The sequence below is a fragment of the Stenella coeruleoalba genome, assembly GCF_951394435.1.
Source record: "Stenella coeruleoalba genome assembly, chromosome: 3".
In the NCBI taxonomy this organism is placed as follows: domain Eukaryota; kingdom Metazoa; phylum Chordata; class Mammalia; order Artiodactyla; family Delphinidae; genus Stenella; species Stenella coeruleoalba.
In genome coordinates this window covers 154,866,033-154,925,514 of record NC_137148.1, presented here as the reverse complement: position 1 = coordinate 154,925,514, position 59,482 = coordinate 154,866,033, and the positions used below count along the sequence as shown (strand labels likewise).

The window sequence follows — 59,482 nt, the reverse complement described above, 5'->3', positions numbered from 1 at the left end:
ATCCCACTACTGGACATACACCCTGAGAAAACCATAATTCAAAATGACACATGTACCCCAAAGTTCATTGCAGCACTATTTACAATAGCCAGGACATGGAACAATCTAAATGTCCAACGACAGATGAATGGATAAAGATGTGGTAAATATATACAATGGAATATTACTCAGCCATAAAAAGGAATGAAATTGGGTCATTTGTAGAGATGTGGATGTACCTAGAGTCTGTCATACAGAGGGAAGTAAGTCAGAAAGAGAAAAACAAATATCGTATATTAACGCATGTATGTGGAATCTAGAAAAATGGTACAGATGAACCTATTTCCAGGGCAGGAATAGAGACGCAGGCGTAGAGAATGGACATGTGGACACAGTGGGGGAAGGGGAGGGTGGGATGAATTGGGAGATTAGGATTGACATATATACACTATCGTGTGTAAAACAGATAGCTAGTGGGAACCTGCTGTATAGCACAGGGAGCTCAGCTCAGTGCTCTGTGACGACCTAGATGGGTGGGATGGGGGTGGGTGGGAGGGAGGTCCAAGAGGGAGGGGATATACGTATACATTGTACAGCAGAAACTAACACAACATTGTAAAGCAATTATACTCCAATAAAACAAAAAAAAATACTAAGATTGAAAAAGAAAAGAAAACCACCCTGCAGAGCCCTGCCAGCTGTGTGTTCAGAGGAGCTCTGCTCTCACAGCCTCACGTGCCACTTGGGGAGGGTTCCCTAGGGAGGGCCAGAACTTCTACTGCAGGACCTAGGGGGAGGGAGAAGGTGGGGGAGGGTTTGGGGTGAGAAATGGTACAGCAAAGTGGTGGACAGTAAGGCAAAGCTGACAGTAGCCACCAGTCCTAAAGCTCAGGAGGGACTATCTTTTCTCAAGAAATTCCAAAGTGCAAACATTTAAAAGGTCAATTTTTGGTTACATTGTGCATACAAACTTTGCTTATTTTCAAATTATTTTTTGTTGCTTATATAACTATTCTCATTGTTCAACTGATATATTTTTCTATTTGTGAAATTATTTGGGGTCTAAGTTTAGTATGGATTGCATCCTACTTTTTCTTATTAAAATACTAAGTTTTTTAAAAGCTACTTGTTTTTTATGTAACCACTGCACTTGGTTACAGGGTTAAAAGGTCAGTTTTCAGCTGGCTTAACTGCTTTGTGCTGGCAAGGCCACATGCAGGCTTCTAAAGTTCCACTTTCTGGCCTGTTTGGCCACCACAAAAATGACGAGACTAATTGACAAATTACTTGCCTTTGTCAATCCTATAATCAAAGGCAACTAATTTGTAACAATGATCTAATTAATATTCATCGAGTGTTCCAAGACAGGGTACATGAAGTAAGTCAGAGGTACAAGATCCACCCCCGTCTAGGCCTGCTCGCCTCCCCAGCGTTACAGTCCATTAATCCTCTAGAGTTAACTGCAAACCGGGCGCCTACTCAGATCTCTCCCCCACCACACCCCGAAGTCTCAACCCCAGTGTTCATGCTGTCTTCCCTCTCAGCTCCCGCCAGCTGTCTCCGCCATGCCTTGCGTGGGCGTGATGCCAGGCGGCGGTAGGAACTACAAGGAAAACAGAGGGTTAGGGGATGCCGTTGGGAGGTCGGCGGGAACTGCAATTTTAGATACTTTGGTCAGGAGAACCTCTCCCGTGGTAAACATCTGAGCAGATTCCTGCGGGAAGGGTGGGAGCGAGCCACCGGCTCTCTGGGGAACAGCGGTCTAGACCGAGGCAATCAGTGAGTGAGTGGGTCCATCCCTTGCCAGGAAAGAGAAAGCAGAGTGTGAAAAATCGTGCTGGAACGAAGGAATCGTTAGCAGTGTCAGGCTTTACCTTAACCTTGGCACCTAGGTTACACCAGCCAGGACCAGTTCAGGACCTGGGACCTGACCGGGCTAGGCACTGCCTAAGGGATCAGATTCTAAGGAGTTTTGGAATCACACCGAGCAGCCTTCCCATTCTTCCAGTCCGGTCGCAGACCCCGCGCTTTAGGCAAGGATCCTGTCGCCTTAAATGTGGTCACGACCCTACAGGTACAGCCTCCTCCTCCTCCTCTTCCTCCCGCCGCCTATTCTGTGACGCCGAACTCTCAGATGAGCCCAAGCCTGGGTCCCAATGCCTCCTCACCTCCTCCAGGCCCCGAATCCCTCAGGGCTCCGCCCCTTGCCTCCTGAACCCTCTGACTCCGGCCCTAATCCACTCCGCCCCGCCCCGCCCCAGTTATGGGAGTGGCCCCGCCCCCACGGCCGAGGCCCCGCCCCTCCGTGCTGTATATTTAAGAAGCTGAGCGTCAAGAATTGGTCAGAGTCGGAAACCTGAGTTCCTAATTGGTTATGGTGTACTGCCTGCTTCCTGCAGAGCGGCATGACCCGGAAGTGATTCCTGAAGCGCTGGCCGCGTGGATTAGTACTTTGGGCACTCGGTTGCCGCGGTCGCTGCCATGACCAAAATAAAGGCAGATCCAGACGGGCCGGAGGCTCAGGCGGACGCGTGCTGCGGAGAGCGCACTTACCATGAGCTGCTGGTGAATCTGAACCCCATCGCGCAGCCTCTGGCTTCTCGCCGCCTCACGCGGAAGCTCTACAAATGCATCAAGAAAGGTGCGGCGGGACTTTCCTGGTGGTCCAATGGTTAAGACTCTGCGCTTCCAGTGGAGGGGGCATGGGTTCGACCCCTAGGTGGGGAAGTTACGCAAGCCGCGTGGCGTCTTCAAAAAAAAAAAAAAGGTACGGGTGGACGCCGCGGTGAGTCGGGACAGGGCGCGGGTGGCGGGCGGAGGTCCCCTCGACCGATTCTTCTGTCGTTGCAGCCGTAAAGCAGAAGCAGATTCGGCGCGGGGTGAAGGAAGTTCAGAAATTTATCAACAAAGGCGAGAAAGGGTAAGAACCCCCTCCCGCCGGATTTTGCATTTCTAAACGATGACGAAGGTATCCCTGCTACTTAGTAGGTAGTCGGTAAAAGAGCTATGACTCCCCCTCATGTGCAGAAGGTAAATTCCCTTCCGTACAGATGCTGATACATCACTTACACGAGCGCAAAGGGACACCATGGGGAAAGTGAATTCCAGGGGAAGCGAATCGTATAAGCCAGCTCACTTAGGGTAGATCCCAGTTTCATTCATTCAGCGACTATTTACTGACTCCTCTTTTTCAGGCACTATACTATGGCGAGACAATGACAGTAATCAAATACACACAAAATTACAAGTGTCATAGGTAACCATGAAGGAAAAGTACAGGGTGCAGTGAGAATGACTTTATTATCCTACATCTTTTCTTTCTGGCATTTATTAGAACCTGAAACTTATTTGCATTTTTATTCCCTGTATCTCCCACTAGGGCCAGAAAGTAAGCTCTTTGAGAATAGGAAAAAGCCTCTCACTGCTTTACTTTCACAAGTGTCTGGTACATTGTAGGTGCTCCAGAGATAAATAATGCTGGGGGGATTTGATGCTCTATGGAGTCTGACCTAGGTGGGGTAGCTGAGGTCTGAAGATATAGGAATTAGTTTGTGGGCTGGGGGGGAGGGGAGACATTCTGCCAGAAGAAAGTGGATTTCAGGGCAGGAGAGGGTAGTAGTGGACAGAAGTGCTAACTTCGCATGGGGTTTTTGTAAGCCATGGTAAGTTTAGTTTTTGTACTCAGAGCTTTGGAGGCCACTGAGGGTTAAAGCCAGGGAGTGACATAATTATGTTTACACCTTAAGAAGATTTTTCTGGCAACTTTGGAAAGGATCAGAGGTGGAAGAATAGATGGGGAAATTGAGATAGGAGGCTACTGTGGCATAGAAGAGGCGAGGGCAATTTTTGATTGGGTTAGTGATGGCGAGATGGAAAGAATTAAAGTGGATGGATGAGAGGACTTTCCGATATGGAGTGAAGAGGTGTGGATTCCAGGCGAATGGACAGAGGGCACACTCACTGAAATAGTGAATAGTGGAGGGAGCTGGGTTTGTATGGGAAGATCATGAGTTTGGTTTTAGACAAGTTTTTGAGGTGCCTTTTAGACATATGAACCGTCTCCCTAGCAGAAATGTCAAACAGGCAAGTGGCTATAAGGGTTTGCAGTTTGGGAGAGGGTCAGGCTGGAAAGAATAGATTTGGGAGTTGTCAACACATAGTTGGTGCTTGAAGCCTTGGTTATGGATGGGGTCAGCTGGGGAGAAAGTACTGACAGGGCAGCCAAGGACCAGGCTGTGGGAACAGCAGCATTTAAAGGCTACTGAGGAATTCCCTGGCGGTCCAGCAGTTAGGACTCCGTGCTTCCACTGCAGGGGGCCCAGGGTTCGATCCCTGGTTGGGGAACTAAGATCCCGCAAGCCGTGAGGCACGGCCAATAAAATAAGATAAAGGCTACTCAAAGGAAGAGGAGCCTGCAGAGGAGGAGAGTATATGAGGCAAAAGGAAAACGAGGAGTGTGGATGCAGTGCTTTGAACCAAGAGCTTTTTCCTTGTGTTTTCCTCTCACTCCCCTAGGGAACAGACCCTTCCCTCTGTGTCATCAGGGCTGCTGAGGCCCTTGTCCCAGAACCCCAACACTTCCCAGCTAAGAGCCCTAGCTGGGGATTCTCTGGCAAGCTTTCATTGGATCTGTTTCCCTGTCACTCCTGGGAATGATCCTGGAAGCACTCAAGGCCCTTAAATGTGACTAGTTTTTCTAGCCGTCTTGTCTGCCCCATCCCCATCCTGGACTCCAAAGCCATCCCTGGCTCCCCAGCAATAGCCAGCCCCTGTGTATCTGGTATCCTTCTGATTCTCTCGACCTTAAATGCCTTCCCTGTCTCCAGGCCCTCCACGGGCTGCCTGACATGTTCATCATTCAGCTTTCCTCTCAAGTATCATTTCCTGATTCATTTTTTGATCTTCCAAGGAGAGCTGAGCTCTTACTCCTTGGCATCTCTCTCATACCTCATCTGTCCCAGCGCGGTATGCTTTGTCACACTTGGTGGCATTTACTTGTTGCCAAGCAATAGAGATTACCTCTCCAGAGGAATGCACTCACCAAACCAACCTGCATGAATTTCTAAAGGTTGGGAGACACACATTAATAATTGGACTCTTTGAGGTCATGGGGCAGCTTACCCATCTCTGTACCCCCAAGGCCCAGCTCAGAGGCAACACTTACGACTGAAAGAGGGAAAAAGCAAGCTGGAAATGACAGTGGTTTCTCTTATTTCAGGATCATGGTTTTGGCAGGAGACACATTACCCATTGAGGTATACTGCCATCTCCCAGTTATGTGTGAAGACCGGAATTTGCCGTACGTCTATATCCCCTCTAAGACGGTAAGGAGCACGTGTGCCTGATCTTGGTCAGCACAGGAGGGAGGGTGTCTGGGATCAGGTATGTGGCAGCAGGCCATAGTGGGAAGGAGCATGAGCTTTGGAGTTAAGACAGGCCTGGATGGATTCTTGGCTCTGCTGCTTCCTAGACGAGGGACTGCAGATAAGTTACCTCTCTGCACTTCCATTTCTTTCTTGTAAAATGGGAATCCCCTTCTCCATGGACTATGGGAATGAAACAGAAGGTGAACTTGGATATGTAAGTCCTATTAGGTGGGTACAGTTTCAGAGGGGATGTTCTAGGGACCTGAAGCTGTCCTTACCCTTACACAGCAGAGGCCAGGTCTGGGGTCCAGGGAGTGGGGGATGGCAGGGACCTGGAAAGCATAGGCACTGACCAAGGGGACAGCCCCTGCTGGGCTGGAGCCCTTTCACAGTTGCCATGTGAAACTGTAGGCCCAGTGTTGCTGGACCACAACTCGAAAGTTTGCTGAGTTTAAATGGTGGCAAAATGTTAACATTGACTGACTAGCACATGTCTTAACATTGACACTAGCACTAGTCTGTGGGCTGGATTAGGCTGGTGGATCATCAGTTTGTGACTCCCTGGTATACAGGTTGTACGGCCTTCTTTCCAAACAGCCCTTCTATTTCCTTCTCTGCAGGACCTGGGTGCAGCCGCCGGCTCTAAGCGCCCCACCTGTGTGATAATGGTCAAGCCCCATGAGGAATACCAGGAGGCCTATGACGAGTGCCTGGAGGAGGTACAGGCCCTGCCCCCGCCCATGTGAAGGACTTAGGCAGCAACCTGGGCACCTGCTCCAGAAGCTGTTGCATTGGCAGCGCACCAGCTGGCTGCCCACATTCATGGCATCTCTCTGGTACCCTGAGGCACGTGTTCTTCCCAGGTGGCTCCAACAGCTATTTCACGGCAGCAAAGCCAGCATCTTCTCCATCAGTGCTATTTTCTGTTGAGCTTCAATGAAGATGACGTGGGAGAAATAAATGCTAAAACTAAAATGTGCTGAGTCTGTGGGTGTTTTTTTAAGCAGCAGCTACTGGTGGGGCTGAGGAGTTGGTGGGGAGGAAAGAGCAGAAGCAGCCTTTCTCCTCAGAGGACCCGAGGACTTCAAGAATGTTCAGTGCTAGTGCTTGGCCACCAGAGCCAGTGCTAGACTCAAGCTGAGAACAGACCCTACTGCCCACCCTGAGCTTTCCACTCCCGCTTCCAGAGTAGCTGGGAGCTGCAGGACGAGCCAGCTGAGCCCAGGCCCCACTTCACCTAAGCCTGTAGCTCCTATGTCGGGGACACCCCCATTCCTCTTTTCTTTTTCCCCAAGAGACTTAAATGCCACTGGGAAGCTGACAGAAGGAATGTACCCACCCACACAGTAAGTTTTAAATAGATATATGAAGTTAATTGCAGAACCCCAGGCCATCTCTCCTGCTTGGCATAATGGCCCCATAACCTAATCCCTTCAAACATTTTAGACTTATGGTGCCTTCCTGTTTTCAAAGGCCCAGCACAGGACCCAGTACACACAGCAGCCAAGCTTCAGGCACCCCGGAATAAACTGGAAGGACCTTGGGCTTGAGGGTTGGATCTGGTTTAAACTCCAAGCTCTCTTCTTGATAAGCTGTGAGCCTTTTTGGGCAAGTCACTTCATCTTCCTACATCCCTTCACACTCATCTCTAATAAGGAGGTAATACGATTTTATATGTGTATATGTAAAAGCACCTTGCCCAGGGTCTGCCATCTCCTAGCTTTTTCTCCCAATCAGATGCAGGTTGGGTTCTTTAGACTGGGCTCTGTGGCTGCCATGCTCCCAACCAGCAGCAATAGTTAGGCCATGCCCAGTACCTGTGCGCAGTGGGCACGTGGTAATTCTTAGCCTGTGAAGCTAAAGGTGGGCAAAGTAAGGAGAAGGCCCGTGAATATATTTGCTCAAAGTTATAAAACAACGGCATTCAGTTCTATCCCAGACTATTTACAGTGGGAAATTGATGCATACAGTTGTGAGGAGTGGACACAAGCCTTGGTGTGGCAGTAAGAGACCTGGCTGAGGGCAGGATGGAGGACATCTGCTGTGCCCGCCAAGTCCTTTGCTTCTCTGTAAGTTGCTACTAAGTCAACAGCTAATATAATGAAGGGGAGACAGAGCAGGAGTACAGAGGCCAGAGTCTCCCTGCCCTTAGAGCCAAGAAGCCAGCTGCCGGATGTAGGCTGCTTCATCTCCCTCCTTGGCCTCTGCCACAGGGCCACTCCAGCCCCTGCCTGTGGTGGCACTCCTCAGCCAGTTGCTCTGAAATGAACCACAGTCCACAGAAGCCAACCACCCCCACGGAGACAGACCAAGGCTCATGGGTGAAAAACCTCTTTCAGCAAAGTTCCTCCCAGGCAGGAATCAGAATATGATGCGTTTCCCATCTGCTGGGTTCTGCTCCATGGGACAGTAGGGACACTTCAGCCTACAAAGGGAGGAGAACCAAGAATGTCTCAGGGGGCCAGCCAGCAGAAGGATCAAGCCAAGGTGGAGCAGAGCACATGGAACTTACTTTCCTCCGTTAATGAGCTTGTTGAGTGCATCTCGGGAGATGACATGGCCACAAATGAGCTTGATGGGAGGGTTGGAATCCGACGTCTGCTGACGGAGGATGGGGCACGCGAACACTGAGTGGTACCAGCACTTCATACCTAGTTCGATCTCAATCTGGGGAGGCCAGCAGAGGTGTGAGTCCCACTTCCCATGGCGGCTGTCCTCCCCAGCACCTCCTGCTGTACCTCCCCCTGCCAGGCCTTACCGGTAACTCATCCTTGTGACTCCAGACCCCAGTGCACTGCCTCTGCTCGATCACAGCTTTAATGTTCATCAGCACTGGCAGCGCCACACAGCCAGAGGCAAAGCTGCAGAACAAAGAGCAGGGGCTGGAGTGACCCTGACCAAGAACCCAGCAGACAGACAGAAGGACCAGCACATTGTTGGAATGTGACTTGGGACAAGGTTTCAAAGTGGCACTTGATCAAACCGGTACTTAAAAATCTCTCAGGTAACACATAAAGCCACATATGTAGTCATGCGTCCAACTCTAAAAAGTCATTCTAATGCACCCCCAAATTTGAGAATCTATAATAAACACAAAAGGAAAATCCAGGGGAGAGATAATCTGTTCATCTCAAGCACTGATAAGTCCTTGGTGTGACAGGGACAGTGATGTTTGGAAGGGCCCCATCCTGCCTGTCTACCCCATTCCATTGTCACAGTGCACCTCTGTAACTGCAGTCAACCAGGGCACTTAGATACAGGAAAAAGCAGATTCAGTCCTCACAAGGATTGGGCGGGGGGTGGGGAGCCGACTGGCTGGAGCCTTGGGTACCAAACGCCTAAAACACGCAGGGCAGTTGTGTGCAACAGAACCGTCCTAAGGCACCGGTGTTCCCACTGGGAAAGACTGTTCTATAACCAGAGTCTGTGGTAACGAACTGGAGGGTGCAGCCTATCACAGTGGGGCAAGGCGTGAGATTCCATAGCCAGCCTAAATAAAATACACCACTGTGGTGCGGTATGTGGTGGGGTCAGGTCCAGGTGACCTTTAGTCCCTGTGAGGCCCTAGGAGCCTGTTTTCTCATGTAAAATGAGGATAACAGTACCTCTAACTCCTTGGTTCGTTGTGAAGCCATGAGAAGAATATTAACTATAAAGGAGTCTTCTGAGTGAAAGCTCTCAGCACATATGACTCAGCCACTCAAGTCTCCCTGAAGGGAAGTCGTGTTTGAGAGATGAGGTGGCAAGAAGGCCAGGCTGTCAGAGGGTCTTGTGATAATCCAGGGGTGAGGTGCAGGAGAAACAGACCTCACTCAAGAGACTATAAAATGGGAAACTTGGGCTTCCCTGGTGGCGCAGTGGTTGGGAGTCCGCCTGCTGATGCAGGGGACACGGGTTTTGCCCGGGTCCGGGAGGATCCCACATGCTGCGGAGCGGCTGGGCCCATGAGCCACGGCCGCTAAGCCTGCGCGTCCGGAGCCTGTGCTCCGGGAGAGGTCACAGCAGTGAGAGACCCGCGTACCACAAAAAAAAAAAAAAAAAAAAAAAAAATGGGAACCTTGACCCTGCCATTGACCTTGTGGTGATCCCAGGCCACAACTCTTTCTAAATCTGTTTCTCCAACTGTAGAAAGAAAGGTAATTCTTATCTGGAAGAATGACTAAGACAGCCAGTTTAGGTCTGTGAAGGCACCAAGCACCATTCCTGGACGTGGCAGGGCCTTGGCAAATTGGGTTTCCCTCAACCCTCCCACTTGTGCTGCCCCCACAGGGCTGGCTGTACCTGACGCTGAGGGGTGACTCCACAGAAAGGCCCAACAGGGAACAAGCATCGCGCGTAAAGGTCTCACAGATCTCGGCCCAATGGCTGTTGTCCAGGAGGTGGCAGTAGGGTGACTTCTCCAAGCCCAGACGCAGGTATACCAGACTGCCCATCATCACCTGGATCTCTACAAGGCAAGGGGGCATCAGGGTACAAGGAGGCAGCCTTTTCCCAGGGTTCCGCATCCAGCCCTGTGGTGGCAGGGCTGCAGAGGCAGTATGAGCCCCATGGCTCCCAGGCCCGAGACCTGACCAAATGGGGGTTAAAATGCCCTCTGGCAAAACCAGTTTTCCCTAAAATCCAGTGAGGAAGTGGGGTCTCAGGCCTGCTTCTGTGGCAATCATGACCCCACAGCATGAGGTAGGTAGGGGTTTCAGTTTCCTTCCCATCCTTTCAGCTGCATCAAGGAGTGAGCTCAGGCCAGCGCTCATGTCTCTGTTCTCCAACACTAGCTAATTCCCCCACCCCACCCCCGCCTTTTTTTTTTTTGGCCACGCCTTGCGGCATGAGGGATCTTAGTTCTCTGACCAGGGATCAAACCCATGCCCCATGCAATGAAAGTGTGAAGTCCTAACCACTGGACTCCAAGGGAATTCCCTAATCTCCCTTTTTAAAAAGCTTTCAGGAGGCAGCAGTATCTAGCTAAGATTTCATAACATTGCTGGGCTTTCATGTTGTTTATCTCTAAATAAAATGTGAAGTAATAAATGTGAGGGGAGCTAAAGAAAAAAGTTACTAGTAGTCGGGTGGTTACTAATTGTGAACATCTGGAAGGTGAGGCTCAAACAACTGAGGTTTGGAATTCCTACTGTGAGGCAGAGCAGCATGAGGGCACGCGTGTCGTGGGCAGGCCTGGTGAGCTCTGGGTGGGGGTGTGGCACGTGGCTGGGGACCAGAGGTGGTGTGAGATGAAGCTAGGAGGGTATGGCAGAGGCGGTAAGGAAGGGCCTTGAGTTTGTAGTTCACCTGGGCGACAGTTGGGGAGGGGTTCCCACGCAGCCCCACGTGGGGCAGGGACGGGCAATCCCAGACGTGATATCCGCCAGAGCCCAGCATTGCCCACCCTGGAACTCGGGGCACGTACCCCGCTGGTGAAGCCGAGCAAAGGGCTGGAAGTGCCGGGCGTAGCTGAGGGCCTCCAGCTGCTTCTCAGGGCCACCTGCCAGGAGGCGGATGAAGTGCAGTCGGTGCAGCTTGAACTCCAGGGAGCTGTTGAGCTCGAGCAGACGCTGCCTGTGGGAGACGGCCCATCTGGGAAGAAAGGGGCCAGCTGAGTGTGGAGCTGGTGGGGCGAGAGAAGGGGCCCTGGAAAAGCCTCCAAGAGCCTATGTGAGGCCCGTGAGACAGAGCTGGAGACGTGTCAAGTACGCTGAGTGAGGTGAAGAGCACAGACAAGCCCTGTCCCCCGCGGGCCCACCCAAGGGCCAACGTACTCCAATGCTGGCCCCAGGTCTTGTTCATGCAGAGCTTCCAGGATTCGATTCAACTCCAGGAAAGGCTGCTTGAAATCCAAATCCACATTCAGTGTTGATTCCTAGAGGGAGAGAGAACAATTCACCACTGGAGGACAGCGTTTCCAAAATTCTCTGCTCTACACCTAATAAAACCTCATCCACCAAAGACAAGCTAGAGAGGGCCAGGTTTTACATGAGGAGCCATGGTCTCTTGCCAGACACCTGGACCCCTCTTATTCCCAGTTCAGTTCTGGGAGGCTGAGTGCTACATGCTGGCCTCCCAGAGAGCAGACTGCAAACCCCACCCCACCTGCTGGGGTACTGGAGACCCACACTGAGTAGCATGGAGAGAAAATTATTCCTTTTCAATCCCCCTAATTACATTAAGGGAAAGTATCCTTTATTTTCACTTCTAGTGTGTCTTTAACACCTAACAAGTGCTACTTCGTCATTTTACTAATCTTCCTTTTTAAGAAAGGGATTACCAGGCACTCAGACCTCTGGCTGGCAACCAACTCTACCTAGAAATTAATAACTTCACTTTTCATTGTATATATATATATATATATATTTTTTATATTTTAAATTTTATTTTATTTATTTTATTTGTGGCTGCGTTGGGTCTGTTGCTGCACGTGGGCTTTTCTCTACTTGAGGCGAGCAGGGGCTACTCTTGGTTGTGGTGCGCGGGCTTCTCATTGCAGCTTCTCTTGTTGCGGAGCACAGGCTCTAGGTGCGCGGGCTTCAGTAGTTATGGCATGTGGGCTCAGTAGTTGTGCCTCACGGACTCTAGAGCACAGGCTCAGTAGTTGTGGCGCACGGGCTTAGTTGCTCCGCAGTATGTGGGATTTTCCCGGACCAGGGCTTGAACCCATATCCCCTGCATTGGCAGGCGGATTCTTAACCACTGCGCCACCAGGGAAGCCCCCATTGTGTGTGTGTGTGTGTGTGTGTGTGTGTGTGTATATATATATGTATATATATATTTTGTTTGTTTGTTTGTTTTGTTTTGTTTTGCGGTACACGGGCCTCTCACTGCTGTGGCCCCTCCCGCTGCGGAACACAGGCTCCGGATGCGCAGGCTCAGCGGCCACGGCTCACGGGCCCAGCCGCTCTGCGGCATGTGGGATCTTCCCGGACCGGGGCACAAACCCGCATCCCCTACATCGGCAGGCGGACCCTCAACCACTGCGCCACCAGGGAAGCCCCATTGTATATATTTTTATAGCTACTCTCTTTTTATATCAGGGGCACTGATTTCTAAAATTTATTTAAAGAAGCAACAAAAGCAAAAAATAAAAAGCAGGACTACATCAAACTAAATTAAAAGCTTCTGCGCAGCAAAGGAAACCATCAACAAAATGAAAAGGCAACCTACCAAACGGGAGAAAATATTTGCAAATTGTGTATCTGATAAGGGACTAATATCCAAAATATATAAAAACTCATATAACTCAATAGCAAAAAAAAACCCTTAAAAAATGGAGAGAAGATCTGAATAGACATTTTTCCAAAGGAGACATCAAAATGGCCAACAGGCACATGAAAAGATTCTCTACCTCAATCATCAGGGCAGAGCAATGCAAATCAACATCACAGTGAGCCATCACCTTGCACTTGTTAGAATGGTTATTATCAAAAAGATAAGAAATAACAAGTGTTGGCAAGGATGTGGAGAAAAAGGAAACTTCGTGCACCTTTGGTGGGAATGTAGATTGGTGCAGCCACTATGGATAACAGTATGGCTCAAAAGATTAAAAATAGAGCTACCATATGATCCAGCAACTCCAATTCTGGGTACTTATCCAAACAAAATAGAAACACTAACTTGAAAAGATATCTGCACCCCCATATTCAACGCAGCATTATTTACAATAGCCAAGATAAGGAAACAACGTAAGTGCCCATCAATGGATGAATGGATAAAGAAGATGGTGTGTGTGTGTGTGTGTGTGTGTGTGTGTGTGTGTGTGTGTGTGTAAAATGAAATATTATTCAGCCATTAAAAAAGTAGGAAAATCCTATCGTTTGTGGTAACATTGTGGATGGACCATTATGCTAAATGAAATGTCAGACAGAGAAAGACAAATACCATATGAACTCATATGTGGAATCTAAAAAAGTTTTTTTTTAAGAAAACCAAGCTCATAAACACAGAGAACAGATTGGTGGTTACCAGAGGTGCAGGGTAGGGTGTGGGAGAAATGGGTGAACTGTTTTTGTTTTTTTTTAGTTTTAATAAATTAAATACAATTTTTAAAATAGCTATTAACCCATTTAAGGAAAGAATGCATCAACAGAAAGGAGCTGGTCTACAATGGAAGCAAAGTTAAGGGGCGATCTTAGAGGAAACATTGGACTTCCCATGTGCAGTCCAGAGGGGAGGATGCCCTGCCAGGCCAACTGTCCACTGGAAACAGGTCTCTGGGAAGAGGTATCCCTATCAGACAATCAGAGCTGATGACATACATATTTGAGTCATGTAAATAAGCTGACCTGTCTGGATACAAGAAAAAAATAATAACGGGGTCCTAATATAAAGAAAACTACCAAGTAGAAAGCAGAACAGGCAGGTACCAGTGCCTTCCCAGCGGGCTCGTTACCTGGCACAGCTCCTCAGCAACACTGAGCATGCCCTGCTGGTACAGGTGCTCCAAGATGGCCATCTGCAGGATCTGCTGCTGCTTCTCCCGAGAGTCCCACACTGCGTCGGAGACTACACCGCAAATCTCAGAGTCAAAGTTCTGACGAGGATAAGAGACAGGGCCCTGTGACTCAGGGTCTCACTTCTCACACTGGCTTCCTGAGAAGCCCTGCTACACACTAGCAGCAGGTGTTCCCGCCCCCAGTCCGGGGCCACCCATATGCTCACCCTGTCAATGGCTTTGCCCACTCGGGAGACACTGCTGTGAATGTCCTTGTGGTCTGAAGCCAGTTTCTGCACGGTGTCTTTTATCTTCCGGCAGCACTGAGACATCACCAGGGAGAGGGTGGCTGAGAGAGGGGTCCCCTGGAGGGCTACAGAGAAACACTGGCAATGAGTCAGGACACAGAGGAGAAGACCTTGTCCCTGCCTCCTTATTCTAAATGCCAGCATGGAGGCCGGGAAGCAGCCCTGAACTCCAAAGTGAAAGCTTCTACTACAGGTCCTGCCACTTTTTAACTACATGACTTGGAATTGGTCAAGTGGGACAAGCCGGTTCATCTCTCAGAATCTTCATTTCCTCATCTGCAAAATGGGGGTGATAGCACTGGCCTTGTAGGTTGCTGTGAAATGAAGATGATTTGGCACTTACTGTGGGCAGGTATTTGGTTTTAGCTCATTTAATCCTCACCACCATTCTATGCAGTGGGCACTGTTAGTATCTTGTACTACAGCTGAGGAAGCTGAGGCAGTAACTTGCCAGATGTCACAGCAGTGATCTGAAGCCCAGGCTCCTCACCACCACCCAGATGGCTCCTTATTATCTTGAGGGAGATACCCTGTGGGAAGGCTTTGAACCGTAAAGTATTGTTCCCATGTTAATGCCTCTAATTAACCCAGAGGACACCAGGCAGGCCAGGGCCCTCCAGGGAAGCACAAGGACATTTCTGGCTCAGGACGCCAGGTTTACAGTGGTGTCCACCCCCCATGGCTGGATGAGCCACACGAACTACCAAGAGCACGTGGGGCTTGGAATAGAGAGGGCAGACAGGGCACGGGTCCCTTCTTCCAGCCCAGCATCTATGTCCCTTCTTTAGATGGCAGCACCTCGGTTCAGGGAAGAAAACACAACCCAGGGAAGGGAACGTGACCCAATAGGGCCAGGGAGCGTCTCAAGCTGCAAGACCAGAAGCCCTGGAAGAGAGAAGCATTCTGCCAGGTTGCTAAACAAACAAAAGTGAACTGGAGTTGCTGGAGCACCATGGCCACCTCAGGGGAGCACTGCTCTGAGAATGAAGCCAGTGTAGATTGAAGGTATCACATGAGCACCTGAGATCTCACATGAGATGAGTTGGATCTCACATGAGATCCAACTGGGCTGGACCTTTCAGTTACCTGAATCTATAAATCCAGCAACCATACCCCCTTCGTTTGTTTAAGCTAGTCTGAACTAGGTTTCTGTCACCTGTAACTGAATGAGTCCTGACAAATACAAACAGGAGGTGGTGGCTGGGCCTACTCCTACTAGGATGGCTATAACCAAAAAGACAGGTGATAATAAGTGTTGGTGAGGATGTGAGCAAACTGGAACCCTCATACATTGCTGGTGAGAATATAAAATGTTGCAGGTACTTTGGAAAACAGTGTGCCAAACAGTGTGCACACAAAACAGTGTGCCAACATTTTCTTCAAAAAGTTGAACAGAGAGTTACCATATGACCCAGCACATAAAAAAAGAATGAAGTACATGGTACAATAGGGATGAACCTTGAAAACACGCTAAGTGAAAGAATATAAAAGGCCACATATTATATGATTCCGTTTATATGAACTGTCCAGAATAGGTAAGTCCATAGAGAGAAAGTAGATTAGTGGTTGCCAGGGGCTGGGGGAGAAGGAGAAATGGAGTGATTATTAATGGGTGGGGGATTCTTTTTAGAGAGATGAAAATGTTCTGTAATTGGATAGTGGTAAAGACTGTACAATTCTGGAAATATACTAAAAACCCACTAAATTGTACACTTTAAAAGGGTGAATTTTAATGTGAATTATAGCTCAATCAAAAAAAAAAGGAACTAGGGGTTACCTCTGGTCAAATCTAAGACAATTTGATCACCAAAATAAATAATAACAGTAATGGATTATAACCCATTGAATAATGTAAGAATTTATGAGTATGAACTTGGAATGAAGGAAGGAAGGAAGGGAGGAAGGAAGGAAGAAAGAAGGAAGGGAAAGCTCCTTTCTTATAGTTAAATGCCAACTAATAAGTGTATAGGGAATGATAGACCAGGAAAAATCACCCATGTTGCAACTAAGTTTGTAATGATTGGTTCACGCAAGAATCATCAATGAATGCTAAAACCAGTGGGCAGAGTCTGATAAAGCACAGGAAATTTATATAGTCTCAAAGTACCTCCCCACAAATTACTTATTGATTAACTCTAAAGAAAGAAATATTAACCTTAGGGTGTAGGAACCTGGCAGACACCATCTTAACCAAAGATCTTGATCAAAGTTAACATCACCCATAATGGAACAAGCTGATACCTTGTACCTCCTGATGTGATGCACTGAGAAACACATCAGTTCTGAAGTACTCTTGCCCAAAATGCAAAAAAATAAGGAAACAGCAAACAAATCCAAATCGAGAGACGTTCTGCAAAATCACTGGCTTTAATGTTTCCAAAATGTCAATGTCATGAAAGGCAAAGGCAGGTGGAGGAAATGTCCCAGATTTAAAAAACTAAAGATAAGACACAAGAAACTAAGTGCAATGCTTGATCTTGGATTGGATCCTGGACTGGAAAATAAAATTTAAATGTTTTACAAAAATTATTGGATAGTGGCAAATTGAAATATGAGCTATATTCATTAGGTCATAATATTAATGTCTAACTTCTTGATTTTAATAATTATACTGTACTTACGTAAGAGAATGCCCTTGATCTTAGGACATACACACCAAAGGCTTAGCTGTATGATATCTGCAGCTTACTTTCTAATGGTTTTAAAAGTAAGAATATGCAAGAAAACTGATAAAGCAAATACGGCAACATACTAGCAGTTGGTGAATCTTGGTGAAGGGTATATATGAGCTCTTTATACTGTTCTTAGGACTTTTCTGTAAACTTGAAATTATCTTAAAGTGTCTTAAAGACTCAAAATAGAAAAGCAAATTGAAAACAAAACGTAAGTGAAAATAATCTCAGGTAAATTAATAATTTCTGTTGGGCTTTTTGAAATAGCTCAGAGACTTCCATTGTTCCCCATTGAAGAGGCCTAGGGATCCATGTATCAATGCCCTAACCATCGTCCTTCCAGAACCCTATTATCAAGCAGCCTTGGGGTCTCCTAGGCCCCAAGGGAGGCAGGTGTGGGGCTCTAGTGGGGGGACACCCACCTGCGCTGGCCAGCTCAGCCCGCAGCTGGCCCACGTAGTGCAGCAGCTCCTCCAGGCTCTGCTCACAGTGCTGCCCATAGGTCAGGAACTTCTGCAGGACCTTGTCCACCTCTCTCTCCACACTTGCACACTGCTCCATGGCAGCCACTGTGTCAGGCCCCACCTGGGCCAGAGGGGCACAGTGAGGAGGGCTCCCAGATCCCACCTCACCATTCCCATATCATATATCAATGCTTAGAAATTCCCAGCTTAACATATCTGTACACAGCTTCCATCACCTCCAGCCAGGGTGCCCATTGGAGGTGCAGGTAGGCGTGAGGACGGGTCTTCTGAATCATGGTGAGAAAATTACTCTGTTTTCAACTCTTTTCATTAGAATCCTTGTTCATCTCTTTTTAAAATTTTTTTTGGCTGTGCCACAGCATGCAGGGATCTTAGTTCCCCGACCAGGGATTGAACCCATGACCCCTGCAGTGGAATCGCGGAGTCTTAACCACTAGACCACCAGGAAATTCCCCTCATCTCTTTTTTAATCGGAAAAGAGAGCAGGCCTTGCAGAGCCCTCAGCAGGCAATACTATCTATGCTATCTAAGTAGAAATCCATACATACATCGCATATTCTAATGTTTCATGTATTTTCATATGTTCATTATGGCCACCTCTTCACTTAGTGGATTTGGTTTTCCATATACTATAGTGATAGAAGCCATGAAGGCAGTCCTTGAATGGCTGATGCTTGAAAGCACAGCCTATAGAACAAATGCTGACCACAATGGCCTGAGAGGCCTTGCCCACCACTCCTACCTCAGCCTCCCTGCCGCTTGCCCACAGACAGGCAGCTCATATTCCCTTTTTCCTTCACAGCTCCGTGACTTGGTATGCTCTCCATCACCCCTCACTTCCTGGACTACTTGAGAATCTGGCCCATCCTTTCCAAGGCAGCTAAGAGGTCATCTCCTTCTGCAGCTGTCCCTAGCCTGCTCTCACCTGGCTCCCTCCACTCTCACTTGGCACCCTTCTATTTCAGTTTTGATCACTGGGTAACGATCTGTTTGAGGGCTTGCCTCCCCCACTAGACTAGAACATCTCTGGTTGTAAAACTCTTCCTCCTCATGGTACCATTGAAGAAAGTTGACTTTTCTTGTCCCACCTTTCCTACCACTAAGGTCCCATTCCTAAGTCCCTTCAACACTGGGCCACTGCTCCCCTCCATTTCAGAGCAGCCTTTGACACTGAACACATGGACAATCCTTAAAATGCTGGTGATAGAGTTGATTTTGCTCCCCATCTTTCCATCTATGGGATTTAAAGTGAGAGGGCTCTGTCAAATGCATCTCTCAAACGTTCAAATCTAGCCAGTTGTTCATTCTCTCAAAGAAGGGTACAGAGTAACATCACAAAGAGAATTCTGTGTCCAAAGTGACCATCGGGATTCTCCCAGTCTCACCAGCCTCTCTTCCCATTCCCACCAGTACTGTTAGCCCTGGCCCCATCATCTTGGTCCAACCTATAGCCACTATCTCCTTATCAGACAGGGGATGAGTAATGGAGAAATGGTACCCAGGGCCTTGAGATGTATTTATGCCCTCCCTCCTATGATTGACACTATCACAGTAGAATTTGTTAATCATGGTGTCTAGAAGACATGCCCCCCTCTTCATGCCCCCTGAGGAAATACCCTATAACTGGAATATGAACCACTACAGGCAAAATATAACAGGGATACCTGTTGGAAATAATATAATAATAATTATTGCTATGAATAGTTAATATTTTATAGGGGCTTATTATGTGACAGGTGCTGTTCTAATGACTTGGCATGCATTAATTCACTTAATTCTTACAAAAGCACTATGAGGTAGGTACAATTATTAGACCTACTTTACGGATGAGAAAATGAAACTCAGATTAAATAAATTGCTCAAGGTCACGTAGCTGCGAAGTAGAGGACCTGGAACCGAAGCTGGGCAGTCTGGCTCCAGGCTCCAGAGTCCTTCTCTGAAGCACAGTCCTCTCTGGACCAGCTTAACAGGCCATCATCTCACCAGGAAAGGAAAGCAGCCAATATTTGTGGTTGGAATGAGTGTACAGCAATGATTAATGATGACAAGAAACAGGAAAGTAACCACAGAGCCTGTGAGATGATCAGCTAGGAAAGATGGCAGTACAAAAGAATGTTTGCCAAGAGTGGGAACCAGAATCACAATTTACTGAAAATAAACACTGCTCAAGAAAGGTTACAACCTCACCAAGGTCAAACAGTATGGCCCTGTCAGACATCAACTAATACCAGGATTATCAAAGGGAAGCCCAAGTCAGCATCTTGAAATTGTATTAAAAAGCTGAGGGAGGAGATGGGTACAAGAATTTTCATCCCAGTGCTGTGTTGTGGCAGGGAGTTTGAGACAACCCAGGGGCCTACGGGAAGTGATAAGTCAAGTAAAATGTGGGAGATGCACCTATGGAAACCTGGGTAGCACTGAGAAACCATGTTCCGGATATACCCACAGCAACATCAGTAAGATCCCAAAACACGGTACTGAAGGGAAAAAAAAGAAACAAAATGAAGTCCAGGCAGAATACCACTTATGTTTTTAAAAAATATATGCATACAACCAAGGACACACGCAAATAAAAGGATATGTACCAAACACATCAGAGTGGTTTGCTGCAGTTGGGTGGGGGGGAGGGAATGGGGAAAATGGGGATAAAAGGGAATATGTAAATTAATGCAAAGGAGAAAAAGGGCCTGTGTGGACCAGTTAAATGTACACTGAACTGATAAATGTGATTACCTCAATAAATTTTTTTTTAATAAAATAAACGAGATGGGAAAACAGAACTGCTTGCAGGTATTCCATCCGAAAAGCCCAAGAGGCCAATTCGGCCTGTCCAGGGTTAGCCACTCTCCCTTAATCACAGCCGGTCATCTTCACCAGGCACAAGGATGGATGAGTGTGAGTTTGTCTTCAGGATTAATCCAGGGAGTTTCATTTCCATTATCCTAAGCCCTCCTCCCCAAGGTCTCACATGGACAGAAATTATCTACCAGGGTGATCACCCCAATACAACACATCAGATCCTGTCACCCCTTTATGCATCACTGCCACGGTGTGACATAACATGCCCTTTGCAATTGTACATTTACTTCCTTTGCACAAGCTATTCCTGTGTATAGAGTGCCCTCCATGCTTCTCTGCACGGAGAACACAAGATGCTGTTTAATCATGAAGCCCATGAAGCTCTCAATGAAATCTCCCTGCCTCCTCCTCTGCTTCACAAACCAAACCTCTCTCAAGGGCGCCTATACCACACACATCTGAGTTCTCAGCACTGCGGCACAGTAAACTGCCTATTCACACGTCTGTCTCCCCGCACTAGACTGAGCTGCTCAGGGCTGGAGTCCAATCTCATCCTCCGTACCCTCAGTGCCCAGCCCAGGGCCTGGTCCACGGAGGGTACATCCATTTCCTAACTAGGGGGCCCTGAGCTCAAACTTGTCTCAGTTGGGCAGGAAGAGACATGAGTGCAATACTGAAATCCCCACCAAGGCATGCATAGGGGTTTTGTCCCCAGTCTTCAACATCCTAACACAAGAGGGCCCCTTCTGGGGCCAGGGGAGAAGAAGGGAAGTTTGCGCAAATCACAGAAAGGTCCCCTTTGCCTGACACAGAACTGGACAGTCTCCACCGACCCAACACTTAATCTTTTCACCCCCCATCTCTATCCAGTCTTCACCTGACACATCACTCCTTTGCTTAAAATCCAATAGATTTCCACATACTCAGAATAAGTATGGGAGATGGGTCTGCAAGGCTCTATGTGAGTCAACTCCCAACCACCTCTCCAACTTCATCTCCTACCACTCTCTTCCTTAATGGCCATATTCCAACCACACTAGTTTTCTTAATATTTCTTGAACATCAGTTTATTTCTACCTCGGGGCTTTTTCCCTCTGCCTGAACACTCTTTCAGATCTCCCTATGACTGGGTCCGTGTTAGGGTTTCAAACGCATTTCTTCAGAGATGCTCTCCTAGACCACAGTATCTAATGTTGCCCCCTCTGCCCCACCCCGTACCTATTAGTCTATCATATCACCCTGTTCCTTTTCTTCATTGCACATCTTTATTTCAAGTTTCAAATCTTTCTTCTGTCATTAACCAAACCTGGAAGGAGGAAAAAGCCCACCAATCTTCTTGGACTACAGCCCCTGCTGGGAGTTTCATCTTCATTAGCATGCATATTACTGGCAAACTCCTACTCATCCTTCAAAAGACCTTAGTCGAATGCCCTGCCTGGCTCCCACGTCCGCAACGGTTACCTCCGGCTCGGCAGGGTCGCAATAGGATGGGACGTGTGAGTTCGAGCCACTCCCCAGGTAGGGGCGGCTCCCCGAAGGGTCTCTGAGAATGTAGGAGTCCAACTCCCGGCCCTGGCCGACGTCTGAGGAGAAAACAAACCCAAGGGCGGACTGGTGAGGGGGCTTAGTCCCGCGGCTTTACAGAAGACCCGGGGCCTGGGAGCCTGCGTAGCCGAGCAGCCGCCCACCGCGCTCCGCCCCGTACCTCCCGGCAGGGAAGCCAGCCGGCTCTCACCTGGTCCCGCAGCCCGTGGCCTGGTTTCCGGCGCCGCTGTCAACGGAACCGGAACCTGCGACAGTTGCTCCGAGGCTCTGGATTCGCCCAGTCGCGGCTCCGCGGAGGGGTGGCCGAGCCTCCCCCTCCTGCGCACGAGTGGAGTCTCCCGCAGGGTCAGGGCGGCAGCTGAAAACCGCACCTCCGACCGTCGCGGGGCTGCGCCCGGGCTCCCCCGGGAGCCCGAGGCCGCCGGCCCGGCCCCGACTCTGCACGTCTGATGGGAGGAATCGGAGCGACCCACTCGCTGGCTAGCGGGGGTGCGCGCGGCGGCTCCGCGTTCAGAAGCCCTAGACCAGCAATAACTCTGCCTCCCCCGGTCCGCGCCCTCCCACCCTCATTCAAAGTAAAGACAATACTGAACAACACAATGCATGTAAGGTCCAACAGTTAGGCTTTCCCGCGATGGCTCCTTGATGCCCTTTTTGAAACATCAAATGATGTTTAAAAGAGAAGTCCCCTTTTTTCTACCCCAGCCCTGCTGCTCCCCTAAGTCCATACTTAACACACTGGGCAATTAAATTCTGCTGCGAGGGACTCGGCCCTGCCCTGCTGCCCGAAATTTGTCGCTCTCCTTCCAGAATGGAGGGGAGACAGGGGTTGCACAACCGCCCTAAGGAGGAAGGGTAAGAGTTAGGAAGGAGGTGAGAGGAGATGGTGACCCCAAGCCCAGGCCAGGGCTGAGTTCACGACCCTCCAAGGCCCCCTTGCTCTGCAGGGAAGGGGCAGAGAAGCCTCCTGCCCCCTCCTCAGACTTCAGGGACTTGGACTAGAAACAGCCCAAGAAAAAAGACTCGGTCTCTTTTTCCCTGACTTTAGCTTCCTTTTAGGGCCAGTCTCATTCCAGGGCATCTTACCCTACAACCCTCCATACCTCCTCCCCACCTCCACAAAACACCCTTGCACAATCCAGCCCTGTTTTCCTTATAATATTTGACTTTAAATTATCTTGAGCGTTTATTTGTTTATTCTGTCTTCCTGCCCCTAACCTCCCCCCTCCCCCCCTCCCTTTTAGGATAAAAGCTCCATTGGGGCCAGGAGTTTGTACTCACCGCTGCTATAGCCCCAACACTATGTGCTTGGAACACAGTAGCTGCGCAGAAATAGTCTGAAGTAGTCGATATCCTCCGTTTATGAATGGGGAAACCCCGGTTTCAAACCTGATGAAACACGCAAGGAAGAGGGCGGTCCACAGCCCGTCCAGCAGCCCGCGGGGGCGAAGAGGCCTGTCCGTGCACCGTGAGCCTGGGTGGTCCTGGCCCAGGCGGGAGTTGTGGGGGTCGGAGGGTTGAGTGAACCTTGCCTGGGGCTACAGTCCGAGGTTGAGGCTGAGTCCAAGCCAGCAGGACCTTACAGGGTTTCGCGAACGCCCCAGGCTTCCCCACTTCCTCTGGGGAAGCCTGCCTCTCAGCTACACTGGGTGTGAGCAAAGCCTAGCTTCTGCCAGAACTTAGAATGCCCAGCTCATACGTCAGGCTCCTTCACCTCTGTCTGTCATTGTTTCCCCCAGTATGTGGCTCTTCTTACATCATGGTTTCGTTACTTTTCAGGTTGCACCATGTTTTCTTACATGGCTGATTTTGTCAATCTTTCCTTGTTGGGATTGTGTGGTTTTGTTTTGTTTTATTTTGTTGGAGGGTGGCTGCTTCAAAGCAGAAAAACTTAGCTATTCTCCACTAACTCAGTAACAGTCTTTTTACCTTTTGCTAGTTTCCTAGGATTTGATTTTTAAAATTTAATTCCCAATGCATGTCCATTTTATTTTGCAGGGGGTGGTGTAAAATATGACTTTTTTTCCCCATATTTTTGTCCAGTTATCCCAGAACTGCTTAAAAAATAATCTTCGTTACCCGCTCATTTGGAAGCCCGTTACCATAATATTAAGATTTTTCTACAAAATGAAATCTATTTCTTGCTCTTCATTCTTCCCACTGAGGCACAGTTTTATTTTTATACGAATGTCATACTGTTTTACTCACTACTTTGTAATATGTTCTAATATGTGGTGGGATTAAACACTGCTCACAAAAAGGGCAAAAAAGAAAAACAAACACAAGGTTATTGAGAAAGCAGATCATTGGTTGCCTGAGGGTGGGGTAGAATGGCTGACTACAGAGGTACACGGGGATTTGGGGGGAATGATGGAACCATTCTGTATCTTGGCTATTCTGTAGGGCTGGTTGTACAATTCTCTGTACTGTCAAAGCAGTGAATTTTCCTGTATGTAAATTATACCTTAAAAATGGCAGGGGTGGGCTTCCCTGGTGGCGCAGTGGTTGACAGTCCACCTGCCAATGCAGGGGACACGGGTTCGTGCCCCGGTTCGGGAAGATCCCACATGCCACGGAGCGGCTGGGCCCGTGAGCCATGGCCGCTGAGCCTGCGCGTCTGGAGCCTGTGCTCCGCGACGGGAGAGGCCACAACAGTGAGAGGCCCGCGTACCGCCAAAAAAAAAAAGAAAAAAAAATGGCAGGGGTTAGGGAGGCCAGTACACAAAGAGCATACTAGATAACAAAGAAGGAAGGAAGGAAGGGAGGGAGGGAGGGAGGGAGGGAAGAAAGGTTCTTGATAGAGAGGACAAGCCCTGGAGTGCTCTCCTGAAAAACAGCCTTCCTTGCCTCCCAGAGTGTGTCCAGGAAGGCCAGGCTAGGAAAAGATGAATAGCTGGGGGGATGGGGGGCAACAGCGGGTAGTGCAGCCACCACCTGCCTTCTGCAGAACCTGGGAGCATCAGGGCTCAACATCAGTTCAAGTTGCCCGCTCAGGCTCTGCTCTTCCTTCCACCCTCCAGGTGACTCCCAACCAGTCTCCTGTTTCTCCCTACCCCTGCCATTCCTTGCAAAGCTTTGGTTCAGGCCAGGAGCAGCTATATCATTTGCAGGCCCCAGAGCAAAATGAAAATGCGAGGCCCTTTGTTCAAACATCATTAACTTCCGGATGATGACAGCAGAGCATTGCACCAAGTCTAAGGCCCTTCTGAGTGTGGGGCCCTTGGTGACTACACAGGTCACACACACACAAAGCCGGTCCTGGTTCTGGCCCTTCCCCTTGGCTGCCTGAGGGACCCACCCACAGTCACAGGAGGTGAAGTCCTTCTGTGCCAGCTTGGCAGGCTGTCCAGCTTGCCTCCTTTCACCCCTTTCCAGACAAGATCCTCTCATAGACCTGCCACACGCTTCCCCGTGACCAAATCCAGGCCCATCCTGGAATGCCTTCATCTCACCCTACTCCAGAGGAAATACCCACAACTTCCCCTCCTCTGAGAAGATTACCCCTGTTAAAGAAAAAAATTACTCATGACACGTGTTAAAGAATATGGTAAGGAAGACTTTATTCAAGGGGGCTACTGGAATGGGGTTTTGTGGTAGGGGCCAGAGAGTGGCCTCAACTCCAAATATAACCAGGAAACATTGAATTCATAGCCAAGGAGCAGGGTGGAGGTCAGCAGATGGAAAATTACTAAGAGGAAACCTCAAGGTGCAGGGGGAACTGGCTAAACAACTTCAGAGGATTCTCAGTGAAGGCAGGCCAGAGTGACCAGACATAACCCTGGAGATGGTGGAGGCTGAGGAACCAGATTAGATATGGAAGGTGATCAGATATGGAGGATGGGAGAACTCTGTCTAACCTAAGTTAGCAGGATTCTCGCTAGAACTGGACTGCATAAGGACACAGGAAGGCACAGTGAAAAAGAAAGCTCGGAAGTGGCCGACCAAAGTTTGGTCAACATCTGTCCCCCTGCCCCACTATGACCTGGAGTGATAAGTGAGCCAGCTCTCCTCTGAACTCCCATGGCACTCAAACTTCACCTCTCATGACCTATTCCACTTTTGTTTTTGTTGCAAGAAACAGCACATTCTTTTTCTTTCCTGAATCCAATACAGAGGGGTAAAGCCCCCACCTACTAGGGTGGTGGGTTATGCAATCTGAATTGTCACCTGCACCCTCTTTGGAAAAAGTTTCCCTAATACCTGCAGCTCCCCCAGTCTCAAAGAAATTTACTCTCCATCCCCCAGATGGGCTCCCTCTGCCTTCTCCGAGATCTGCTGACTTGCTCACCACTGTGGAGGTGCCTCTGTTATCCCCACCTCTGTATGTTCGCACTTTTCTGGCCCAGTCACTACTGTGGACCTGTGTGTGTGTTGTCTCTCTCCCCCACCCTCCGGGAAGGGCCACAGGGGCAGAGGCTTTGAGCACCTTGGCTTCCTCCCCGAGGGAGGCACTCAGTACATCACTGTGCAGTGAATGGCAGTGCTTGGCACAGACCTGGTTCAGACCAGATGGCACGAAAGGTGAATGAATGCTTGGAGCTGGAGCCTTTGCCATCTTCCCCCCGCCCCACCAGCTTGAATCCATATGCTAGTCAGGGGAGGGGTGTGGTCTCTCTTGACTCCAAAGCCCCCCAGTGTCTGCTGGGCTAGAACCAGAGCAGGCTCTGGGGATGAAAACAGAAGAGCGGCCCTGCCCCAACCATGCCCACAGCCCAGTGGAAACAGAGGCAAACTGACAATTCCAACAGCACAGAAAAATCTGGTGGAGAGACGGAGGGGATGTGGGCATAGGGAATGAGGAATTGCCTAGGCAGGGTGTCAGTGCAGGGAAGGCTTTCCTAAGGAGGCAAGATCTGAGCACTGTGAGGGGGCATCTGGAGAATGAGGGCCCAGAGGGCTGCTGGCATCAGGAGAGGCACCACTATCAGTGACCCTGGAGGGAGACTGTCAGAGGCCTCAAGTGACAGGTTAAGGGGCCCAGGGAGCTACTGGAGGGTGTGAAGCTATCTGAGCTGAGAACAAGAGGGACCAAGGGCAGGGAGCCCAGTGTAGGGAGCTAGTCTCAGTCTGGAGAGAATTAGCTCCTGGGCCTAGTCTGCTGGGGGAGGGGGTCTGAGGACAGCTGGGGAGCTGAGGGGTCCACCAGGGGCAGGACAGAGGGGCTGCCCCAAGCAGTAGCCACTACAGTGGCACCTGTGATCGCCTGGCCCCAGAGCCACCCAGCCGGCTTGGGGACAGGGAACTGGTTTTCCCAGCAGGGATGAGCTCACAGGGATCTGGTTCCCTCTGAGCCACCCCAGCTTCGGCTCTCTCGTGCCCTCCCCCTACATCTGGGCCTGGCTTTGGTTTCTGGCACAGCTGCCAAGTTTTGGTACCGCCCGCCCACTCCCCGCTGGCTATACTGGCCAGCCCAGCTCCCTAATTGCTGGGTGGGGAGCTGTTCTGCAGAGCTGGGACACCAAAAGGTGGACCCCAGCCACTGTGGGGCACGTGGGCACCCAGCCTGACCAGCTCCAGGCCCTGGGGGTGACTCAGTCTTCAGGCTAGCACTGAGCTCTGGAGGGCCCTTCGGAGGAACCATTGACCCAGAAACCTCGATTAGAAGGGGTGTGTGAAATGGGTATCAAGGCCTGTCATGGACAGGCCAGCCTAACCCAAGTGTCCCTGCTTTCCCTCCCCAGGCAGAGGACCTGGGCTCAGGGGTGAGCCCAGATGGGTCTCAGCTAGGCCCAGGGGTCTGCCCTGGTCACAGGCTCCAGGCAAGCCTGGTCAGTGCTAAAAGGGGCTGAGACTGGTGGGAAAGAATGCAACAGAGAGAGGGACCAGGAAGCAGCCCTCCAGGCCTCCAACCCAGGAACCCCAAACACACCCCCTTAGACACACCCACCACCCACAGCACATCTCTACTATACACACCTGACACTCACACACATAAACACACCACCCCCACGGCAGACAACACACACCCTGCTCTGCCCTAAAAAGGTGGGGCACACTGGCTCACACTCCACAGCTGCATCCAGACCCCTGCACAGCGACTCCACTCCACCACCAGGACCCACTTGTTGGGGCCTGAGGGGGCTGCCAGGCGTGGCCAGGGAAGGAGCTGATCACAGCCATTAGGGAACAAACTGGGGGTCTCTGCAGAGATCTCAGACGTGGCCACTGCCCCACCATGACTGGGCCTGGGAGGGAGACTTCTGTGTGCTGGCTCCCCTGTGGCAGGAAGCACATCTCATTCAACCCTGACCCCCCCATGCCCTGACAGCCTAACACAGCACCAGGCAGGCAGGAAGCGCTCCACGCATGGCAGCAGTTACACGGATGCATCTGTAAGGACACCAAACTCCAGAGCAAGGGCTAGGGAGATGCCTCTTGCACAGCCAGACTTGTTCTGTGCTCCAGATCACCCACCCAGGAGGGAGCAATGGGCCAGAGGGGAAGCCAGATGTCTGAGAGGGCAAGGATGGGAGTGGGTTTTAGGGGCCAAGGACCAGCCTTGGCTAAGAGCAAGGGTCACGGAGCCAAATGCAGGGCCAGGGATGGGGGTGCTTCCTTCCAGGAAAGAACTTTCCAGAATACAAATCAGATCATATCTCACTCCTGCTCAAGAATACCCCATGGCCCCCCATGCCTACAGGGAAATGTCCACATTCCCTGTGGTTCTGTGGTAAAGGGCTGTGGTTTTGGCCCTTTACCAAGCTTTCTCTGCCTCATCTCCCGCACCTTCCCAGGGCCCTCATCCCAACGGAGGGAGGGGTGCACAAGCCAGAGAGAAAGGTGGGAGGTATATTCTGGGAGGGGCAGGGCCCCTCCTGGAGGCTTAAGGTTCTCCAGCAGAAGCTGTGTTAGGCCGGCCCCGCATCCAGCTGGGCCTGGGAACCTGGGGCCCAGCCTTTCCAAAAAGAGGATGTTGTTTCATGTTATAGCAATACCTTGGCTGACTTGCCTTCTGAAAAGTCCCACTGATGCTAAAGAAAGGAATTTCATCCCACATGGCAGCTAAGGAACTCTGTGGTGCCAGGGCAAGGATTCCTCCAGTCCCCAACGTGCATGTCCAGCAGCTGCACACAGAGGCACAAGGCATACCCTCCCCACTGACCATGAACATGGTGGAGCTACAGCCTGGGACAACAGCCCTAACCCTGACCGTCCACGATCCTCTGGACTCAGGTCAGGGACAGGCCCAACATCATCACCTGGTGCCTCCTCGTAGAAAATGTGATTTTATTCTGGGGAGGCCAGTGTTCCCACCCCAGTCTCCCTCCCTCACACTGGCCCTTTTGCATCACAGGGCTCTTCACTCCCAAACCTCCTTTCCTGGGCCACACCTACTTCAGAGAGCAGGGCTGGGCTCTGCCTGGGTATTCCTCAGCCAGTAGGGCCTTGCCCTGGCTCCTGCTGCTGGCACCCATCCAGCCCACAGCCCCACTGGATCCCTTCTCTCAGCGAGCCTCTCCATCTTTGGCTGGTCACAGCAGATTCTGCCCCAGACCAACGTAAGGAAGGAGCTGGCCGTCTCAGAGTGGGCTTGTGCAAGCCATCTTCTGACAGTGCTTCTGCTGTCAGCTCACTCCGCTGGCCTCAGATCTTGGAGGACTCAAGCCGAGGGCTCCAGGGCGCGAGGGGCTCCCGCAGTGCCCGCAGCTCCTGTTCCAGCACCTGGTTGCGGTGGTACATGTCCATGTAGCCCCCCTGGATCTCCCGCTGGTAGCGCAGCACCCGCTCCTTCTCCTCCTGCCATATCCGCCGCTCCTGCTCAAAGCGCAGCGCCTGCTCCTGGCCCCGGAGCCGCTCCTTCAGCAGCTCAGCCCGCAGCTGCTTGGCACCATCGCCGGCCTCACTGCCTCCTGCCTCCCCCAGCAGCCCCCTGCTCTTGCAGTCATCGGTCTCACAGCTGCCTGGGGCCTCCTCCCGAGGGGCCTGCTCCTGCAGGCTCCGCACAGCCTCTCGCAGCTGGGCCAGCTCTGCGTCCTGGGCCTGGGCTTGTACCCGGCTGCCCCGAAGTTGCGTCTTCAGGCTGAAGATCTCAGCAAGCTTCTGTGCCAGCTCAGCCTGGGCCTCCCGCAGCTGCTGCTTCAGGAGGCTAATCTCTGCTGTCTTCTGGCACACCTGAAGGGGGACAGGGATGGGCAAGAGCCAAGCAAAGCAGGGTAAGGGGGGACCAGTTGGAAGGCAGCTAGAGGATGGGATGACAGTAATGAGGGCAGGAGTTTCTGAATGCCTAGTCTCTCACCTCCCATCGGGCTTCTTCCTCTGATCGGGCACTGGGATCGGCTTCTGGGCCCAGGCCCTGCTGTGCCCGCAGCTCCTTGCGTAGGCGCCGTTGCTCCTGCTGGGCCATGAACAGCTGCAGCTGGAGGTTGCGCTCACTACGCTCGGCCTTCTGGGTCACCTCATGCAACTGCTCCACGTATAGGCGCTTCAGCTCAGACAGCCACAGACGCTGGCGCTCCTCCAGCACCTGCAAAGAGGAAGAGGCACCTGCCATGCCCTGATATCCACACACGGCCCTGCCTCCCGGACACCGACTGCCTGCACTCCCATGGCTGGCCCACAGATCCAACACTCCAGCTGCTTCTAACATCCTGTGCCTCAACACCACAGGGTCCAGGGTCCAATGCTCTGGCCACACATGTGCCCTAACCCACGATGTCCTCCAGAGGTGAAGTGTCCTCAACACATGGCCCTCCCAGGGAGTCTCCCTCCCACCCAACTCCCAGCAAGGACCACCAATGCCATGACATCCCCACCACGTGGGGCTTGGGGAGAGGAGCCAAATCACCTCTCTCTTCCTTATTCTCTTGTGCCCAGAGCCATGTGGGAGAGCTGGCTGGTGACCCTCTGTTTGCCCTGTACTCTAATGCCAAGGGACAGAACAGCACACCAAGGCAGGGGCTGCTCTCACCTGCGTGAAGGGGTTGGTGCCATTCTCATCACTGAGGCCCCTCTTGAGCTCCTCGCAGGTGTCGGGCAGCACGGCCACCATGTCCTCGGCAGTGGGGCAGGAGAACTCGTAGGGGGGTGGTGGTTCAGGCAAGCAGCTCAGCATAGCCTCCTTGGGACCCCGTGAGGCCCGGTCCAGGGAGCCCCCGAGGTGGTTAGTGTGGCCCAGGGAGGAGCAGAAGGGGCCGGGACCAGTGCTGGGACTGCGGCCAAAGCTGCCTCCACTGGAGGAGTCGGACAGACTGGGCTCGGGCTCAGGGCCACCCTCATCCAGGCTGAGGGCGTGCAGCAGCTGGGCACGGGCCTGGGCCTGGCTGGCCCGGGGCCCTGGGCTCAGGGGAGGGTGGCAGGCCAGCGTGTGCAGGCTGCCATTGCTGCGCCACAGCTTCTGACCCTTGTGGGCCGCCAGGCTCTGCGTGGACAGGAAGCCTTTCCCGGTGCCCACTGTCGGCTTGAATACTGATGGGCGAATGTGGCACTGCCAGGAAGAGAGGGCAGGAATGAGACCCTGGGCTGACTGCTCTGCTCTGCCCTCCGATGCTCCCTCCCGCAGCCCCTGGGAATCCTCTTTGAGAACATGGGGGACATGTCACCAAGAGGCAGTGACCAAGTCTCAAGCCTGCCCATAGCAACACTTTCATGGGACTTCCCTGGTGGCGCAGTGGTTAAGACTCTGCGCTCCGATGCAAGGGGCCCCAGTTCAATCCCTGGTCAGGGAACTAAATCCCACATGCATGCTGCAACTAAGGAGGCCACCTGCCATAACTAAGGAGCCCATGTGCCGCAACTAAGGAGCCCACTTGCCGCAACTAAGACCCAGTGCAACCAAATAAATAAACTATATATTTAAAAAAAATTCCGCATGTTATTAAAAAAAAAAAAAAAAGACTTTCACATCCCATCCCAGCATCAGGGTCTCCAAGGAAGCCCCCATCCCCACACTACCACAGTAGGGAGGGGCACGGCAGAGGCACACCTTGTCAAAACGACCCCGCTCAGGCAGCGAAGTCTTGCTGAAGTCACTGGCCCGAGGATGTTCCTGGTAGTAGAGGGTGGCATAGTCGGCAGGCTCGGTCCGAGAGGCCCGCTTGGTGGTCTTGCTGTCCTTCTTGGGGAGGTGCAGGTAGCTGAAGAGCTCGCGCTGGCCCAAGCTTTTCCGGAACAGCCCATCAGGCTGGCGGGAGCCCCGAGACCCTGCGAGTGCTGCCCGTAGCTCTTCAGGGGAAATGTCCTGCCGTTCCAACAGGCTGCCCACGTTGCCCATGGCAATGCCAGCAGGGCCTGGGGCTGTGGCCATGAAGTTTCACCAGGGCACAGGCAGCTGCTTCTGGGGGTCGGGAGGCTCCATCAGAGCAGGTAGGCGCTTGCTGCCCAACTCCCCTGATGCCCTAAAACCAAGTGCTTGCTCTCTGTGTCAGCTCCCCACCTGGCCCACCCAGGAGTGGCAGATGTGGGTTCCAGAGAGAATCCAGGACAGGATTCCTAGAGAAAGGAGTAGAGGTCCCAAGGCTACCTGTCTAGTGCTCCAGCTCCGACTAGGGGCCAGGGTATGACTGGGGTCACGGGGGACCAGGACCTGAAGCAGCAGGATAGGGGCCCCTCCCAGGACTGGGCCAGCTGAGGACTCCATCGCTGTCTGACTCTAACTTTGTTCATTCTCTTGCCAGGCACCTAATGTTGTGGGTGGGCAGAGGGCACCAGAGAACCAGGGCTGGTGGCCTCAGAATTTCCATTCCTTCTTCCCTTGGGAGGGGGAAAACCCCACTCAACCCCTCTTCCTGCAGAGGGTCAGAGTTTTCCCAAGGGAAACACCTGGCACGGGTGGGGTTGGGGGCTACCGCAAGACGGATACAAACAGGAAGGGCCCGAGGGGAAGGACGGTGGGAACAATGGCCACAAGTTCCGGAACAGGTGTCCATGTTGGGGCAGTGGTGCGAGGCAGGGGGAAGGGGCAGCTGGAGCCCTGCCAGCCCCTGTATATGCTGCCCCTCCAAAGCCCACCACCAGGCAGCGGGACCCAAATCCTGACCCAATGTGTGGAACCAGTCAGTGTGTGGGCTCTGGCTTCCTCATCTGGACAATGGCCATGACAACTCTTATCACTCAGGGATGCTGGGAGGACTGACTAAGATTAGAGGACAAAACGCCCAGTCCAGGGCCTGGCCTACAGCCAGGATCAACACAGGCTGGCTGAAGCTGAGCTTAGCTGGTAGACACGTGAACGCCGCCAGCAAGTTCCTGAGCGACCAGGTCTCCCACCTGTGCTGGGACCGCACTGTGGAGGGCAGGGCCTGTCCCTAGTGCCCCGCTGGATCCAGGCCAGCACCTGGCACACAGTAGGTGCTCAGAAAGGACTTGCCAAGTGAATGAATGCCACCTTCTCTGCCTCCCACCCAGCTGTTCCCATTCACGGACAGACACCCAGCAGGCACAATGCAGCTGCCAGTCCATCCCCCCGCCCTGCCCCACAACCCAATATGCTTCCGGGACACTGACTCCCGCTCCAAACAATGGTTAGGAGGTTCCATCTTCCTCAACTATTTCCAGGTTTTGTGTTTGTAGAACACAAAGCTCACAGGGAGTGGGAAGGAGGGAGGGGGGTGGAAGGGCACAGCCCTGCCCCCACACCCTGTGGCCCTCAATCTCACCCCGGGCAAAAGCAACCTTCCCAACCCTCCCCTACCAGCCCCCAGACAGCTCAACCTCTCTGGGGGTGTCACAAGCCACACAGGGTTAAGAGAGTCATCCAGATAAGGAATGACAGGTGCTGGGCACCTACAGTGACATGGCCCTGCGTAGGGGTTTCACGGAGCCCTGGCATATGGTTAACTATCTGGTTTTTTAGGTAAGGGCACTGGGGGCTCCGAGAGGTGAAGTGGCTTGCCCAAGGTCACATAGCTGGTCAGAGTGAGGATGCCTGTGATTCTAGTAACATGACTGCCAAATGTCTAGTGGGGACCCAGGATGTCACCCACAGCCCAAGAGTTGGAATTGAAGCATCTTGCCCCCCAATCTGACACCCCCTCACCATGACAAGCCCACCCAGCAACAGACACCGCTCTGTCACACAGCCCACTGAACTCCTGTCACTGCTTCTTGGGGAGGTAGACAGCAGAGAATGTGGTCTCCAGCACACTCTCACACCATCTCTCCACGAAGCACCTCCCTTCGCCATGCCTCAGTTTCCCCACCTTTCCCCAAAGTGGGAAAGACTCTACCTGCCCTGCCATCCTTATAGGGTTGCTGTGACAGTCACAGAGATGGGGAGGTGAAAGGGCTTGTGAACTGTAAACCTGGTGAGAGCATGGTGGCTGGGATGGTGGCAGTGGTGCCAAATATGCCCACTTTATCCCAAACACACAGTGCCTCACGTCTGCTGGCCAGAGCCTCATTTCCTATCTCAGGGAGCAATAACCGACACTCCATAATCCCCACAAAGGGTCTCAGGTCCAGGGGAGAGGCAGCCATGGGCCAAAACAGCACATACACCACACACATACGGCAGTCCAGTCAGTGCCACCAGCGGCACGTAAGTTCCTCCGTTAGAGGACACAGAGAGGATCCAACAGCAGACACAGTCACGCTCAAGGTCATCCACACAGCACTGATCACCTTCCAGACACACACATAACGCACGAATACATATTGTCCTCCCTAGTCCCAAGGCTGCTAGATGTAGGGGAGTGTATGTGTGTGTGTGCGCGCATGCGCGCACACCACACACACACACACACACACACACACACACACACACACACACGATCGGCTTTTCTCCACAAGTGAGTTGAGCAATTTGAAATAACTATGGAGCTAGATGGAGGGGCAAAAACAGCCCTTCCCTTTGTCTTTCCCTAAGGCCCCCACCCTCCACCCTCCACCCCTCCTAGATAACTTCTCTGGCTATATTATTAGCCCCCCCAGTAGGGCCAAGGCCCCTGGCTTTTGGGAGGCTCCACCCTGCCCAGGTCTCAGTCTGGGGACAGTCCTTTTTCCTAAAGGAGTCCATCCACCTCCCCTGCCTCCCCCACACCCCCAATACACACATGCCTTTCCATTGCTTGGAAGCCCAGGGACTGGTCCACTCAGGCCAGAGCAGCTGTGCAGGAGAGGATGTGTGGGGGGAGGAGGGAGAGAGAGACAGCAAGTGCCTTGCAGCCTCTCTGGGACCGCCAGAGCGAAAAACAGGGCCTCCTCCTCCAAGTGCCTGGGCTTCCCCGCCCAGAACTCATTATGTGCCTGGGGACCAGAGCTCTGCACAGAGCTGAACCTCACCACCATCACCCCACCGCCCTGCCAGCAAGGTTTCGGCTGGGCCACATAGGTCCTATTCTGCACAGGTCCCGGTTAGCCCCAACAGGGCCCCTTTACTCCTGCTTCCACCTCCCCCTCCACCCGCTCCAAGATTAGCCAGAAACACGGAGAGCCTGGACACTGGGAGCATCTCCTTTGGACGAACCCTTGGTGGAGACAGGAGAACAGGGCTGGGGGACCACCCTGGCCATGAAGCAGAAAAAGAGAGGACACTCAGGGAGGCATCCCAGTATCCCTTGGTGGGTGCCTTGTTGAGTCAGCCTGCTGCTGGGCCTACCACGTGCTCACAACACACATGGGAAGGGAATATTGTCATCCCCCACTTCAGAAGAGAAAACTGAGGCCCAGGAGGTAAAACATGCCTAAGGTCACGTTCAGTTGCATAGGAAACTGTACACAGGCTCCCCACGTTTAGAAGCCTGCCCTGACCTCACTGTGCATCTCCTCTGGGGTGCACCCAGAGTACTCGGGTAGGAAGCTCCCAGTCTGGCCTTGGCTGCCTTTAGCCCCTCTTGAGCCCTGGCCCCAGGGGAGGGTCCCACCACCTGCTTTGGGATCAGCTTTGCTGAGGGGCATGACTGCAGCTGCCCCTGAGGAATGGGACTGGAATGTCCCAGCTCCAAAAGAGGGGGCAGTCAGTAAGAGGGGCCCAAGGAGGGAATGGGAGAGGCTGGCATTCCCTAGTCCCACTTCGACCTGTGAAAAGGCAGAGTCCAGCGTCTAAATGCTGCAGGAGTGATTCTTAGTATCACTATATGGTCACTTACAGTTGCACAGCACTCTACAGTTTTTATCAGCCCTTTTGTTTCATCATCTCATCTCCACGACAGCCTCGTGGAGGCGGGGAAGACAGTAGTTACCCTTACCCCATCTTACAGCTAGGGAAACTGAGGCCCAGAAAGAGGTGAGCTGCCTAAGATCCCACACGAAGAACAATCCCAACTGCCCAGGCAAGGCCCTCTCTTCTGCTCCAGGCTGTCCCAGCTGCCCTCCATGGGCACACACTGCTGTGTATTATATCTGCTCAGCTCCCCACACTCGCAAGGGCACCTGCAACCAAGTTGGTTTGGATCTCCGTCCCCTCAGCCTGTAATCCCCCCTCCTTGCCCCTGGGTCAGGAAGAAATAGTGGAAGCACAGCTGCATTTGGACTCTGAGCCCTGGAAGCTGCTAGCTCTATAGGCGGTGGCGGGAGCAGGCTGGCTGCATTCATTCAGTCTCACACATACACACCCACACACAGCCAGCCGATAGAGAGAGAAGCCCTGCCTAAGAGGGCTCTGGGAGGAGGCCGATCACCGGGCCCAGGATAGCCTCCTGCCTCTGTCCCTCCCTAGGCCGGGCAGGGAGCACCGAGGCCGAGGGACAGGCTGAGCTCCTGGTGCAAGCGAGGAGAGCCCCGATCTGCTCGTGGAGGCGGGGAGATTGCTGGGTGGGAGATGACAGGTCCCAGTCCTTTTTCTGGACGCAGTCAGGGCCCCGATTTCCGCCCGACCCCAGGCGGGCCCTCATTTTGGCCAAAGGTTGTGGCCAGACTGGGATGGTGCTCAAGACCTGGGAGCGTCCCCTATTCATGGGACCCCTGGCAGCAGGCTGGCAGCTGCCGCTCGTACAGGGTAGGGGGTTAGCGGAGGAAGCGGGGACCCCGGAGGGGGCGGGAGAGGGCAGGAGAGGGGTCTCGTGGGTAAGGTGGAGGGGCAGGCGAGGTTGGCATCTCCATGTAATTTCCCCGGGGAAGGCTGTGGCCGAGGCGAGGGCTCCCCCAGAACTGCGGGAGGTCCTCCAGCTACCTGAGGGGCGGAAGGGGATGTCTCTTCCAGGCTCCTCGCTAAGGCTTGCCCCGAGCGGATAGCCTGGGGGCAGGGAAGCCGAGGTCAGGCTCCAGCGCCAAGGGCAACTGCCCCACCCCAGCAGTGGTGCAGGGGTCCCAGGAGCTGCCCCAAGGAAAGCGCGTTTGCAGCGTAACCTGCCGCCCGCCCTCCCAGCAGAGCGTCCCTGCTCGCGGACGGTCCCCGATCCCGCACCTCAGTGCTTCGGTATCTGGAAGCAAGGGGTACCTGGGCGCACACTGCATCTTGCCACCCTCGCTCACTTCTCAGCCGTGAACCTCGGCCGGCGTAGGGCTCCGGCTTGGCCAAGGTCGCCGGGTAAGCTAGACCTCGGCGGCCGGCCCCACCCGCCCGAGTCCGGCCCCAGGCCGCTACGCGCCCCACTCACCATGCCGGCTCCGCTCTGTACCTCTCGCGCGCTGCAGCTCCCTTGCGCGGACTTGAACCTTCCCTCCAGGGCGCCGGCTCCAGCAGAGACTGCGAACCAGGATGGAGCGGCCAGGCGGCAGGCGCAGGAAAAACGCGGGCGGGCGGGCGCCGAAGCCGGATTGGCGAGAGACGGACGCCAATTCGTTCGGCAGCGCTCCCTAGCCTTCCCCAGAGGCGGAGGGAAAACCCGGCCTGACTCACTGGCTCGCGGCCGGCCCACAGCCAGGCCCAGGCCCCCGGATGTGGGGGGCGGGGACAGGGGCCACCCCCGCCCCGCCCGGGCTCTCGGCTCCAGCCTAACCCAGCCTGCCGAGATCCCGCGCGGCGGTGGCGCCTGAGCTCCCTGCCGGTTGCGCTGGGCGCCGCGGCCGCCCGGTGTGCGCCAGCTCGGACCCGGGCCAGTCCGCAGCCCGAAACGTGGCCGATGCTCCCAGAGGGCGCCCAGCCCGTCCCGCTCCTCCGCTGCCGTCTCCTCTCCTCCTGCCTCGCTCGCCCGTCTCGGTTTCCAGAACCCGACAGCTTCGGAAGAGGCGCGTTCCGTCCATCACCTCCTTGATTCTCGCCGCCTCCTCTTAGGTAAGCAGTATTATTCCCTTTTGAAGGCTGAGCAAAACAGTACTCCGAGAGGAGTGGAGACATTTACCCAAGGTTAATGGGTAACCACAGAGTTGATGTGGTTACAATAATAAATAATAAATGCCAGCAGCCTCAGTGAAACACAAAACAAAACAAAACAAAAAAAGAAGGTGGGGGCTTCCCTGGTGGCGCAGTGGTTGAAGAGTCCGCCCGCCGATGCAGGAGACACGGGTTCGTGCCCCGGTTCGGGAAGATCCCACATGCCGCGGAGCGGCTGCGCCCGTGAGCCATGGCCGCTGAGACTGCGCGTCCGGAGCCTGTGCTCCGCAACGGGAGAGGCCACAACAGTGAGAGGCCCGCGTACCGCAAAAAAAAAAAAAAAAAAAAGAAGGTGGGCTGGACAGGAACCAGGCCTCTGTCCCCCTCTACCTGCTTGCCTGGACAGCGTGGGAGAGGCCAGAGTGGGCGGGGGTGGGGGTTGTATGCAGTGAACTTTGCTCACCTTCCTGGGCTCACAGGGCAGATACCTCTGCCTGGGCCACCTGCCCCCAGACTTGGCATCCCTGTGGAGTTGGCTCAGGAGCCACACTGCCCAGATGTCAAGGGGCAAGGCACTTAATGCCTGGGGCCGGGGAAGGGAAAGAAGCTCCCTGGGTGCACCCACTTCCTGAATCGGCTGGCCTTGGACAACTTCATTTCTTTCTCTACACCTTGGTCTTCTCATCTCAAAAAGGGGATCATAATTTGGCTGGGAGGATTAAATGAAGTATCATCTGTGAAGCACATGCGCAGCACAGTATCTTGGCAGATAGTAGGCATCTGTAAATGTCAGTTTGTCCTCCTTTTTATGAGGAAGGTTGATCAGAAGGTCAGAATGCTTGCCACAGAGCCTGACTTAAAGTGGCTGGGAAGGCTGTTAACCCGCACCCAGCACGCACTCACATTGTCTTGGGTCAGTTTCCCTGGGCTGGGTAGTATGTGCATCCATGCTACTTGTGAGTGGCCAAGACTGTAAAACCCTGGAGCCACCAATGGAGGCTTGGAATTTTCCCCTTCTCTCTGGCTGCCACCTCTGGCCTCATCACCTTTCTCCTTGAGTTTTGCAGCAGTCTGCCTGGGCTCCCTACTGCCTGCTCTTGGCCTTTCCCCACTCTGCCCTGGAGGGCACTTTCCAGCCTATGCATTATGTCTCCACTCTCCTCTGCTTGAGAGGTGGCGTCCCATCTTCAGGACTGGTCCCACAGCTCCTTCAGGCCCAGCTCTGGCCCCTGCCTCACAGACCTCTGTGCTGGGGACTGCCTCAGTGTCCTCATCTGTGAGTGCTTGTTGTTGGGAAAATCCATTAAGGGCATCCACTGTGCCCAAGGCCCCTCCTCCCACCGCCAAGGCAAAACCACTCCCCCATCCTCTGTCACTGGGGCAGTGTGCTTGATGCAGTGCGTTGGCACTTGTGGGTCATCTGGCAGTCACCCCCAGGAGACAGCGAGTTCTGAGCCTCCAGTCCATGTCCCCCAGTGCCTCCCCAAACCTGACGGTTGACCATGCTCAGCTCGAACCCACCATCTGCAAAAAAGCCACCTCATGACTGCTTTCTAACCAGGAGGAAGAGGATGAAGAAAGGCGGCCCTGGCTCTAATCCCGAGTCTGTAACTTCCTGGTGACCTCTCTGAGCCTCAGTTTCTTCACTTGTAAACAGGCAGAACCAGGTCATAAATGAAATGGCTTAACCCATGGGAAAGAACCTGGCACTTACAGAGGCTTCACAGCTGTGTGGCCCCCGCCCACCCGCTCTTCACTCTTTGCCCTCCTTTGTCCTCTCTTGTCCACTGGGGCCAGGCCCTAGCCCGAGGGTGAAGGGAGGAGGGAGGAGAGCTGGCCATTCCTGGAGAGGCAGCAACTGAAGATTTCAGACCACAGCAAGAGCAGGCTAACAGGTAACCCCTGGTGCCCGCTGTAGCTTCTGCCAGGTCCAAGATTGTTCTAAACCTGAGAGCTGTGTCACGACCAGGGCATTGTGGCTGTCGGGGTGGAGGGAGTAGGACCCTGCTCACCTGCCTGCACCCCACGCCCTGGGATGAAAGTGGACTCCTGGGACCTGGACTCCCCTCCTTGAGTCACTCGTGCTGGGGAGGAGCCTGAGTTCACCTCTCTTGCCCTCCCTGCCCACCCTCCCCTGGTGACCTGGAGCAACCTCAGGCAAACAGGAGGTGGAAGCTGAGAGCTGCCTGGGCTTGCTCTGGTGCCTGCCCTGGGGCAGAGAACTCCGATCTGCAGGAGGCAGCAGGACTGCAGTGTGAAAGCTGCCCGGAAGTCCAGGCTGCCTGGCCAGCCCACTGGCCCCACAGCTAGGCCCAGGCCCAGCTGCCACCCAGGGTGGTAGCAGGGAATCTTGCCCTGGAACTTGTGAGACCTGGGCTCCAGTCCCTTGGTTATAGTGATTTATGGGTGGCAGGCAGTGGAGAAGTATGGAAGGGAGGGGGAAGGATTGAGAGAAGTCTGGGGAAGTCCATCGCAAGATGAAAGCGTTGTGGAGATCGGTGCCCCAATATAAATGTACCTAATACTGAACTGCACACTTGAAGATAGTTAAGATGGTAAATTGTGTGACGTGTATTTTACCACAATTAGAATTTTTTTTTTTTTTTTTGTGGTACGCAGGCCTCTCACTGTTGTGGCCTCTCCCATTGCGGAGCACAGGCTCCGGACGCACAGGCTTAGCGGCCATGGCTCACGGGCCCAGCCGCTCCGCGGCATGTGGGATCTTCCCGGACCGGGGCACGAACCCGTGTCCCCTGCATCGGCAGACGGACTCTCAACCACTGCACCACCAGGGAAGCCCAATGAGTCTTTTCTTGCAGGGGCACATCACTTTGTCCTACCCAGTCACACCGGGCAGGCTGTGTGGCTGGGAGCCCTGGGCTGCAGTATAAAACCTTTAGCATGGAAGCAGGTTAATGGTGGGATCATGGTCTCCTAGACTGTCTCCCCACAGCAGGTGCGGGGTATGGTCAAATGCATACGTGAACAAGTGGATGAACTTACCCTTCAAAAATTGGGTTAGTGCGATTCTGGAATTTAGCATCAGGGGACCTGCACTCACCTTGAGTCTGGGCCTTTATTAACTGTATGACCTTTAACCTGCTCTAGACCTTAATTTCCTTATTTGTAACATGGTAACATCTCCGAAAGCCTGGTTTAGAATAAAACCACGTGTCTGACATGATCTTATTTATGTGGAGCGTAGAACATCACCCCGTGCAAGATAAGGGACAGGCAGAAAATACACCAGAAATGTTAACAGTCAGTGTTTCTGGGTGATTTGTTTTTAGATTTAATTTTGAAATAGTTTTGGTCTTAGAGAAAAGTTACAAAAATAGTGGAGTTTCCTTATACCCTTGACTCAGCCTCCACTCATGTTAATGTCAAACATAACCAGGTACAGTGTAGACAACTGAGAAGTTAACAGCGGTTCGGTACTGTAAATTGTGGACTTCATTTGCATTCAACCAGTTTTTCTCCTAATGTCCCCTTTCTGGTTCAGGATCCAGCCCAGCACCCCACAAGGCGTTTAGTTGTCATGTCTTCTTAGTCTCCTCCAGGCTCTGACATTTCCTTAATCCTTCCTCATCTTTTGTGACCTCACTTTTTGAAGAGCACTGGCCAGGTGTGTTGTAGAATATCCTCAGCTTGTGTTTATCTGAGGCTGAGCAGCATGAGGAAGGGTACCACAGAGATGTGTGCCTTCTCAGCGCGTATCAGGGGCTATAAGATATTAGTGTATCTCCTGACTTGGTGACTGTGCAAAGACCTTAGAACACTTAAATTCCAGTTACTACCCTTTGATTTCCGAGGTACTGTTCTCTGTATAACTGAAGACTTTTTAAAAAAATATATTTATTTATTTTGGCTGCGCCGGGTCTTAGTTGCGGCATGCGGACATCTTGGTTGCAGCATGTGGACTTCTTAGTTGCGGCATGCATGCGGGATCTAGTTCCCCAATCAGGGATCAAACCCGGGGCCCCTGCATTGGGAGCATGGAGTCTTACCCACGGGACCACCAGGGAAGTCCCTCCACAGACTTTATTATTGTTCTTTCACTCAGCCAATCTTCAGTTCGATTGACCCCCGTATTTACCATGGTCTTTGTCCTTCATTCCTTCCTGCATCCATGATCTGCCATCTCAGATAATTTTCCTTCTCTCTGCAGAACAGCCTTTAGAATTCCTTCAATGTATAATGGTCTCCTGGTGGCATACTCTCTCAGTTTTTTATGACAATGTGTATATTTAATGTTTCTTCTTAAAGGATAGTGCCTCTGTGTATAGAATTCTAAGTTGGCACTAGTTTTCTTTTTAGTACATTGATGCTATTGTTCAGCCATCTGCTGGCTTCCATTTTTGCTCTTGAGGAGCCAGATGTAGTCGAATATTGTGAATCAGTCAGGTTTTGCTGGAGTATGATGCAGTAACAAACAGCCCCTGAATCTCCTTGGTTTGCAACAACATAGGTTTGTTTCTAGCTTCATTTCCATGTCCTGCAAGTGTTGGCTGCAGCTCCTACCTGGTACATGCTAGTCTTCTAGCAGAGGGAAAAGAACCATGGCAAAATCATGTGATGGTTTGTAAAGCTTTTGCTGAGAAGTGGTGGCACATGTCGTTTATCCACACATGTTATTGGTCAATGCCTGACTTCAGCAGGGTGGAAAAATACTAACCTCCCATGGGGATTGGTGGCAAATACAGTTGACCTTCCATATCCAAGGGTTTTGCATCTGTGGATTCAACCAACCATAGATCAAAAATATTTGGAAAAAACTCCAGGAACTTCCACAAGCAAAACTTGAATTTGCTCTGTGCCTGCCTACTATTTGCTTAGCATTTACATTGTATTAAGTACTATAAGTAATCTAAAGATGATTTAAAGTATATGGGAGGATGTGTGTAGGTTATATGCAAATTCTACACCATTTTATATAAGGGACTTGAGCATCTTAGAACCAATCCCCTGTGGATACTGAGGGATGACTGTAATTGGGGACAGTAATGCTATCTACCACACTGTGGCTTCTTTGAAGAGTTCTGTAGCACTTACGGTACACCCAGGAAAATATAAACTATGTTTGTTTTTTCAAACAAGGGAATATAATACACAAGGTGGATTGTTTACACAGATTTTTGAAGGCTGCAGGAGCAAAAGAGGATGCTGAGTTTACCCAGATATTAGTAATTACAGGAAGCAGCTGCCACCCATTGGCCTGGGAGGATAAAAGGGAAGAGGCAGGGTTAGCAGGACCTATGGGCTTGAAGGAGGACCTGCAGCTGGGACTCTGACCATAAGAAGGACCCTGCTGGCTTGGGCTATTACCTGGCAGGGGGTTTGGTGTGGCTGGTGCTGGGAGCGTTGAAAGGAGCTGGGGCTGCTGAAGCGAAGCTACAGGAAGGAATCCCATTCTTCCACCTGTTAATCTCCCTTTAGTGCCTCCCATTGGCCGAACGAAACAGAAAGTCAGCTGGCAAGGGGGCCTGGGAAATATGGTTTTCAGACCCTCGCCCCAACATCACAGAGGAGGTTACGGAAGGGTGGGCTGAGACCTGAGAGACAAGAGGTAAATAACCAGCATTATTACCTGTTTTCCTCTGGATGCTTTTACTATTTTTCTATTTGTCTTTGATTTTCTACATTTTCACTATGTTGGGTCAAGACATGGATTTCTGTTTATTCTGGTTGGGATCCATTTGAGTTCTCAAATCTGTAGATTAATATCTTCCATCCGTTCTGGAATATTCTCAACCCATCTTTTTTAAAAAATTTATTTATTTTAATTTTGGCTGCGTTGGGTCTTCATTGCTGCGCATGGGCTTTCTATAGTTGTGGTGAGTGGAGGCTATTCTTTGTTGCGGTGCGGGAGCTTCTCATTGAGGTGGCTTCTCTTGTTGCGGAGCACGGGCTCTAGGTGCATGGGCTTCAGTAGTTGTGGCTTGCAGGCTCTAGAGCACAGGCTCAGTAGTTGTGGCATATGGGCTGAGTTGCTCCGCAGCATATGGCATCCTCCCAGACCAGGGATCAAACCCGTGTCCCCTGCACTTAACCACTGAGCCACCAGGGAAGTCCCCTCCACCCATCTTTTGAATGTTGCCTCTGTTCTGGTCTCTCTTTCTTCTTTCCTTCTGGAACTGCAATTAGAAATATGTCAGATCTTGTAACTTCCGTAGCTTCTGTATTTTCCATCTTTTTGCCTTCCCATATTTCTCTCTGGTTCGTTTCTTCTGAGCAGGTTTCCTGTTCTCTAATTCATTCTTCAGCCATGTCAAATCTGCTGTTAAACCCATCCGTTCAGTTTATAATTTGAGTTTCGAGTTTTGAGTTTCTATTTATTCTGTTTTTGCATATGATACATAATTTTATGGAGTTCCCAGTTCCTTGCTGAAATTTTCAATTTTAGTATTTAATTTCTTAAACATAGTATAATTTGTTTTATAGTCTGGAGTTCCTCCAGCTCTATTTCTGTTGATTATTATTTCCAAAGGATTTTGCTCAAGGAATCTTGCTTCCTCCTGTGTCTGGTTACTTTTGTATGTTGAATATTGTGTTTGTGAAATTATTTGTAGAGATAATTTGAAATGGGGTGATTTTGTCATTCAAGGAGAATTTGCTGTTGCTTTTGCCAGGTGCCTGGAGGGATTAGCAAACTGAGATCATGTTAGTTCATACTTAGGGCATGATGTTTCCTGGGGCACCTGGATGAATCAGAGCTTGACTGTCATTCAGGGCAGGGCTGGTTTGCTTTCAGTTAACCCTTACTTCTGGGGTGCAGTCCTTTGGAGCTGAATACAGTGTCAGGCTGGTTTGTCAGTCCCCCCCAGCCCCTGGCCTTGGCAGGCCCTTGACTCTGATTTTTGTCTCTAGGCATGCAAGGCCACTAGAGGTGAGCTTGACCTCTCAGCCACTTCTTTCCAATTGGCAAAAGTTTCTGGGGGCAACCACAACATCAGGTATCAGGGTCACCTCTTTGGAATCCTGTCCTCTCTGGGACCTCAGCGTAGCAGTTCCTCAATATCTTGTTAGCTCTTTGATGCTTTTAAGAGTGAGTAAGTGAGTGTGTGGTGTGTGTGTGTGTGTGTGTGTGAATTCCCTGGCTGTCCAGTGGTTAGGATTACAGGCTTTCACTGCATGGAGCCCAGGTTCGATCCCTGGTCAGGGAACTAAGATCCTGCAAGCCGTGCTGCGGGGCCCTCCCAAAAAAAAAAAGTGTATGTGTGTGTGTGTGTAAGAATTGTATGAGCATTTGCCCAGCTCCTTTAGCTGTCTTCAGCAGGAGGTTTTGTCCAAAATATCTAGACTGCCTTTACTGGAAGAAAGGTCCTGGTTTGCCTTTTTTTTTTGGCCGCGCTGCAGGGCTTGCAGGATCTTAGTTCCCCGACCAGGGATCGAAACCGGTCCCAGCAGTGAAAGCGCCGAGTCCTAACCACTGGACCACCTGGTTTGCCTTTTAAACTATTAAACTATCAGTGTGGAGGGTGGATCAGAAAGTACAAGAGTGGTTTTGGGGAGACAAGTCATGTTAATCCATGTGGAAGATGCTGTAAGCTTGGATGAGGGCATTGGAGGCAGAACTGGAAAGAGGACAGATTTTGAGAGCTACTCTGGATGTTGAGATGATGGGCTTGGTTTTTTGTTGTGTTTGGCATGAGTAACTGAATGTAATAGTCCCAGTCTCAGAAACAGGTGTCTGAGAGGAAGAACAATTTGGGAAGAGAAGATCAACAGTTTGGCTTTGGGTATGTATATTTGATGAGGCTTTGGGATGTCCAAGAGAGAATGTTCCATGGGCAGTTGCATATTTGGGTCTGGAGTTCAGGCAGTGATATATAACATTGTGAGTCTTCAGTAGGAAGGGGGCACTTTGACCCTGTGGTTTTCTTGAATGGAAATATTTTAATTAGAATTTTTGCCAACACTGATGATTTTTTCTTGGGTCAGTAAAGCATTTTTTGAATAAATTGCATTAAAGCAAATTATTTTGATGAAAAAATTTAAATACAGAACAGTCAAACGACTTCTTATTTTTTGCATTTAAAGTTTATTTTGCAAAAAATTATTTTCATGGTTATCACTGCTTTTCAATTTTTTATTCAATCTAATTTTAAAATAAAATCAATTTCTTCATCAATCAGTTAGCATTTCCTTTTGCGACTGTTATGTCTATCAAGTCCAATCTCCTGGATCAGGTTTTGCAGATCTAAGCTATGTCAAGAAGATTTGAATTTTTCCAACATTTTAGAGCCAATCATACATTTTGCCAATGCAGTTTCAGCTGTTGTCAGTTTTATTTGGTGGTGTTCGGTGGAAGGGTGATAGTTTGTCTCTGTTTCTTAGGGAATCCAGGAGAAATTTTTGAGGAGTTTTGTGATCAAGACAGAAATGGAGAGTGAGAGAATAGAATAGTTGAGGAATACCAGGACATGGGGAGAGAGGGAAGGAAGAGAGGAGAAAGGGCAGAGCGGGGCAGAAAGAGAGGGGGAGGGAGAAACGGAGGATTTGGGGAGACGGCAGAGCATGCAGGGTACAGCAGGACAGAATACCCTTGGGGTTTAAACAGACAGGGTAAAAAATTGCCCTGCTGTCGCCCTCTGTATATCACTGAAGCCCTGAGGTTCAGATTCTCTGGAGAGAGAACGGGGCTCAAGATCAAGGCTGGTGGGACTACCAGATGTGAAGGCAAGTCAAGGAGGATGAGGAGGAAACCTGGCTCGGACTCCCGCCTGCCCTCCGGCTCTGGCTGGGCCCAGGTGTGCACACACTGCCCTGCCCGTCATGCAGTCCGTCGGGAAGGTAGAGTGACAGGGAGCCCCGCTCAGCTGACCTAATGGGAAGACGCGTGGTGCGAGTGCTTTGCTGTGCTGAAGGGAGAGGCCCCTGCAAGGACGGAGTCCTGCTGTTCTTCCGCAACTCCAGGCGCCCCGGATCTCCTCACTGTTCATGAGCCCAGCCTGAGGGTCACCCTGCAGAGACTGGACTGGAGCAAGGAAGCAGGGGTGCAGGTGTCTGGGATTCTACCGGCTCTTTGATCCAGAATGGTGGGTCGGGTCTGGGTTCATAGGGCTGAGCCACCCTCACCAGGCCCCCCAGCCAGGTGCTGCTGCCCTGCCCTGAGCCACCTGGGACCTGTCTGTAAGGCAGCCAGGTTTAGCAAATGAAAACACAGAACTCCTAGGCAAATTGGAAATTCAGGTAAACAATGAGTTATTTTTTATACCACTTTTTAATACTAAAAAAAAAATCTGTCTGAAATTGAAATTTAACTGGGGGTTTCAGTGTTTTGTCTGGCAACCTTACACTCCTCCTGCAGTTCTCCCCTCCTTTCCATCCCCACCCCTGACTCAGGCCCACCTGAACTACTGCAGCCCCCTCGAATCCTCTGCAGCTGCTTCTACTCTGGCCCTTCCTGGGCCATTTTCCACACCAGTCACCAGTTTACTCACCCAACACACATCTCTGGTCTTGCCACCTAAAACCCTGCCCAGAGGCTGCAAACTCAAGACCCATAAACATGTTTGGTGGTGGTGGTGGTGTTTTCCATCATAACATTTCACTATAAAGACTGGATTTCTGGCTTCTCTTTTTTTTTTAAATGTGAAGCTATGGCAGCCCTGAGCCCAGATTTCCACCTTTGCCTCTATCACAGGGAGCCAAGAATGCCTCTCCCTTTCAGAAAGGCCCTAGTCTGCACTTCCCCTGCGTCTCGTGGGCCACATTCATTTCCTTAACCTGCCCTTGTTCCATCTGAGCTTTTGACCCCTGATCTGCTAAAGTCAGATTACCAAGCTTGACATTCAAGACCTTTCCAACTCAGAAGACATCTCTCTCCCACCTTCTTTCTTCCTCCATTCCTTTTCTTACCTTCTTCTCCTGGCCCATGGAACACTGGATGGCTCCTTAGCCTGTCCCTTCCTGGCCACACTGTGCCTGCACCTACTGACCCGTCTGCCTAACAGGTGATCCCCCTTCCTGTGGTCGCATCCTGGCCCGGGCAACAAGGACAGCTTCCCTGAGACGCCCTCTGTTACCTCCCCACTGAAAGGTGCTCTCTGCGTCTCTTCTCTGGCCATCCACAAAACCATTTATGTTCATTGCCAGCTTCTTTCTCAACACACATACACACGAATAGATCCCCATGGCTGAGCATCCACTCTGTAGATGCTGGGGAAACAAAAGGAAAATGACCTTTGCAAGCTCCTAGGTAGGTGTGGCAGAGCTCAATGGGCAGGGCTGAGAACAGATTCTCCTACAAAGAAAACATTCAGCTGCCTCTAACTTGGAAGAGGAATTTCCCAGACTGAGGAAACAACCAGGAAACTCAGGAAACTGAGCCTGAAGGGGTGTGGCCCACCTGGAGCCAGTGGGAGCGACTTCATGGGGAAGGGGGAAGGTGCTGGAAGCAGTGGAGCCGGATGTGAGCAGTCCCAAAAGCCAAGCTCAAGACTTGACTCTAGCATAAGTAATTGAAGACCAGTGGAGCTTTTAAAGCAAAGAAATTAGGTAATGAGTTACTAGAGTTACTAGAATGTAAAACCCATGAGGTGCAGGGATTCTGGTCTGATTTATTTTCAGAAGGCTGGTAACTACTGAATAAATATTTATGTAATATGTGAATGAGTGAATGAATGTGTTGCACGAAGGTCATTCTGGCAGCAGTGAGAGGACTGACAGGAATGGGAAGAGCCTGGGAAGGGAAGTCAGGAGGTGTGGGGAGTACCAGGTCCCAGGTGAGGGTCTGCATGGACAGGGGGAATGTGCAGAGGGCTGGTAGGGCCACCTCTAAGGTGACTTAACTGCCTTTACTCTGAGGGTTGGGCCTTCATCTTTGCAGCAACTCTGCATGGTGTCTGGCCCAGAGTAGCTGCTCAAGAACTATTTGTTGAACTTTCAACAAAAGAATGTTCTAGGTCTACTCAAAGACAGAGCCACGTGCTCTTGTCTCCAGCAGTATGGTGGCTGGTCTGGAATTTCCTCCTCCAGAAACGGGTCATTCTTACAACATTTCTTCCCAGTTTACTTAGAGCTTTTGCAGACATTGCTTCATTTGATCCTTATCACAGCCCTGAGAAGTGGGAACCATTAGCTCCATTTCACAGTTGCAGAGACAGAGGCCAGGAGAGGTTGTATGATTTCACCAGGGTAAAACGTGGGAGAGATGGAATTCAGACCCAGGTCTGCCAGTGTCCACATCCAGGCTTCTTTCATCATTTAGCTGGAAAGATGTGAGTAGCAAATGTGAAAAGGCACACCGCGGCCTGTGGATTCTGTGCCGAGCAGGTATTAATGGTCACAGCTTATGTTCACTGAACACTTCCTGAGTGCCCGGTACTGCTCCAAGCAGGTTGTAACAGGGAAGAACAAAATCTGACTCCATGTTGGATCTGTTTCTTTTACTTTGACCTTTGCTTTCTGTTACTTTTCTTCTGCCTATAGCTATAGGCATACATAATGGCCTGCCTCAGGGAACCCTGCCCCTCTGCCTGAATGTTAAACCAAAGTGCCTTTGTTCAGCTCACAGGGAAACACCCTGACCCTGCCCACCTGTGAATGGCTGCAGAAAAGAAGAACTTAACACATCCCCTCCCCCAGGCTGGCCAAAACCAGGAGATATTTTGCAAGACTTATGGCCTTTTTACTTTACTTCCTCACCTCCTCCCCACTCTGCTCTATAAAAGAAATTAGCATCCAGACCCCATAAGATGGTACTCTAGGACGCTAGTCTGCCATCTTCTTGGACACACAGTTTTCTGAATAAAGCCGCTATTTCTTGTCTCAACACCTCATCTCCCAACTTATTGGCCTGTCATGCGGCCAGCAGAGTGAGCTTGGACTCAGTAACAAGGTGACATGAGTCACCTCATTTATTCCTCAAACACCCTCTGAGTTTGGTTTGTCACTCTCTCCATATTACAGACGTGGTAAAGTATAAGGGATGGGGAAGGGCTGACACTGCCAGGGAAGGCCTTGGGAGGAGCCTGTGGGTGGGGGAGGAGGAAGGCATTCCTGGAGGGAGGCCTGGTTTGAGTAAGGTGTGGAGAATTGGGCAAAAAAGTGTGGGGCTTCCATCAGAAGAGGGGCAGAGGCTAGGGGGGCATGTTAACCAAGGCCCTGGCCTGTCGGCTCTCTGGAGGAACCAGACCTGGCTGATTGAAGTCTGGCCACAGTAGGTCCTAGGGCGGGGACTGGGGTGATGGGCGTGCACTGGGCAGTGGTGAGGAGGAGGCAGGAGAGGGAGAGATGGCTGCTGGTCAGCATACTGCAGTCCTGGTCCAGGTAAGAGATGGTGAAGACCTGAAACAGCAGACATCAAGAGGGAGGGAAGAGGCTTTCCCAAGGAAGGATGGATGGGATAGGTCAGCAACCACCTCTGAGTGTCACATTCGGTTTTAGGTGACACATTTTTATCAATAGATGCCTGTAGACCAGAGATTACATACTGGTGTCCATAGGTTTGTTTTTTTTTTTGCGGTACGTGGGCCTCTCACCATCGTGGCCTCTCCCGTTGCGGAGCACAGGCTCCAGAGCGCAGGTTCAGCAGCCATGGCTCACGGGCCCAGCCGCTCCGCGGCATGTGGGATCTTCCCGGACTGGGGCACGAACCCATGTCCCCTGCATCGGCAGACGGACTCTCAACCACTGCGCCACCAGGAAAGCCCCATGCCTGCACAGTATTGACTCATATAGTGTTTTGTTTTAATTAATTACCAACTTAAAAAATCAGGACATTTCAAATACAAATCCAGATTTCCTGTTTCTACTGGAAAGTGAGAGAAATGGCAATAATGGGGCCCCACTTCTGCATGGTAACAACCGGCTTGTTTCCAGTAACTGAGGTACAAATTGTTTCCAGTAACCGAGGTACATACTCTCTTTGCTGCAGTCGCTGCCACTCTCTGTTGTGCTCCATCCACCTCACACACTGATGTCACTGGCTTGGCCCCTGTAGGCACTGAGTTTGCAACACCTGATATGGATAAACTGTAGCATGTCTGGAGGAGGGGACAGATCAGTTAGTGGCTTGAAACATGTTATACAAGACCAGCCAGAACAATGGGGGATATTTACCCTCTGGAGGTGTGATTGTAGCCTTCATGTTTAAAGGGCTAAGGTGCAGGCGGAGGAGGCAGGTCTGTTCTGTGAAACCCCAGAAAAAACTTAGGACCAGTGAAAATGTGTGTGTGGGAAGCAATTTTCAGCTCAACCTAAGGCCATTTTTCAGCATCATAACTGTTTCAAGATGTAACAGGTAATGTCAGGAAGTGGCCAACTCCCTGAGTGGAGGTGGGAGCAATGTACAGGCTGAGCCTGGACAACCGTTTCGCCTCAGCCATTCAGAGGGTATCCAAGTGTTGCGTGTGTAGCTGAACTGCATGCCCTTGACGGTTTCTTCAGCCCTTCAGGGCTGGATTCTGTGCCCATAGACTGGATGCCCGGGTGAGGGAGAGGGAATAGCTAAACTGGCTCCTATGTAGCTGTCCTGGAAGCCTGAATGTGGCTGCTGCTGCTGCTGGGAGAAGCGGGGAATTTAGGCTGCAGCTGAGTGGCAGGAGGGGCAGGATAGTACATTTTCTGTGGTGCAGCATGAAAAGCTTTGGGTCAGACCATTTGGGTCTGTAAGAGGAGAGGCATGTTGGATGACCTCCAGGGACCCTGCCTGCTTAGGCCACCCGATGCCCTGATAGGAGTCTGGATGGCTAGGCCCTCTGTCCAAGAGGGACAGGGTAGGAGTCGGAGTAGTGGGTGTTGGGGGTTCCTGAAGGCAGCTGCTGTAAGCGTACTTCCTAAATGGGAAAGGGAGTTGTGATTTAAAATGATAAGTATATATTTGGTCTTCTTGTTTCTGGCACAGAGCTCCTAAAACCCTTGGAATTTCCTAAGTGACAAGAGAGATTTAAAGTGTCCTTTGTTATGTTAATGAGGTGACTTTTGGTCGCACCTAAAGATGAGGACTGTTTGCCTGGAGAATCAACCATGTGATTAGAGGATCGGAACTTTCAATCCCACCCCCTGACCTCTGGAGAGGGGAGAGGGGCTGGAGGTTTGGTCAGTTGCACTGGTCAGTGATTTAGTCCATCATTCCTTGGTAGTGAAGCCTCCATAAAAATCCAAAAGGATGGGATTTGGAGAGCTCTTGGGTTGGTCAACACCTGGAGATTGGGAAGAGTGGCGTGCTCGGAAAGGGTGTGGAAGCTCCGAGCTCCTTCCCCATACTTTGCGCTGTGCATCTCTTCCATCTGGCTGTACTGAGTTATATCCTTTTCTTTCTTTCTTTCTTTTTAATTTTTATTTTATTTTTTAATTTTTTATTTATTTTTGGCTGTGTTGGGTCTTCGTTGCACACAGGCTTTCTCTTGTTGCGGTGAGCGGGTGGGGGGGCTACTCTTTCTTCGTTGCGGTGTGCGGGCTCTAGGCGCACAGGCTTCAGTAGTTGTGGCTCGTGGGCTCTAGAGTGCAGGCTCAGCAGTTGTGGCACACAGGCTGAGTGGCTCCGAGGCATGTGGGATCTTCCCGGACCAGGGCTCGAACCCGTGTACCCTGCATTGGCAGGCAGATTCTTAACCACTGCACCACCAGGGAAGTCCGTTATATCCTTTTCTAATAAAGTGGTGATCTAGTAAATGTTTTTCTGAGTTCTGTGAGCCAATCTAGCAAATTAATTGAATCCCAGGAGAGGTTCTTGGGAATCTCTTGATATAGCCAGTTGGTCAGAAGTGAAACCAAATGCCCCCCAAACCAAGTTCCCCTGCTGAGTTTTGTTTTTGTTTTTTTTTGTTTTTTTGGGGGGGTACGCGGGCCTCTTACTGTTGTAGCCTCTCCCGTTGCAGAGCACAGGCTCCGGACGCGCAGGCTCAGCGGCCATGGCTCACGGGCCCAGCCGCTTCGCAGCATGTGGGATCTTCCTGGACCGGGGCATGAACCCATGTCCCCTGCATCGGCAGGTGGACTCTCAACCACTGCGCCACCAGGGAAGCCCCCTGCTGAGTTTATGATTAAATTCTCTATCCAAAACTTTATTCCCATTCTTGTCTCACCCTTGTTTCCCTCGCGATTGAGGAGGATCAAAGAAATGGGGGGATCAAAACCAAGCAGGACCCTGCAGGGCCCTTCTGGATACAAAAGCCCCTCTTTGTCTCCTGTTTCTTATTTATGGAAAAAGGCTTTAGTCTCCTAGACCTTCCCTGAGTTCCAAAGAGGGGACTCAAACAGTTACTAATTAGGGAAGTGAGGGAATGCAGAAACAAAGGAAAAGCTGTTAAACAAGGAAAGTAAAGATAGCTAAAACAGTTCAGCCATAAAGCAGAGTCCTAGCTCCTCAAGGGATACACGTAACAATCTGACACATATCTTTGAGCTCTTCTGCAGAAACTAACACCCACCCCCACCACCCAGGTGGAGGATGGTGACCACATGCTGACCACAAGCACTACACCCCAGACTGGTTAGAACCAGAAGGTTGATGATTAAGATTACAGAAACATCACCCTATTACCTTACCATGAACCAGTCAGAAGAAAGTCCATGAGCTGCCACCCTCACCCCAAATACTGCCTTTAAAAACCCTTCCCTGGGGCATTCCCTAGCTGTCCAGTGGTTGGGACTCTGTGCTGTCACTGCCATGGGCCTGGGTGCAATCCCTGGTCAGGGAACTAAGATCCCACAAGCTGTGGTGGAAAAAAAAAAAAAAAAGAAAAAAAAAGAGATTTATTTGAGCCAAACTGAGGACTATAAACCAGAAGCCAGCCTCCCAGATTACTCTGAGAAACTGCTCCAGAGAAGCATGGTTTTCAGCACAGCTTTACTTCTTGGCAGAACAAAGAACATTAAACAAGTCAGGGATACATTTCTTGAAGGTTTCAAAAAAACCAGACCAGCACGTACACAGCAAGTCAGTATGGCCTTAGCACCTGGGAGGGGAGTCTTATCATGAAGGAGTACCAGCATTGGCGTCCCAGGAAGGGAGGCATTTAATCTTTATTTTTAACATGAACATTCTTTACTTCTGGTCAGTGTGCCCTTTTCTTTAATGATTAAAGCAGATGTACAATGTATGTTTGATAGGCCACAAACAGGTTATTCTAGTTAGCATAAAATTCAAGTTAACTCATGTACAAGCCAGAATGACTTCCCCATACCTCAATATGTGAACATTTCTCTTATCAATTGGTTGGCGATGTGGGAGAAAAACCCACACGTTGGAACTGGGGTGCAGAATTGGAGGAGCATATACTTCCCTAAGTTCATCTTTTTGTTGCAGGAAGGGGGACCCCTTCCAGGGCCCTAGAGTGGGCTCTTGTCTAACACTTGGAAATGAATTGTCTGAGGAGACACATGTGCTGACAAAGCAAGAGACTTTATTGGAAAGGGGACCAGAGTAGAGAGCAGCAGGGTAAGGGAACCCAGGAGAACTGCTCTGCCACGTTGCTCGCAGTCTCAGGTTTTATGGTCATGGGGTTAGTTTCCGAGTTCTCTCTGGCCAGTCATTCTGACTCAGGGTCCTTTCTGGTGGGGCATGCATCACTCAGCCAAGATGGATTCTAGCGAGAAGGATTCTGGGAGATTGGTAGGACACATGGACTGGCATCTCCTCTCTCCTTTTGACCTTTCCCAAATTCTTCCAGTTGGTGGTAGCTCGTTAGTTCTGTGTTCCTTACCAGGACCTCCTGTTGTAAGATAACTCATGCAGGTGGTTACTGTCGGCCTGGCCAGGGCGGGCAGTTTCGGTTAGTGGTTCCCCCGACTCCCTGCTAAGAGACTTCATACTCAAGATACTTCTTGGGAATTGGGGCGGAGGTCTCTTTCTTCTGTGACTACTTCCTGCCGAGAGTGGAGATAGTCCTGCCTAGTAGAGTAGAAGTCTCTCTCCACCTGATCTAAATCGAGGTATTCTGTGTCCAAAACTGGCATTCACCCTTGTAATAACAGCAGTTTAGCCTGAGACTGTTGGACCCTGTTGGACATGAACCTTGTAAGCAGTTGAAATAGACAGGGGCCTAACAGGAGGCCTAACAGGATGGTCATTGCTGGGCCCAGAAAAGGGAGGCAAAATTTGGGGTGAGGGCTTCAGGGTATGTGAGTTTCTTCTGATTGGTTGGTGGTGAGGTAACAGAGTGGTGCTCCAGGAACCTTGAATTCAGCCTTAAGTTACCATCCTCCACCTGGTGGGGGCCACAGCTCTGTGGAAGAGCTCAAAGATATTCTTATGCATACTCCTTGAAGAGGAACCAGGACCCTGCCACAAGGGTGCACCACCATTTGATTGCTCCTCCCCTGTTTCTGCATCCCCTCCCTTCCATGGTTAGCAACTGTTTGAATCTGCCCTTTGGAACTCAGGGAAGGTCAAAGAGGCTGAATGAAGCCTATATCCTACAAACAGGAAACAGGGGACACCGAAAGGATTTGTACTCCGGAGCCCCACAGAGTCCCACTCAGTTTCAATTCAGGGAACTAGATGACAACGGCTCTGGCCACTTTCTGCTAAAATGGGGCATAGTGCTGCCTCAATTTGGAGAATAGACACTGAATTGGAAATATTTCTCAGTTCTAAGTCCTGTATCTGAGTCTTGTATGATCAAAATCTCAATCCCTTGGCCTGCCATTTTGGTGTAACAGACCCTATTAAAAGTAGTTGGAGGAGTGACAACTAGAATTTTAATAGACAAAATAAATCTCATTCCCTGAGGAATTCAGAAGAATAAGTCTGAAACCCAGTCTGGAACCGCACACCTTGAGGAGACTTGTAGCCAGGTAGCCAGTTGTTTGCTTTTATCTAAGTAGGTTTAACTTCCAATGTGGTATTACTATATACATAACAGGAGCTATTGGCCACTACACGTCTCCTTTTCCTACTACCTGATCTAAAGCAATTTCATTTTCTGAAAATTTAACAGTTACAAGAGGATATCTTGAAACCATAAGGTTGCAGCTACCAGCTGCCAGCAGACATTGTTTTGAGAATGGCTGGTGGCATCCCAAGTCTGACACAGCTCAGAAAACTCAAGTTCTTAGCAATACGAGGACTTGTCTGAAATCACGTCCATAATGCCACCTAGTATTACCTTGGATGTCTGAACCACAGCTACTGCATTTTGACTTTCAATTGCATTTCTCTCCTTAATGGCCAAAGCAGATGTCACCATTAATGATTTTAGTGATTTTCTAGATATGAGAAGATGCAAGAATTTGGACTCATAAAGTCTTTTCCTGAAAGTATCTAACTATCTGAAGGCCTGTTCTGCCAGTTTTTCCAGAGCACAGAGTGCCTCATTCCTGATCTCCACCCTGAACTCCTTTCATAGTGTGTTGAAGGTCAGTGGCTGCAGTGGCCATTGACCTAATCCTTGCAGAGGCAGATGGCAAGTGCCAATTTTCAGTTGGCAGGGCCCCTTCAGGGTCATAAATTTGACCATGGTTTAGGGGGCATTTCATGACCATTTCATCTCATGGTGCTAGGAATGTTCATTCCTAGGTCTGGCAAAGATTTTGCTGATAGGCCACTCAATGTGCTACTACTGGACTAGGCCTTATTAACAGTAGCCAAAAGTCTCTGGACCACCTGTCTTACTAGTCTCTTATGGTCCAGGAAAATATTCCCTCTTGTTGCTTCTTTCCATATCTAGAGTTACACTGTTACAATCATTGATCTCATATGGAACTATATATCATCATTTTATCAGAGGCTCAGTCACACATTTGGTAATTCAAGAAACAGCAATTTTGTAAAACAGGCAATATAAATATAGTACTGTTAGCAGTATTAGTAAGGTCATAAGCAAGAGTATAAGTCAAGAACTTCCATTGGGTGCAGCCCAGTATATCCCAGGTCATCTGACTTAGTCTGTTCTGTACCAATCCTTATCTTTAAGGGAAGTTTTATATTGGTATTGTCCATGAGGCACCCAGCCCAATTTCCTAGTGTTACCAGGCTGGTTATCCCTAGTATGGTTTAATTGTCCCCAACCCAACCCCAACTCCCTTACTTGGCTCCCCAAATAAGGGAGCCTTTAAATTTAAATGACCATAGCCTGGTATTAACTTCCTGGTTGCAGATCATGGACCATTTGATCTTCAGCCAAAGACAGATTACTGAGTTAAGTTTCAAAAACAAACTTAGAGTGGCCTATTAATAATTCAATTTAACTTTGCAACAATATAACATAATAGCAAGGAATTATCTGAGAAGTGAGTCTTAGTGAATATAGACCTCAATAAACAGAATTAGAATTTGATATCCATTGAAATCTCTCTCTCTCTCTAAAATTACCCTCATTTTTGTCAAATATAGCCAAATTAAGATTAATTTGTTTCTAAAGTAAATCTGGTCCATCAACCACATAGGCTCTTCCACACTGACTCTGGTGTAATTTCTCAGGAGTCTCAGACTGAATTCCCCAAAAGGCCTCTCTGGGCCAGGAAATCCATGCCGAGAGTGCGTCATCAAATTTTGCCTTGGTGAATTTCTCGCTTTTAGAGGTCCCCAAAATATCAAGATTCTTACACCTGTTAGGAGGTGGCCTTCCTAATTTATCTGATAAAGCTGCTGGGAACCTAAAAGTTTCCAGTTTCTGGAGGGTACAGATAGAGAGCAAAGATAAATATTTCAATTCTGCTTACAAAGGTATAATTTACCAAATTATTGTAAGTCATAATTAGTTTGAAGGGAAGGGTTTTTCTTACAGCTGGAAAACACAGATTTAAACCAGTAATTTTTCAGATAGAAACCATAAAAATTATATCAGTATTCACCAGTTCACTCAGTCGTATGTAACTAATCCTTTCGTTAATAGTTTTATGAAGCCATCAGGTTTTTCCTTAGGATTCTTTAAAACTTACCCAGGGCTTCCCTGGTGGCACAGTGGTTGGGAATCTGCCTGCCAATGCAGGGTACACGGGTTCGAGCCCTGGTCCGGGAGGATCCCACATGCCGTGGAGCAACTAAGCCTGTGCGCCACAACTACTGAGCCTGCGCTCTAGAGCCCGCGAGCCACAACCACTGAAGCCCACGTGCCGAGAGCCTGTGCTCCACAACAAGAGATGCCACCGCAATGAGAAGCCCGCGCATGGCAAGGAAGAGTAGCCCCCGCTCGCAGCAACTAGGGAAAGCCCATGCGCAGCAGCAGAGACCCAATGCAGCCAAAAATAAATAAATAAAAAAAATATTAAAAAAACAAATCTTACCCAGTTCCCCAGTACAATCTGAGATTTATCAAAGTACAACAATAACTGTCTATAAATGACAGAAAGACTTAAAAAGTCATGGTTATTAAACATCTGATCACAATGTAATTGACAAAAGAAACTTACTGCTGTGACATGCAACATTTTAAAATAGCTAGAATTTTGACTGATAACATTTTACTAGTACATACTATATTTTTAAGAATTCCATGTAATTTCTAGAATACGTATATTAATAACATTTATCCATACAGTATTTTTTTTTTTTTTTTTTGCCGTGCGCGGGCCTCTCACTGTTGTGGCCTCTCCCGTTGCGTTGCACAGGCTCCGGGCGCGCAGGCTCAGCGGCCATGGCTCACGGGCCCAGCCGCTCCGCGGCATGTCGGATCTTCCCGGACCGGGGCCCACCGCATTAGCAGGCGGACTCTCAACCACTGCGCCACCAGGGAACACGGGTTCGTGCCCCGGTCCGGGAAGATCCCACATGCCGCGGAGCGGCTGGGCCCGTGAGCCATGGCCGCTGAGCCTGCGCGCCCGGAGCCTGTGCAACGCAACGGGAGAGGCCACAACAGTGAGAGGCCCGCGCACGGCAAAAAAAAAAAAAAAAGCCATATTCAAGTTTTGTACCAGCTTACTTTTAAAATTCATTTATTCAGTTAACTTCAATCTAAACCTAGCCAGTCCTGACCATCCACAAACCCTCCATCCCTTTCTGTATCCATATTAATCTGTCCCCCATTCTCGTCTCCATCCAGAAACAACCAGTTCTATGGCAGACTCACTTTCTTTTCCCTTATTAAAATGCAATTCCATCCCTCATACCTTCTTCACTGAAAACACACATCCTACTTCCCTACTGTATACTGAAATGTTTCCTTTATTATTTTTATTAGCTTTAATTACCTGTTTAGAGTCTTCAACTCTTAAAAACCGTCATTTCTAGTGAAAACTAAGTAGTAAGCAATTATGTACTGTTTTTTACATTAGCATTCCGTAGATTGGTGAACATAAATACCAGTGATAATTTCTAGAAACATTTGCTTTCTTACAGAAAACATTTCAGGGTGGCACCAAACATATTAATTAGTAGTCCTAAATGCCTTTAGTTTTTCTGTTTAGTAATTGATGTCTCAGTATCTTATTTTACTTCGGAATGACCCAGTTATTCAACAGACTTTCATCATTTAACTTAATTTAATGTTACTCTAAAATTTTATGTTACCAAATATCTGGAGAGATCATTGTCAAGTAGGCATTCCAAAAACATAATTATTCCCATAGAGTTTACCTAAAAGTTCTTATCTCATTTACATTTACTTTCCTCAAAAGTTTTTTCTTGAGTTAACTTTTCTTGTTGACAGATTTGTAACAGATATAATAAGGTTTTATTTGACTTCTATTAAACCTAGTTACAATAAAGGTATTATACTTAATGCTGATGACCCTAAAGATGTGTCTATATTAATTAAATTAACAAACTTTATAAGTTTAATACCAGATATTAATTTAATACAGAATATTTCCCAGTTCATGTGAACCTGAAATTAATTCTGGCCAGTTAACTTCTATATTTTTGAGAATTTGTATAAGCACTTAACTTCCTTT

At 50.4% G+C, this 59,482-nt stretch overlaps 3 protein-coding genes across 3 annotated transcripts; 1 reads left to right on the top strand and 2 right to left on the bottom strand.

Moving 5' to 3' along the window:
• Nucleotides 1-2,344: 2,344 nt before the first annotated feature.
• On the top strand, nt 2,345-6,488 carry NHP2 (NHP2 ribonucleoprotein). Its single transcript, XM_079916883.1, has 4 exons — nt 2,345-2,620; nt 2,830-2,899; nt 5,198-5,303; nt 5,966-6,488. The coding sequence occupies exons 1-4, from the start codon at nt 2,461-2,463 to the stop codon at nt 6,089-6,091; spliced, it is 462 nt and encodes a 153-aa protein (XP_079773009.1). The 5' UTR covers nt 2,345-2,460; the 3' UTR covers nt 6,092-6,488.
• Nucleotides 6,489-7,212: 724 nt separating this feature from the next.
• On the bottom strand, nt 7,213-22,014 carry RMND5B (required for meiotic nuclear division 5 homolog B). The gene is made up of 11 exons (XM_079916882.1): nt 21,764-22,014; nt 21,490-21,611; nt 17,167-17,329; nt 13,992-14,137; nt 13,723-13,863; nt 11,099-11,199; nt 10,750-10,916; nt 9,627-9,792; nt 8,104-8,206; nt 7,858-8,012; nt 7,213-7,770 (listed from the first exon to the last, which is right to left on the bottom strand). Exons 3-11 carry the CDS (start codon nt 17,303-17,305, stop codon nt 7,707-7,709), a joined length of 1,182 nt encoding a protein of 393 aa, XP_079773008.1. The 5' UTR covers nt 17,306-17,329; nt 21,490-21,611; nt 21,764-22,014; the 3' UTR covers nt 7,213-7,706.
• Nucleotides 22,015-25,161: 3,147 nt separating this feature from the next.
• On the bottom strand, nt 25,162-37,284 carry N4BP3 (NEDD4 binding protein 3). The gene is made up of 5 exons (XM_079917277.1): nt 37,047-37,284; nt 31,496-31,846; nt 30,482-30,997; nt 29,810-30,037; nt 25,162-29,685 (listed from the first exon to the last, which is right to left on the bottom strand). The coding sequence occupies exons 2-5, from the start codon at nt 31,814-31,816 to the stop codon at nt 29,158-29,160; spliced, it is 1,593 nt and encodes a 530-aa protein (XP_079773403.1). The 5' UTR covers nt 31,817-31,846; nt 37,047-37,284; the 3' UTR covers nt 25,162-29,157.
• Nucleotides 37,285-59,482: the final 22,198 nt, after the last annotated feature.

Excerpts from the sequence above, each read along its gene's own strand:
- NHP2 (XM_079916883.1), top strand. The coding sequence starts at position 2,461 with ATGACCAAAATAAAGGCAGATCCAGACGGGCCGGAGGCTCAGGCGGAC. Across the intron at positions 2,621-2,829 it reads CTACAAATGCATCAAGAAAG|CCGTAAAGCAGAAGCAGATT; the intron begins GTGCGGCGGGAC and ends CTGTCGTTGCAG. Across the intron at positions 2,900-5,197 it reads ATCAACAAAGGCGAGAAAGG|GATCATGGTTTTGGCAGGAG; the intron begins GTAAGAACCCCC and ends CTCTTATTTCAG.
- RMND5B (XM_079916882.1), bottom strand. The coding sequence starts at position 17,305 with ATGGAGCAGTGTGCAAGTGTGGAGAGAGAGGTGGACAAGGTCCTGCAG. Across the intron at positions 10,917-11,098 it reads GACCTGGGGCCAGCATTGGA|ATGGGCCGTCTCCCACAGGC; the intron begins GTACGTTGGCCC and ends CTTTCTTCCCAG. Across the intron at positions 8,013-8,103 it reads GTCACAAGGATGAGTTACCG|ATTGAGATCGAACTAGGTAT; the intron begins GTAAGGCCTGGC and ends TGGCCTCCCCAG.
- N4BP3 (XM_079917277.1), bottom strand. The coding sequence starts at position 31,816 with ATGGCCACAGCCCCAGGCCCTGCTGGCATTGCCATGGGCAACGTGGGC. Across the intron at positions 30,998-31,495 it reads AGCGGGGTCGTTTTGACAAG|TGCCACATTCGCCCATCAGT; the intron begins GTGTGCCTCTGC and ends TCTTCCTGGCAG. Across the intron at positions 29,686-29,809 it reads AGGAAGAAGCCCGATGGGAG|GTGTGCCAGAAGACAGCAGA; the intron begins GTGAGAGACTAG and ends GTCCCCCTTCAG.